Source organism: Dipodomys spectabilis, unplaced genomic scaffold (genome assembly GCF_019054845.1).
Source record: "Dipodomys spectabilis isolate Male_0828 unplaced genomic scaffold, ASM1905484v1 ptg000532l, whole genome shotgun sequence".
Lineage (NCBI taxonomy): Eukaryota > Metazoa > Chordata > Mammalia > Rodentia > Heteromyidae > Dipodomys > Dipodomys spectabilis.
Genome location: NW_024871209.1, coordinates 2,474,786 through 2,546,874, shown reverse-complemented (window position 1 = coordinate 2,546,874; position 72,089 = coordinate 2,474,786). Strand labels below are relative to the sequence as shown.

At 44.1% G+C, this 72,089-nt stretch overlaps 1 protein-coding gene across 4 annotated transcripts; it reads left to right on the top strand.

Annotated features, from left to right (window-relative positions):
* The first annotated feature begins 38,573 nt into the window (after positions 1-38,573).
* On the top strand, positions 38,574-67,995 carry Hs3st1 (heparan sulfate-glucosamine 3-sulfotransferase 1). 4 transcript variants are annotated; one of them, XM_042670280.1, is made up of 3 exons: positions 60,434-60,554; positions 63,361-63,545; positions 66,648-67,995. In XM_042670280.1, the coding sequence occupies exon 3, from the start codon at positions 66,732-66,734 to the stop codon at positions 67,635-67,637; it is 906 nt and encodes a 301-aa protein (XP_042526214.1). In that variant the 5' UTR covers positions 60,434-60,554; positions 63,361-63,545; positions 66,648-66,731; the 3' UTR covers positions 67,638-67,995. The 4 variants fall into 4 exon arrangements, with proteins under 4 accessions (XP_042526213.1, XP_042526216.1, XP_042526214.1 ...); XM_042670279.1 differs by lacking the exons at positions 60,434-60,554; positions 63,361-63,545 and adding an exon at positions 38,574-38,679; XM_042670282.1 differs by lacking the exons at positions 60,434-60,554; positions 63,361-63,545 and adding an exon at positions 42,522-42,557.
* Positions 67,996-72,089: the final 4,094 nt, after the last annotated feature.

Genomic DNA, 72,089 nt, shown 5'->3' with positions numbered 1-72,089 from the left:
TTTCTTTGTTTGGCTAATTATGGTAGCTGGCACCAAAGAAGCTCAGACTCTAATTCTCAGAATCTATTGGAAAGAGGATTTTGTAACTGTGATTGCATTGTAGATTTTGAGATGATAAGATTGTGATGGATTAGCTGGGGAGGACCTCTGTACTTATAAGTGCCCTTATGAAAGAAAAGTAGAAGTGTCCGAGGTCAGAATGCAGAAGGCTTGGTGACAACTGGAACAGAGATTAGAACGATGCAGCCACAAAACAAGGAATTCTAACAGCTTGTAAAAGCTAGAAATCAAAAGGAATCTCTTATTCCAAAAGGAGCTAGTTCCTGCCTGCTGACACCCTGAGTTTAGTTCTAGAAGGAGCATTTGGGACTGGAAAGCTTGTCCACTAAAACTCCAAGTCAATCAAATTTGCAGTAATTTGACCAAGTGGCACCAAGGCAATTAATGCACCAGTCTTAAGTCATGCCATTCATCTACGGGATTCTCCAACTCCATGGATGGGAGGGGTGGAGTTATAATTCTCCAAGTAATCACAGGACTCGATTACTGGATGGGAATCCACACTGAGGGGAGGGAAGCCCACAGCATCCAGCATGCTAGTGTAGACTTGGCTGCTGATAGCATTTGCCATTCTTTCTGTAAATTCCACATAAACAACAAATGTATGCTTAAGTTGCTTTGCTGTATTCTATTTGCTTACTCTGTATTTGTGTGCTGAATTCTTGAAAGCAAGGATCTTTCTTTGTTTATCCTAGATCTGCATGATATTGGGATAACAATAAAAGAAGGAGAAATCTGTATGGCTAGAGTGACAGAGGACCTTTTTTAAAAAAAATTAATATTGCTCTCATCATGAAGAAGGTCTCAAGGCATATGGTCACAAAACAGACCCAACTGTGCAACAGACATCAGGCTTTCTTCTACTTGAGCACCTTGAAGACCACATTTTCTTCTTTGGGTCATGATTTTAGAGTCTGTTGTGAAGCAACAGGAGTTGGAGGGTTCTAGACACAGGAAAGTGAGGACAATATTAAGAAATGATCAAGAGATCAGAAGCACTACATATATCCCAGGAATGGTCACCTTGACCACTACCTTGCTTTCTTTTCTGTGTCATGCAGCAAATATCCTTGAATCCTTGAACAGCATAGTAGAGGAGGTTTGGGTGAGACCATGAACTGTGGAAAGGGCTTATATTTCAAAGGGTGGTAGTAATCGCTGGGTATTGAAATCATCCAGGAGATCTTTTAAGTGTTCACAGAATTTCCGCAGAGCTCCCACCGTTCACATTCACTGTACATTCTCCTGAAGAGGGGCTTTGATAGTCTGATAAAAGCCTCACAGGTGATTTTGATTCATCCCTATTCCACGCCATGGGAACCCTATCTGTACACGTTGAAAACCAATAACTGGGTTATATTTCTCCTCCTTCACAGTTCGCTATCTTGGTTCTGAATGCCACACTATGTACCATTTTTCTATGATGGATGCTGGAGCGAAATGAGAAACAGCCCCCCTCCCCCCACATCAAGCCATCTGGGCCAGAGTGCAGGCCACATGTGGAGCTATGCGCATATCCAAATTTCATAGCCCATTCCAGCCAGAGAAGACCTCAGCGTGGTGAACCACAGAGGCCCCATTAGTTCCCCAGAAACACATACAAAATGTTAAAAAATAACACTCTGCAGCCACAACCTGCCATCTCTCCTAGTGAGATCCTGACAGCCACAAAACATGGCAGGTTCAGAAACTCAGTTTTCTCTGACAATTTAGCATTAGACCCTGACAGGACAAGTGTGGCAAAGAGGGAGAATGTCAGAGAGTCAATGGTAGGAGATGCTTCATCTAGGGAAATACTTATCATCTAGTGTCATGTCAGACCATTATCAAGTCATTTCCAGGACTGCTCTACAGACACCTTGCTAGACATATGAAGCACTCTGGAGACGGAGGTAGGAGGATCGTGGGACAGATAGTAGCCTGGAGAATGCAGCAAGACCCTGTTTGTAAAAGAAATAAAGGTCATCTTTTTAATACGATGCTATTGCTACTGTTTACTTCCCAAACTAAACATCTGCATTGTGGGAGCTTGAGCAAATTAACAAATGCAAGGAGACTAAGAAGCTAAGAAATAGGACAACTGGGGAAAGAACATATCTTTTTTTAATCAAGGAAATTAAGTGTTAGAATAAAGAGTCATTTAGGATTTAGAAGTCTACATCATGGTTTTAAAAGACAGGCAAGGCTCAGAAGGGTTATATTTAAGTGATGACTTCAGAGGCACTAAACTATGTACTTTGCATTCACGACTTAATCTTCACAGCAAAACTTAGACTGTGCTGGGTTTATAATCTAAAAAAAAAAAAAGAAGAAGGAAAAACCTAGAACGCAGTGAACAAATTGCTTTCCAAATTCTTCTAGGTTATAAGTGAGAAAGTGTTCTTTCCTGGTGGAGGCAGGGCACAGCTCTTGGTTTAAACAACAGACTGCAAGCGGGCAGAGCACAGCTCATAGCAGTGTCCAGGACAAAACTCTCCTCACAGCTAGAAGCCACTGTCCACTTGGCTAATAATATTGCCAATACATAATCGCAGTCAAATGGGAATTGAGTGTGTACATTGTGGGTGCATGGCAACTGACTAACATAATGAGGGAGCTGTAGGTTTGGGGTGTTTTTTTTTTATCAAAACTGGAGCTAGGGGCTCAAAAAAGCTCCCAGAACACACATCCTGCCTCTGTCCCCCCTAGGTCCCATGTTCTCCGCCCAGCCTTGTTCCATATAGAAGGAAACGTGTCTTCTGATTCCTGGCGCAGGGCTGGTTCACATGAACCTGTGCATAGCGGTCTCTCTCATGTTGAGTGCCCACTGACTGACCATTGCCTGAGATCAGAGGACCAGCTCCGTGGGATTGTGATGCACCCTTTCTGACAACACTGAGAGGAGAGAATGTTCCAGAACAGAGGAGTTGTTTGGCCTACAAGACCAGCGGACACTATGAAAGAGCACAGCACAAGCAAAGAAGAATGTCTGGGACCACCAACACGAACATTGCAGCACCCCAGGAACTCCATTACTCTTTCACACTTGAAGCAGGGGATTGCCTACATCTCAGGGCTGAGTCTGGGGAGACTACCATTTGGCAGCATTTGGGGGCAAAATGTTAAAGAGAATCCATCTCAACGAACAAGCCTGGATAGTGAGATGTGCCTGTAATTCCGATAAATAGGTAGCTAGGAGGACCACAGATGGAGACTGATCCTAAGCAAAAAAAAATTAAAAAATAAAAATGACAAGAGCTGGGGACAGGGCATACATTGTAACGCATCTGACTAGCAATCACAGAAACCTAGTATAATCCAAAAGAAAAAAAGTCCTCAGTGCATGCGTGTACTTATTTCTTTATTCCTGAGACAGTCAGTGGTGTGCAAATAGAAAGGTATAAAAGAAGCATGATTCCCTACCTTCACAGTTTACTGCTTATCAGAGAAAAAAGGAAGTATACTCAAGATATCAGAATTGTGAGCAGAGGATATTGAGGAAGGTCCTAGATGACAGTGTTTTGGGGTTTTTTCCATGTTGTGAGACCCGTTAGAAGGTCCATTGACTGTGTGGCAGGCAATACTTAGAAAAAGAAATGAGTAGGATGCTTCCCCGTGCTTTGCCCAGCCGTGAAAGTGTGCGGGCTAAGTGAAACACTTGTGTTTCCATTCCGTGGGTGTGCTGTGCATGTGGGTGTGTGCAGCAATTCATGCTGTAAAGTATATTTCTCTCCTTGAAGCATCCTAGAAAAACATCTTTGAAAGACACCAACACAGTGTGAGTGGGAAAGAGAGGAGCAGTATCCAGGTGTCATTTGAGGAAGCAGAAGAGGAAACGATTTCCAAAAATGGATCCTCAAGCTAAATCGAAGGGGAAATAACTCTAAGAGAAAGAGAAGGAATGGGAAATCAAGGCAGACCCCTGACTTCACGGGCAGGAGCCTGGTCACCCAGGAGGGCTGGAGTCCCGGAAGCTATCATCTCATTACAGTTTTTTGGGGTTTTTTTTTTTTTGAACTTTCAGATATTTTTTTTTATTGTAAAGATACTATACAGAGGGTTACAGTTACATGAGTGAGGTAATGAGTACACTTCCTCTTGAACATTGTTACCCCCTCCATTGTTTTCCCCCTACCATCTCCTCCCTCCCTCCCTTCCCTGAGGTTCTTTTTTTTTTTTTTTGATTGTGATTAAGTGATTACATAATTTCCGGAAATTCACAGTATTGTGGAATAATGATGCTCATTTAAAGTCACAAGTTCATTCTAACTTTCCTGGAGCAAATTGTCTATCACAGTCTGTAACATATAACGGTGTTCACATGTTATATACCATATATGTGATCAGCAGCATGGGGATATTTAGTAGTGGTTCAACCAGATGAGTGGGAGTTCTTTGTTTCTTAAGTCCTGTTAGTTTTGTCGTATCACCTAACATTTTGGATTTAGCATCCACTTATCAGGGAGACCATGTACCGTTTGTCTCTTCGTTCTTGGCTTACCTCGCTCAACATGATTCCTTCTAGCTCCATCCATTTCCCTGCAAATGCCATTATTTTGTCATTTCTAATGGCTGCATAATATTCCATTGTGTATAGATACCACAATTTTTGGATCCATTCATCTGTGGTGGGGCATCTGGGTTGTTTCCATATCCTAACTATTGCGAACATCATTACAGTTTGGTTCATGTGTTCACCGCGTTGGTGGCTGGCTGATGTTTAGAGCAGTGCTAGATCATGAGGTCTCTGGCTTCTTCCATGGATGAATGTAGTTCACCATTTGCTTATATTATATTATTGGGGAGATGATGGAGACTTAGAAACCTGTTGGGCAATTAAATTAATAATTTGGTTAATTAATTAATCTTTCCTTGGAGCAGGAAAGTTCGCTTCTAAGCATTTAAGAAGACATGTAAAGGTGTCGTAGTAAGGATTTTGTCCTTATAATAGCTGGGTAAATCAACACAGAGGAAGAGAATGGCAGGGTAGAGACAGAGGCAAAAGAAGCAGGAAGGGAAGAAGCGAAGGATTATAGAATTCTGCAGTTGGCAATGCCGGGCTCTAAAGAAACTCCCTTCCACCCCTGAGTTCAGCTTATATGTCTAATCTCACTCATTTATCCAAATGGGGACATGGCGATTTCAACACTTAGAATTTCACAAACTTTGGGAACACAATTTTAAATCAAATCAAGGAAACAAAAGCTATTTAAAGAAGAAAGGGGTAAATCATTATCTTCAGCCAATTTTTTATAATTCTAGCTATTTAAGTTGGAGGCTCAAGAAATTACATGTTTAAGTGCATAAGTAGTTTTCAGTTGACTTTTAATTAACCTCTTTTGCCATTTCTCTTTGAGGGAAATTGAAAAAACTGTATTTTTACAGTACAACAAAAATACTTTGTAAAAGAATCACACCAATTTGAAAGTCACTTACAGTCATCTTTGAAAGCATGTAATGTTTGTAGCTGAATACAGGCAAGTTTTATTTAGTCCTTATCAGTCTTAGTTATCTGGGCATTGCTGTCTTATTAATAAGATTCAGACAAACATTCACCTTCTGTTACAAAGTGAAAACCCACAGTGATTTAAAAAATGATTTTCAGGCTACATCTCATTAGTTATAATTCCTTTCTTTTAGATTCTTTCATTGCTGATCTATTTTGTGTGTGGTTGGGGGAGGATTTTATGTTAACAATGTCCTTCTGAGTGGCACCTACTTCTTACAATTTATTCCTCCCCTGTCTGTCTGAACTGACCTCAGCCTAATGGCACAGGAAAGTGGGAAGTGGAAGGTAACACATGGAATATTTGGTGAGCACTAACTACCTGGCTCAACTGCATCCTTGAATACATTGCATTCTTTTTTTGGGGGAAGGGGTCCGGTTGTGGGGCCTGAACTCTGGGCCTGGGCGCTGTCCCTCAGCTCTTCAGCTCAAGGCGAGCGCTCTACCACTTGAGCCACAGCCACTTCCAGCTTTTTTTCTTTTTGCTTATGTGGTGCTGAGGAATGGAACTCAGGGCCTCAGGCATGCAAGGCAAGCGCTCTACCACTGAGCCACCTTCCCAGCCCGAACACATTGCATTCTGTGTAAAGCAAGTTCAGAAGTGCATGGCACACTTGGTATTTGGGAATTATTGAAATCACTGTTAAGAACTCACCTTAGTATAAAGTCTACCTGCTTTGGAGACAGAAGACTGAACTTCCCGGCTTTCCAGCCCTGAGAACTTTGGCAGGTCACGCGGACACTCTGAGCCTCAGATCCTCATCTAAGAAGCAGTGAGGAGACCATCGCAGCAAGGCAGTAAGGGTGAGTAGTAGGAAGTACAACAGAAGTCTACCAATGGCAGACTGCTTCTAGAATGTACAAGGACCTGTGCTCAAACCTTAGAACTACAAAAAAGAAAAACAATGTGTAAAACTTAAGTCAAGTGTAGTGACTCGTGCAGAGGCTTGAATCCAGCCCTGGGTACAGTGTGAGTTCAAGGCCAGCCTGCCACTTGAGCTAAAACACGGGAAGAAAGTATTTCAGAGGAGCTAACCAAGTGCCCAGCAAGCACTAAGTACCTAATTTTGAAGGTAGCAATTATTATTTTTATATCTCAGTGATAATAATACAGTGAGCTATCATTATCATCATAGAAAATAATTAATTAGTTTTGTTATATTTAGTTCATCCAAAATAATGAAAACAATTTGGAAATAGAAGCATCTTTGAGACCTCCCAGTTGAGTTCAGAAGCAGCTTCGACCCTGCATTTAATTGACTTTTAATAGAAAATGTAGTATATTATTACCTTTACAATTTCTCATTTCAGATGAAAAAAATGGAGCTTTTAGAGTAATTGCAAAATTTTAAAGAGGCCTCTGTGAAAGCAGAGAGGTGTGTTTCCATGGCGACGTCTCAACAACATAAAAGGAAGGGAGCATTTAATAAATACTTACACTGTGCTAAGCAGTGTGCTGGGCACTTCCTATCCAACATCAGCCTAAAACACAGGAAAAGGCTGCAAATCCAGGATGCTAACCATTTTATGGATGGGCCAACAGACTCAAAGGACTTCCATGATTAGCCATTTACAGTGAGCCCCAAGTGGGGCCTGACTGGTCTTGGGGCGCAAGCTTCCTCCTCCTTCCATCATCCTCTCATAATGAGGACTCTTTGCTTCCCTGGTCATGGTCATGGATTTGTTCCTGGTTTTGCTTTGGAGGGGGGGTGGGAGGGGGGGGACAGTTCTAGTGTGAGCACAAATGTCTCTGTGTAATGGAGTTTAAGAGAAAGTTCCTGTGGATTACATGCAAAAGTATTAATAAGTGAAAGAGTAGTGTTGAGTATATGGCTTGTAAATGTTTCAGAAGAGCAATTAAAAGTTGTAGAGGGCTGGGGTGGAGCTCAGTGTTGAAGCACTTGCTTAGCATACAACGAAAGAGAGCACTCCTTGAACGCGTATCTGTATGTGTCTCTGTCTCTGTGTGCACCATCTCTATCTCTGTCACCTCTATCATCATCTCTATCATCCTTCTCTATACCTTCCATCTCTACCTCTATCATCTCTATCCCCATCATCCATCTCTACTCTATCATATCTCTATCTTCTCTATGCCTATTTCTACCATCTCTATCCCCTCCATCTCTAACATCTCTACCTCTATCTCTATCATCTCTATCTCGATCACCATCTCTATCTATCACTCTATCTCTATCTCTATATAGGATGGACTCTCTGGAATATGCTCTCCCCTTCTCTCCCTTCACCTATTGCTAAATCCCTTTTACTGAGGGAGTCATAGGCCACCTGGCATCTGCTTAGAGCCGCACATCTGGCTCCGTGAAGATGGTAAGGCTGCTATTTTACCTGCCTGAGCCTCACCTTCCTCCTCCAGGGATTCAGGTGGGATCCGCAGCTCACCGCCATCTCTTCAGCTTCCTGCATTCTTATAACAAAATAAGGAGCAGCATTCACCTTGTCTGGAACGACTACAAGTTTACACATGAGGCCTCACTGAAGCCATGAATAGGAACACCTACCTTCAAGGAAAATGGAAAAAGCCCAGGTTGCATGCCAGGGAGCATGGAGACTCTCGAAGTCGGCCTCAGAGAGATGAAACAAGCTGCAAAGGACAGGCTTCCTCTGGGGAAATGGAGCCAATGGGACATACACCTACGTAAAGAGAGAGAAAGGGGAAAAAAGAGAGAGGCAGAGAGACTCCTAGAGACTTCTAGAACATATTGCTTCATAGGATTGTGAAGGCTAAGTCCCAGGGTCTGCCAACACAAGCTGGAGACCCAGGAAAGCAGAGTGGGGACTCAGGCTGAGTCCTGAGCGGCCCTAAAGATCAAGGCTGGAGACCTGGGGACCACATGGAGCAGTCCACAAAACCGAAGAGGTAGCAGTTTCCTTTGGGGAAGCAAATTCCATTTCCTCTCAATCATGTCCTGCAGACCTCCTGTAGGCCACCAGATGGGCCATCCGCATGCCACCTGAGGGCGCTGGGCTTGTGCAGGCCAGGCAGGGACTACAGCTGAACGGGTAACCCCAGGACGTCTGCCGTGAGCCACCTCTGAACTGCTTGTAAGCAGAAGCAAAACAACCATAGCATTTTTTAATTCACTTTTTCATATTGGGGAAAAGGGTGGTGTCTTCTAGCTTTTTCACTTCCCATGATGCTATTGAATAGTTAGAGAGAGAGAGAGAGAGAGAGAATCTTTTCCTTTCCTTCCTCTTTCTGTCCTCTCAGTTCTCAATCTCTCTCCCTCCCTCCCTGCCTCCATCTCTCTCTCTCTTTCCCTCCCTCCAACAATAGTATTTTTCCTGTTCAGTCCCTCCAGAGAACACTGTGGACATCTATTCTGGAAAAAAATGACAGCAGTAAAATTACTGTAAACCATAAAAAGTGGTTAAAACACGAAAAGCTTGAAATACTGATGTGCCAATAAAATTATACTAATTCGATAGATGCTAGACTTGAGCATTGCCTTCCTCTGTCACGAAAATAAAATGTTTACCTTTTCTCTTCTTTTAAAAAAGTGGGTGGTTTATCAGCATTTATGAGGTGTGTAGCCTGTTCACTTTCTTTTGAAGATAGAGTGTTTATTTTCATAGTCATAAAAGAAATTAAGGAAGATCTACTCAATTTTTACAGCTCAGGACATATACTCATATTCCCAGTTGTTGTTTGTTTTCTTTTTTTTCTCTCTCTCTTTTCTGAGCAGCTGAGGAAAAGAGATAAAAAGAGTGGTCCCACCCCAGTGGATCTGAGAGGATTTGGTTCCAGGAACTCTTGGGGTTAGCAAAATCTATGAATGATCCACTAATATAAAAATAAAAAGGATGTCATATTTGCGTATAACCTGTTCATCTCTACCCACACACTTGGCATTATTTCTGGATTACTTATACTACCTAACGCTATGTAAATGCTACACACAGGAAATAATGATAGCATAAACCGTCTGTACGTTCCCAGTGTGGGTACCTTTTTCTTCTGAACATGTTCATTCTGCAATGGGTTGAATCCTGAAATGAATGGATTTCCTCTCTATTAGCCTGGATTTCCTCTCCCCACCTACTGAATCTTTGCTCATCTATGAGGAAGGATGGGTGGGGAGCCCTGCGGAAGGTAATGGCATAAGCAAAAGCAAACCCTGGAGGAAAGCTGGAGCAGGAGTGGAACTGGTAAATATTATGACTGAGTGTGCCGAAGGTCCACTGATGTAGGCCACTCTGGCAGCAACTTGTTACCCACCACCTTGCCTTCATAAGAAACAGTCGCTACTGACACAACATTTTGCAGTGAGAATAATCACTTTCTTGTTCCCATGGTACTGGAGTTTGAATCCAGGGTCTCTTGTTTGCCACGCTGGCATGAGGCTACTAAACCACCCTTCCAGCCTTGTTTTTCACTTACTGTTTTTCTAAGTCTTATTTTTCCACTGAGGCACGGGACTGTGCTGCTTAGCCTGTATGTTAATACACTTTCCTAAGATGTTCCTAGTTACAATGACCTCCTGAATACCAAAGAAAAGGATTACTGCAAATCAGCTCAGATGGTTGAGACCTTGCTGAAACACTGATTGTGAATCAGATCACCTGGCCTGGTTTACTAGTAAGGGTATCTTACCTGGATTCCTCTTTGGATCAAGACTGATTCATTGGGTAACTGAGACTATCCACAGATAGATGCCTGTTCCTCCCTCCAGGCTGAGACTACAGAATGGAACCACCACTTTCAGCTATTTAGATAAGAAGGGATCTTGCTTAACACTTCCGCCCAGACTTGATTCTAACCAACAACCTTCCAGTCTCCACCTCCTGAGTCGCTGAGAGAGTATGTACCACTGACCCCTGCCTCTTACAAATTGGCACTTCTGCTTCATCTCTTCCTTACATGTATGCCAAGGAGGTGGCAAGATTTATATTTATGTAAGTTTTATTTATACAATATTTATATGTGTAACCCTTCAATCCTTCTGAGCTTGTGCTCGGATTTGGAGATGAATGCTGTTACATTCTGAGACAGTGGGAGTTAAGAGCTCGCCACCAAGGGCTGAGAGTTTAGCTGAGAGCTAGAGTGTTTGTCTCACACGTGCAAGGCACCAGCACCACCACCAAATCGAGCCTTCAACACATAACTGTGGCGAGAGGTCATTAAATGAAGAGGTAAAATCATCAGTGCATGCTCAGATCCAGTATGACTGTCATTCTTACAAGAAGAGTACATTGGGACAAGGACACACAGAGGGACGATGAGGTAAGGACACTAGAGACGACGTCAGCTATGAGCTCTGGGAGAGGCCTGGGCCACGTTGTCGCATGCCTCAGCCAAAGCTCTGGGATGGATTATGTAAGCTTGTCTATGCGGCAGCCCCAGCAAACGACCACAAGTTGGCTTCACTCAACTACAATTCAGCTCAGTTTGTAACTTCTATATCACAGTACAATTGTTTGAGTCTTCTCCATCTTTGGTTCTCTAGACGATAAAAGAGATTGACTCAGGTTTTCCTTCTGAATGTTAGCTACCACCACATGTCACCACCTAATTTCCGCCTGCCATCCCAGCAACTCTGAGCCCCTCCTGCTGCCAGAGCCGCACGATCTCCTTGCGGATCTCTTTGCTGTCCATCTCTGGAAGGCACAGGAAACATACGAACACGCCCTCAAAAAGCAGAACGTCATTTGTGTCCATAGTCTCCTACTCCTTTTACTCAATTTAAAAATTGCATTCACTCTTGTTTTCTAATTATCATCTGATACTTTAACGCTTTTCCCCCTTCCATAAGTGGCCTTCTTAGAGGCTCAAGTCGTTTCGTCTAGCCATCGTGCATATTCTGTTTTGATGCTGGAATTTTCCCACTCCACTAGCGGCATGCTCTACAGCTCTCTCCTCTGTCCTTTCAACATAAATCAAATGTAGTTGAGGCTTCCCTGCTTGGCTTCTGGGGCCACTGAAGCTTTACGTTTCTCCATTCTCCAGCCATGGAATCAGTGGCTGTCTAGGGAACCTTGATGCTCTGTAGCCCACGTACAATCTCCTGTTGGGGAATGAGATGTAACTGCAAGATGTACTCACGTACAATCTCCTGTTGGGGAATGAGATGTAACTGCAAGATGTCCAGGAGCTCCAGGGAGAAGGGCACCGTGCTGGGCCCTGTGGGAACAGAGCTGAAGACTGTTTCTACCCAAGTCACAAAGTTCACCTCTACACCCCTACTTTACAAGCAATGTCAATGAGTGTAGGCTTTTCTAACTCCTCCTTCCAAATGTAATTGTAACTCCTTTTACTTTTTCTTTCTTTGATGTCTCATTGAGGAATATGACTTTGCAATCACTTAATTGACCCTAAAGAACTCAAAGCACATCATAAACAGCTTGTACTTACTCTCGTTTAACTGTCATCACGACTACAAAGCAAATCCGTGTCATGTAGGTGATGCTTAACTGTAACACCATCAAGTTCTATAAATTTGTAGAGGCAGCTAGAAGCCTAATGTATCAAGCAAAGTGACTTTTACCTGCTGTCTTCTCATTCCTGAACTTCACTTTAGTCACCTCTGATGTATTCTTTTAAAATGGGTAAAAAAACGGAAAGGATAGGGTTTAAGTTCCACAATTGAAAAATGAAAAGGGGCCTGGGCTGGTGGCTCATGCCTGCAACTACTTAGGAGGAAGAGATGGGAATTTTCACAGTTGGAGATCATTTTGGGCAAAACAATGATGATAACCTAGTTAACAAGCAAGTGTGTTAACCTGTGTCCATCATCACAGCTCTTCAGGAGGCCCTAGGTCAGAGGATTACCGTCTGAGCCAAAATACAAGACCCTATCTGCAAAGCAATGAAAATGAAGAAGGTCTGTGGGAATGGCTCAAATGTTACAACACCTACCTACTACCAAAGAGAGAAAGAGACAGAGAGAGAAAGAGCAAGAGGGAGAAAGGTGAAAGAGAGAGAAAGAGAGAAATAAAAAAGGCTAGGGGTGTGGAATGAACCAAAATCCTGGGTTCTACACGGAGCACTGTAAAATAACATGGTCCAGAATCAAGTCTGCTTGGTTGATTCAAAGGTCATTCACAGGAAAAATGTGGAAGAAAGGTCCATAAATCGGGGAGCTCTTCTAGTACTGTCCAAAATAAAATAAAATAAAAAGCCAACCTCAGCCATTCTTTTCCCATTGAAACCTGAAAACTACAAGGTTTAAGTTGGGCAAAAGCACTTCAGCAACCTTGATTATAAGTACGCATTGCCTGAGATTGTGCTGCGCATGATCTGCTAGCATAATGGACAAGCCAATTTGAGTATTAAGTGGCGATGTGGTCCCTACGGCTTAGCATCAAAGTCTTCAGTCAGTGCTCTAGCCACTGAGCTATGCAGCATTTCAGATAGGAAAATGGATTCCATGGTGAAGAAGTGACCGTGCAACTGGGAGCCGGGCTCTCATCTCTCTCTGCACAGCTGCCTAGAGAAGCTCCAACTAGAAAGACCTCACTTCCCTGAGATACAAACCATCCAGGAAGGCCTGGGCTGAGGACACCTGGCCCTTCCTCTGTGCAGCCCGGGCCTGCATGAAAGCTGCGAGTGACACAGGCCTTCCCGGGCTACTTTATTCACTCCACTTCCCAGCAATAACACTGCAGACTGTGCAGCAGAGGCACACCTTTGTTTCCCTTCTGACATCACCAGAGGAAGCCTGCTCATGATGCAGCGGTCTAATTACAGTATGCAAATTTTTATGCTCCCATTCTCTCCTGTATTTTACAGGTCGTGCTTTATTTACAGAAGAGGGAACTCAGCTCAGAGAAGAGTGCCCCATCCAAGGGGGAGAATGAAGACAGACAAAGCAAGCCATCTGTGGTTGCCCAGGGTAATGAGGTTGGAAGGGGATTGAGGGATGAAGGGCCATGAGCTCATTGTCACAATGGTCCTTATGCAACATCATCTGTTGCATTTAGCTTTGCTGAAGCCAGTGAGTTCTCTCTGATATGGCCAAATAGTGGAGAGGATACATTACCAACAGTAAATGATTTCAACAGATTTAGTTTCGATTTGCATATATTAAAATATACATTCTTAAAGCACAGTTGTTGGGTTTTTGGCAAACACTTAGAGTATAACCCAACACACATAACACTTGCTCTCATTTGTACCCAAGTACTTGCCTCTACCTTGAACCTGAACTCCAGCCATAATTGCCAGCTCTTCATTCCTATAGCTTTGCCTTTGGCAGAAAGGCAAAGAAATGCAAGTAGAGTTTCACCAACAATGAGTGAATAGAGAGAGATTCATTTATGCCATTTTGTGTTATCAATAATTTTTTTCCTTTGTTAATGAGTCTGTTGGATTCTATACTGTGTAAATAAACCAGGGTTTGTTGATCCATTTGTGAATTAGAGGATATTTGAACATTCTCTAGTTTGTGATAATTAGCAATGAAACTGCTCTAAATGTTTAGATGCATGCTTTTGAGTGGTATATGTTTTCATAGGTAAATGCCTTGGAATAAGATTGTTGACTATGACAATGTTGACAGTTTAACTTTGTAAGAAACTGCCAGTGTTTTTCCAAAGTGACTGCCATTTTGCATTCCTACCTACAAGGTATGAGAGGACCAGTTGGTCTACAACCTCACCAGTACTTCAAAACACCTGCTTGGCTAGCCTTTATTATCTTTATTCTAATAGATTGTCCTGACATCCCATTGTGGCTTTGGCTTGCATTGTCCTAATGACAAACGATGTTCGGCCTCTTGTCATTTGCTTAGAAGTCATCATAATTATCTTGTGTAATATCTGTTCAAACATTTTCTCCCAAGTTTTAAATGGGTTGCATTCTTCACGTTGAATTCATTAAATGATTTCTAAGCTTGTTTGTTTTGTTGACTAGGTAAAAGCTGCATAGCCAGAATTATTATAAATGGACTTTGAATTAAGAATAAGGGGAAACAAAGGAGGAGGCAACAATGCCTGGTAAGAAATGTACTCATCACCTTGCTCATGTAATTGTAACCCCTCTGTAAGGTATTTCACAATAATAAAAACGTATTAATAAAAACAATCACAACAGAAAGCTGTATTTAAAGACATCACAAGTTTCATTGTTTTATACAGTTTTTCTCAAAGTTTAGTGTTCAAGTAAATGACATGATGATCTTGTTAAAACTACGGATTCCTACAGAGAAATCTGGGATGGAGGCTGGGAGCCTGGTAGTGCTGGTCTTGTGATCTACGCATCACATTTTACAAGTAAGTGACCAAAGCTACTCTCATTTAAACTCCATTAAAAAAAAAACTCAAAATCAATCAATACTCTTTATGTAAACTCCCTTTTCCTTTACTTCTGGAAGAAAAATAAATATGACATTAATAAACAAATCAACATATTTATATCTGTCCCTCAAGATGTAATATACTTAATCAACTATATCAAAAAGTCTTTGTCATACAGCTTCTCAAAATTCTACTGCCTTGTTTAATTTTGCTAGTAAAGAACACATGGGAGCGTTTCCATGGAACGTGTGCCAGGGACCCTCAGAATGATTATATTTTTGCCTCCAAAGTATTTTGTTCTCTAAACTCATTCTGTCTTCCTTCCTTTAGTCAATGGTGTGGAGGTCAGGCAGACCTTGCTTTAAACCCTCATAAACTAGTCTTGAGTGATCATTCCCACATCATAGTGGATAGGGGATACCTAGACCCAAGATTAGTACTCAACTCTCTCTCCCTCTCTCTCTCTCCCACTTTCTCTCCCTCTTTCTCTCTCTCGCTCTCTCTCTCTCTATATATATATATATGTATGTATATATACATATACATATATACACATATATAATTTTTATTTTACATATTTCTAAATGAAACTATAGTAAAGTTTCATTTATAAATTTAACCAAGGAAGAGATCAATGATAGTTAATAAGAAAATAATTATAATTCACTGCAATGGAGTTTAGACTTACATAACTGTGCTTTCTCAGATTCTTGCCATAATTTGTTCACTATCCTTTCTCTGCCTCTCCTTAGATCATCCATGCCTCTGTAACAAAATGAATGAGGCAGATCTGTACTTAAGGGTTACTTGATCACAAGCATTATAATGCTGCATGGGTAGTGTACATAGGTTGAATACACTGGACAAAAAAATATCCCACAATGGTCCCAGGTAGGAAGTAATAGAACTCTACAAACCCCCACCACATTACTCACTATGGCTCACAACTCAAAATCTATGAATAATTCACCTGCGGGATTTCACACTCATATGTAATACAGGTGCCTGAGATCCGGGAAGCTGAAACTTTGAATAAGGCGGAACTACTGTATTATGTAAAGGTTACTTAAGATCAGTTGGGAAATAAAATAGCATTAGAAAAATCCAAGAGACAAAAGTTACACGTTTTCTCTCATATGTGGAAGCTAGGATTCGTTTACAAATATGTAAGTAAATAGTCTGGCTGGTGTGCAAGTGTACACAAATGTAACAATTGAGATATGATAGATTTGGGAAAGAATATAAACCGTAATGCCATAGAAAGGCAAAGTCAAAATTGAACAAAATGAACACCATGGAAAAGGTACTTGGAAGGGAGAGCAGGGGAGGGTCAAGGGGAAGGAAGCAGTTTCAATGGTATTCTGATGCAAAGAAATGATGCCCACCCCATGTGAACAATACTGGAAATGCAAAATCTTCCAAAATATTTTTAAATCAATCAAGAAGCCTGTCATCAAAAGCCATCCCCAGCTGGGCACTGGTGGCTCATGCCTGTCATCCTAGCTATTCAGGAGGCTGAGATCTGAGGATCATAGTTCAAAGCCAGCCTGGGCAGGAAAGTCTGTGAGTCTCTTATCTCCAATGAATCACTAGAAAACCGGAAGTGGCATTGTAGTTCAAGTGGTAGAGCATTCACCTTGAGCTGAAGAGCTGAAGGATAGTGCTCAAGCCCAGAGGTCAAGCACCATGACCGACAAAAAAAGAAAAAAAAAGCCATCCCCATAATCACGTTGTTTGTGTTGCTTTTGTGCTTTCTACCTCTGCAGATATTTGCACTTTTGTTCTATACAACTGTATTTTATGCAATGCCGTATGCACTGATTTTATATTACAATTTTAACAGATATTTCCCAAAATTAAAATGACTTGAAAGCATTTGTGCCAAGAAGTTGGTCTACTACAGAGATAGCCATCCTGTTTAAAGGCTTTCCAATTTGAAAGCCATTACACATAAAGCTGAAATGAATAGTGTCTGCGTAAAACTTCTTTGGAAATTTTTGGATAATTTCATTAAAGGGAAATTTCTGAGTTGAATGTTAGAAGTACTCTCAAACTCCAGGGGCCTTTGAAAAGTAGAAACCTGTGTGCTGTAGGGCGGAGAGAAACCCCCCAAAAAACCCTCATAGTAGCTTTAAGCCATCAACTCCCAGGAACAGAGCTCACTTTTATTCCCTTAGTGCTCTGAAAATAGGAATTAGAGATGTGTGGAGTGTTCTATGGGGAGGGAGAGGAGGAGAGGAGAGGGGAGAGGCCACTTGAAATTTCAAAAAAGCCTTTCAACAAAGAAAGTGTTGTGGAAATGGATGGCAAATCAAAGAAAGACGATGATAAAGAGACTTTTACCTAGACCTCACATTAATTTTAAGCAACAATTATACTGAATCGTAGATAGAACTGACACTTTTCACCAAATGCTTGAGTGTTAAAGGCTAGGTCCTGGCTCTCCAACAACCCATCTTTTCTTTTTATTATCCCAATCTCACTTCGGAGAAACTCCTAAACTACCATTTGGTAAGGGGCCCCTGCTGTTCCTTAAAAAATAAATTAAATTAAATTAAATAAGACAGCCCGTAGTTTTTCATGCCCTGCCTTCAGTCAACAGGAAGCTGGCACACAGATAAGGCTCATTAGGTTGACAGTCCGGTCTGGGTGTGCATCTTGTGTGATACATTGCTGGAAGAACAGAGGTGGCTGCCTTCACCAGCACACCGCTGCGCACCTCGGATGTAACCTTTGCCACAGTCCTGGGCACACTGTTCTTCCTGGTGATGCCCCACTGCCTCTGGGGCCCAGAGAACCCTTCCCAGAATCTCCCTGTTCACCTGAGCTTGTGTGAGTCTGTTCACGGTTACTGGCAGCAAATTCTCTTCCCAAGCCAGACTATCAGGCTTAATTTGAATGAAGGGTCTGGAGACTGCTCCATGGATTACAAGCTCTGCCAGCAAGGACTACTTGTCTGGGTGGTGGGAGACATAGGGCATGAGAATGGTAACTCAAACCCCTGTGTGTGAGATTGTGGGAGAGAGGGGAGCAGAAATAACGCTGTTTGGAGTGCTGATACCTAGGTTCAAAGACATTCTCACTTTAAAATCATATGGAAACTCAGGAAAACAAGGGAAGTGAAGCCAGAGATTGCACCTGTACCTGTCTGCAAGCACTCACAAAAGGGAAATCAAGGCACCAGGAGGGACATTTCCTGCAGCTCTTATTCTTATTCATGTGGCCCATTTCCTCAGGACAGAAAGAATGAACAGTTTGGTAAAAATTTCTCCTCCTAATGTTTTCTGACTACCTAATATTCACCTGTAATATCATACAAGGAACCCCAAGTGCCACAACAAAGCTCCATCTCTGCTACCTGGTAAGATTCACTCCAGACTGGCTGAAAATCTGTGTTGTCAGGCACTGTCCCTGGAGATTCTGACTCAGAAGTTCAGGGTTGGCACTTTGGAAAGCAGTCTGGAGGGAGACCTTCCTTATGACCCAGTCATACCACTTCTAGGCATCTATCCTGAACCAGAACTAGTATACAAGGACACATGCACCTCCATGTTTATTGCAGCACTGTTCACAATAGCCAGGATATGGAAACAACCCAGATGTCCCACCACAGATGAATGGATCCAAAAGTCATGGTATCTATACACAATGGAATATTATGCAGCCATTAGAAAGGACAAAATAAAGGCATTTGCAGGGAAATGGATGGAGCTAGAAGAAATCATGTTGAGCGAGGTAAGCCAAGAGCAAAGAGACAAACGGCACATGGTCTCCCTGATAAGTAGATGTTAAATCCAAAATGTAAGGTGATACGACAAAATTATCAAGACTTAAGAAACAAAGGACTTCCACTCATCTGGTCGAATCACTACTAAATAACCCCATGCTGCTGATCACATGTATGGTATATATGTGCACACAGGAAGGAAACCAGGAGGACGACACAGAACTAGAGGGAATCAGGGAAAAACATACAACAGCAGGAACCATCAGCTGCACTGGACATTGATCAAAATGGACTAAGCAACTCAATGGCAGCGATGGGAGGGAGGGAACGAGTGGGAAAGAGGGAACAGCTGATGCTATGCAAAACAAAAGAAATGTACATATCACCCACTGTGGAAGAAATGACTATTGCAAAGCTCATAGAACTCATAAATGTTATAGACCACGATAGACAATTTGCCCCATGAAAGTTAGAATGTGTTTATGACTTTAACTAAGCATCACTATCCCACAATACTGTGAAATTTGGGAAATTATGTAACCACTTAATCACAATTAAAAATTGAAAAAATATAAATAACAAAACCAAAAAAAATCTTAGGCAAATTTCATTTGTGATTTTATTCAAGCAAGCAATAAAAGCAAAATGTTATTGATAAAAAACAAGTTCAGGGTTGGAACTAAGAATCTTCCCAGTGAGCAACGTCTACATGTTCTGCAGAGGGCAGATGTGAGGGAGGTTTTACTCAACATCATGACAGACACATCTAAGCCATGCATGGAGAAAGACCACAGGTTCTGTGCCTAGGAACTACCTTTCCAGAAAGGCTCCAAAAACGCCAATTATGGATTGCAAGAAGTGCTTTCCATTAACTTCCTTTCTTTCTCTTTTTGCCAATCCTGGGGCTTGAACTCAGAGCCTGGCACTGTCCCCGAGCTTCTTTCGCTCAAGGGTAGTTCTGCCACTTGAGCCACAGCACCACTTCTGGCTTTACTTGTTGATGTGGTTCTGAGGAATCAAACCCAGGCCTTCATGCTTGCTAGGCAAGAAATCTACCACTAGACCACAACCCAAGAGCCATTAACTTCCTTAAAACACACACTAACCTTATGAGTAGACGTTCCTAATATTTCTTACACATTTGAAAGTGTTGTCACAGAAAAGTTAAGTGGCTTGGCCAAAGTCACAAGGCACATTTCAAATCTGGTCAGATTTTGAAGGTCACAACCTAACAGACCTGTTACTGCTTCTTGCTTAACATGATGCTTTTTTACATTTTTTCTTTTCTTTTCTTTCTCTCTTTTTCTTCTTTCTTCTTCCTTCCTTTCTTTCTATATTTCTTTCTTTCTTTTTACTTTCTTCTTTCTTTTTTCTCTTTCTTTCTTCCTACCTTGCTTTCTTTCTTTTTTTCTTTCTTTCTTCCTTTCTCCTTCTTTCGTTCTGCTTATACCAGGGTTTGAGTTCAGAGAGCCATATGCTTGCTTGGTATTCTTGCTCAGCGGATTCAATATCATTTGATCCATACCTCCAGCCTACCTTTTTGTCAGTTATTTGGAGATGGAGTCTCACATTCCTTTAATTTACTTGCTCACAGATAGCTCTCTACTTCTTGAACCATCCCTCCCTGCTGGCCTTTTCTTTGGGGTTAATTGTAAACAGAATGATTATGAGATTCTGTCTCACAGGCTTTCTGTCCAAATTGGCAGATGCTCCAAATCTCAGCATCCTGAGTAGCTAGGATTACAGGCAAGACGCATTGGAGCCTGGCATCAGAATGCATACTTCTTATGCAGCTAATACTGTTAAATCAATACTTTAAAAAACTGAAGTTGGGGATAAAGGAGGTGAATTGTATAAAATGAAACTGATCATTTTCATGCCCTCAGATAGATTATAATCTATTAGGGTGAATATTTATTCACAGGTAACTCCAAGATAGGAAAGACATGCATGTCCAGGTAAAGGATACAGGACACAGAAGAGGGCATCAGGGGAAAATGATGGTTATGGCTTGGATATGTAGTATCTCTCTCATGTCTTGAAGGACTGGTTATCTAGGCAAGCAAAGGTGGGGCTTTGTGGAAGTGATTGGCTCATGATGACTGTGGTGTCGCAGTGGAGTAATCCACTGACAGGTTCATAATTTTATGTCATTATTGGGAGGTGATAAATGGTAGATGCTAGGAGGCAGGGCTGAATTCGAAGGAAGTGGATTACTGGGGTATCGTTTTGAAGATTGCTCCCCCTCAGGTATTATGAGATAAGGTGAGCTTTCTGGGATGCATACCTTCACTACCATGGCAGTCTGCATCTTCTCAGGATGGGAAACAATGAATCCAGCCAACCATGGACTAAATCCTCTAAGAACAATTTTTAAGCACAGAACTGGTCATCAGGGGACAGAAGGGGGTGGAAGATGAACAGTGAGAATGACTGCAGCCGGGTAAAAGAAGAACAATTAGATTAGGGGGACACACAGGAGGAAGTTGTCAGGGAGATTAGACCAGAAAGAAGGCTGCTGACAACAAGACCCAAAACAAGTATATTTTTTTTCCTGTTAATTCATCCCCATCAGGTATTTATCTTCCGATGAGACATAATACCATCCTAAACCACAGGGCTTGATGACAAAAGGGACCTTGTGCTTAAGCCCTTAAGCAAATTGTTACAAAAGTTATGACCAATCTATCCAGAATCGGTGCCAGAAAGAAGGTTGTCTGGGAGAAAGAAATGCTAGATTCTGAAGCTCTGACCTCAGATTTTCCTTCACTCTGCATCTCCCTCTGACTCCAAGCCTCATCATGCTGCTGGCCTCAGAGGGTATAATCATCTTCCTCCAACACTCCAGCCAGCCAGAAAAGACCTTTCTATTACCTCCCCAGTGCAGAGCTGAGGCGAGGCTGGAATTAAAAATAATGAAAATCAATAGACCTTTTGCTAAATGCTGAAGAGCAGAAACGAAGAAATAAACAGTTCTATAATATCCATGCGTCATCCAGGAGTCCAGCTCTATTCACGTGGGAGCTTCAGGGAAATGGGGTCAAGTCTAACTCCTGGTCCTCCTAGGTCCTGTTCTCCCTTAACTTAGCAAATGCTATTTTCATCCTTGCCTGGTAGCTGGACGCCTCCAAGTCTAGACAAGAAGATAGAGAATGGTTCTTCCTGGATCAGGAGCCTGCCTTCTCAGCTCCAGCCTTGTGTTATAACTTATTTCTTCTCCTAACAAAGTGACTGATGTTACAATTTCTCCATAGCCTTACAAAAAAAAGCCACCACCACCATCACCACCACACACAAAAAACATAGCTACCTTGTCTGAGATCAAGCCTAGATGCTGCCATTAATTATCTGCGTGAATTTGTTCCATCCATTAAGCCTTTCTGAGTTCCACCTTCCTGTCATCAAAAGTAAGGACCTGTATGACCATCAACTCAGTTCTATCAGATGACTCCAAAGTCCTCAAGCCAGCCATTGGCATGACATGATGTGTTTGGGTTCATTAACTGAAAGGTCAAGTGTAGAAGGGGGCCCATATCACTAAGATTTCTTTTTTTTTTAATCATAAAGATGTTTGGGGCCTAATTTCTCAGTTAATCTACATGTACAGTCTTCAAGTCCATTAGGACAAAAAGAATCTAGCAATTGCCTTTCTCTAATAAGCTCAGCTATGTATACACATAGATGGTTCCGATATAAAGAATGAGTCTTCAGCTCCTTCCTCAGGCCTCAGGGTCCATCAGAGATGACAAGCAGAATTTAAACTAGGTTTATGAAATTAAACATTTTCCCAGAACCTACCAATCATGGCCTGGGGTCATTCACCAAAGAAACATCAATACATATATGAAATTAACTCTAGACCAACCTCCAATATGAGTTCCATTTTTATATGGGCACTAAATTTTCCTAGGACAATAACGATCATGTTCAGTTAGAAAGAGAAAAAGAAAACCACACATGGTGTTATATACCTGTCATCCCAGCCTCTTGGGAGACAAATGTGGGAAGGATCATAACCCAAACTCAGACAAAATTTAGTAAGACCCCATCTCCACAAACAAGGCAGAGATAATAGTTTACATCTGTAATCTCAGCAGATAGAAGATATAGGTAAGGGGATCAAAATCCAAAGTGTGAGACAGTATCTAAAAGATAAAATGAAGTGAAAATTGTCTAAGCTGAGGCATAACTCAAGCAGCAGAGAGTCTACCCAGAAAGTCAAGTGGAAAATACAATCAGGTTTCAGGTGACCAAGGTCTACTATTGTTTGGGCACTCATGCTATTTGTGGTACCTCGAGAGCTAGCTGCTTCTCCTCTAGGAGAAGGTCTGGGAGAGCCAGACCTAGAAAATATACACATCACAGAAGCAAGATGGAAATGCATCCTGGGAAACACAACTCCAATGGAAAATAAAAATTAAAAGGCCAGTATAGGACAAAAAGGAAATGTTCAAAGTTGAGTACAGAACCAAGGGGTTCAAAAGTCAGGAAAAGATGAGATCTAGGACCTCTGAATGAGACAGCTTAGCAGGAAGTTATTCTAGGGGAATACTAGACTTAGTCTAAAACACATTAACTATAACTATTCTATAATTACATCATATAGGTGTTTCCTACCATTTGATTACATGGCATCGTAGCTACAGATTGATGGACAACAATTTACAGCCACTTAGCAGCTTAAAGAAAAAAAAGCATCCACTTGTTTTGTGATTTCTTAGGGGCAGGAGCCAATACTAGACTTTGCTAGATCCTGTTTCGAACTCTCATAGAAAGCGTCGATCAAAGTGTCAGGTAGGAGTGCAGTATCGCTTCAAGGAGTAATTGTAAAATCCTCCTCTTCCAGGCCTTGCCAGTACTGCCAGCATGCTGCTTCTTGCAAGGTGTCAGAGTGAGGGCCTCAGCTTCTTGCTATCTGTGTGCTGGAAGCCTCCTCAGTCAAGGAGTCACCTAATAAAATAATGCTAAGATTTCCTGCAATCTAATCACAGGTTATGCAATGGCATTGGTTAGAAGCAAACTATGGGGACACGTTCACACTCAAGCAGAGGTGATTATGACGGGTGACCATTCTTTGGAATCAGATCAAGGATCAGAGTCTGTCTGTCTTGGTAGAACTTACTCTTGAATGAAATCAGCAGATCAAAGCTACTCTCCTGTTCCTCTTAAGCAAAGAGTCTACAGCACTGGCAAAGAGTGCTCTTAAAGTATTAACAACAGGCTACTGTATGAGACACTGGGATGCATCAAGTGAATGGGACAAGGTTATTTCTCTTATATGTTTTCTCCTAGCTGAATTATTTTCCCCCAGAAATAATAGCTTTTCTTGCCCCAAATAGACAGAAACCACAACCTTGACGAAAGTGAGGTGAATAATGTAACAGAGGAAAACAGAAGGCTCAACATTTCAGTCCCCTAAATTTACCACACAAGTTGAGACAGGGCTGGGTAATAAAGGCTTGTGAATAAGGCTTAAGGGATTTGGTTGACTCTGTGAGTCAGCAGCATGATGTGGCTGCCAAGAATAGCAAAGGCAATTGTGGGCTGTGTTAGATGCAGTAGAATCTGACTAGAGGAAGGAGGAGATGACCCTTCTTTTCTTTCTTCTACTCTGACAGCACATGCTAAGAGGGATATGGGTCAATTAGAGCATCTGCCAAGGAGAAGCTTCAGCAACTGAGAACATGGGAGATCACACAATGGAGAAGGACTGAGAATACTTAATCTGAAAAGACAAAATCCCAAAATGGACAGCCATGTTATTTTCCAATGCTAACGCTCTGTCACAGCAATAAATAATTAGATGGTTTTATATGAGCCCAAGAGATCAAAGTCAAAGCCAGAGTGGAAGTACTGAAGGACCAGGCATCTGCTCAGGATGAAACCATTTCCAGTAGGAGGTCTTCACTGAGTCATTCATTTATGCCACAGATATTTACTAGTTCTTTGTGTGTGCCAAGCACCAAACTAAGCAAATGTCCAACAAACGTTCATCCCCTAACTCCAATAAACATACCTTGAAGAAGACAGGTAAACAAATGAGTCTAATAAAAGTGTTAAGTGCTAAATTAGCCAGGCTTCCAATCTCATAATTATTTCTGGATCGTGTCACCTGTGACTTTGCATCCAGAGAACCTGAAGGAACTCAGGATAGAAGAGAGGTGAGAGACCTAGAGAGTACTTGTGAAGCCTTTGAATCTCTTCATCCACATAAGGTTAATCTGCTCACTCCCTTGCCTGAAGCAGGTCAATGGCTAAGCCTAGTATCAAGGGCTGAGAATCTCAGTCTCACCACAAGGAAGCCCTGGAAGTCACATTACAATGGACAATTATGTCCAGCCCTCCACAGGGAAGAGTGGGCAGAAATGGGCTATGATAATTGAAAGTTCAAACTATGCTTTTCCCTCAGAAGTTTTGGGAGATTTCGTGGAAGAGGTAGCAAGACTTTGGAAGGTAGAGACAGCCAAAGTTGACAGTCTCAGACCAATCACTTGCTTTCAAAAATTTCCATTCTCATATTTATTGATTATATATGATACTGCATTTCCATAGGAGCATTGATCTATCAGATATCTGTGATCAAAGTGAAACTGTTCCCTTTGCCTGGGAGAGAAGTGAGTAGAAAAAACTATCAACTTTCCACTAGGGGAAAGAAATCTACAGATTTCATATAATGTAATGAAATTTAACAGTTCAAAAGTCACAACTATGAAGAGTGAGGTTAATCCAAGAAGGAAAGAGTGTGAGTCAAGAGAAAAAATAGAAGTTAAATTTAATTAAGGGAGCTAGAAACAAGATATTAGTAGCTGTTCTCTACAAGAAATAATAAATGAATGATTTTCATATTAGGTTGCAAACGCATAAATTAAAGGAACACCTTATGTTTCTCTCCCCCTAAAAGAATTCATTTATCTGTGAAAATTCCACAGATGTAGGGAGAAAAATCAGACTAAGATTTGTTTATTTTGTTTGTTTATAAGACATTTTTATTCTCTGACCACCAGGAACAAGGCAAGTCCCAATAGGACAGAAGAAAATTTTATTATCCCCCTTAAAAAAATATGGCCAGGAAACCACAGAATGCTTGAAAAGGCAAGAATGAATACTTAACCTAAAATATTTCATTGCTCATATTGTGTATATTTTAATTTTTAATGTATTTTATTTCCAGGAGCATTTCTTTTTGCTTTATTTTGCTCTGTTTTCTTATTTCTCCAGGTAGAACCACTTATTTTAGACTCTTCTTGGAACAAGCACTAGACACCAACTTCACCACCCAATGCCTGTGAGAATGAAGCTTCCCCAGCTAGAAAACTGCCTTACTCTCCTGGGAGGATTTTAATAGGTTAAAAAAATAGTGCTGTATAAACAATAAAGTTACAACAGTGTTTGCTCCTAAACTTGGCATTCAGGCCCAGGGTGGACACAAGGATGGTAAGGCCAATGAGTCTGAATGGGCAAAGATTCTATGAGGCCAAGTTAGACCTGCTAGTGGAAGGCAGATGATGTTGGCTAATGATAATAGCATCGAACACTCTGTGTGTGTTACATATGGCTGCAGAAATTGCCTGCTTTTGTGTCATAAAATTCCCATAATGACATCATATCATATGGGCATTATCCCCCCTTCTCATTCCATAAATATGAATACTGAAGCACAATGACTTGCCCCACATATATAAAGACCATCTAGAAAGCAAAAATAGAAGACAAAAATAGTCAATAGAAAAAGGAACAAAACACACAAATAAGCTCCCCTAAAAAGAGGATATCCAAAGAAAAAAAGAAAGGTTCAATCTGATTTGCATCACAAATATTCAAGTTAAAATCAAAATGGTACCCAACTCCTCAGTCAAGAGTAGCTGTCACCAAATGGATGGATACTTCCAAGTGCTGACAAGGAATCAGAGCAGCTCCCCAGTGCTGGAGTGTGAACTGGGCCAAGATCATGGGGAAACAACTCTGCTTTAGCTACCAAGTTAGTCGGGGATGTACAAGTCCTAAGCTGCAACAACTTCACATGGAATGGTCACCAAATATGAATGGTAGCCATTCTGCAGCAACAATATACACACAGCAATGTCCACAGAAGATAAATTAGTGAACATCCTACCCCAGAAACAATATAAATGCTATCCACAGAAGGACAGCTAAAGATGTTTATCAGATTCACATAATAAATATTATTTAAAACTACAAATGAACTGGAACCACATCCAACAACATGGATAAACCTTATAAACAATATTGAATAAAAGGACTAAGACAGAAGGACACTGTATGATGACATTTAAAATAATGGGGAAGGAGGCAGAGGATGATTAAGAAAAAGTAATATAAATGGAGTGAATTTGACCAAAGTACATTATATGTAAGTTAATAATATCACAATAATACACTTTTTTACAATTAATTTGTGGTACTTAAAAAAGAAGAAAATAAAGTTCCAAAGTTTACAAAATTAAACTGTATTTTAAGACTCAGGATGGGCTGACTTTGGGGAAGGAAGAAGGCCCAAAGACCTCCCAGAGTGACATCGGTGTCCTCCAACTTGTCCGGATTGCACTCCTTGAACCAATTTCTTCATCTTGCTCCAAGAATTGGACCAACACAGTGGTTGACTGTGGTGGCACACACCTGTAATCCCAGCTACTCAGATGTAAAAGTGGGAGGATTGTGTGTGAAGGCTATCAGAACAAAAACATGAGACCCTGTGTGAAAAATGAACTAAATGCCAAAGAACTGGGGCTGTAGCTCAAGTGTTGAAGAACTTTTCTAGTGAGGGTGAGGCCTTGATTTTAATCCCTAATACTACCAAAACAACCTTTTTGTTAATTATGTGAAGGATGGATTGAATTATATTTTTGTCCTTCTTCCAGTCACCAAGTGAATACATGTGAATTTTTAATTTATTTTCTTCATAAAGCAAATATTAAAATATTACTAATTGATTTTTAATGTAAAACTCTGTCCCTAATTTCAACTCTTCCAAAGAAATTGGAAATCTAGATCTTCAGTAAACATTATATTTAATAAAGTTAAACATAACCTACTTTAAATGTTAAAGACTTGTACATACTCTATACAACAAACCAACATTTCAATTTCCTTTTTTTCATTTCATCTCATTATATGCTCAGTCTTAATCTAGGAATTGCCTGTGGGTAGTGGAATTATTTTTTTCTGGCTTTATTTCTAATTTTATATCATTTTTCCCATTAGCTATAATAAACAACGATTACTTTATAATGAGACAAGCATGCACTTTAAACATTCAGCTTAACCCTCAGATGCTGACCTATGTATATCTGAAAGCGACGTACGGTCCCCTCTATACTTCTGAGCTGGTAGATGCTGATACTGTTTCATTCTCTCAGGCCTTTTCATTCTCTCAGGCCTCATTACTGGTGGTACGCAGTAAGAATTTCGTCATTTGACCTTCCTGTGTTGAAACTGAGGCCATGCTTCTGGAGCTTGCTCTCCTTTGTGAAGCCTCACTCCCCTGGACCAGACATTGGAAAAGAGACTCCCAATATTTTCAAGTTGGTGTCTATCCCTAGTTTAATAATCACCATCTTTTAGTCATCAAATAATTTATTAATCAATAAATGCCTCAATCTTTGAGTCATGATTTCTATCTTTCTACTTTCTATTAGAATATTCTTTATCAAAATACAGGATGTGAAGGTAACATGAAAGTCATAAGAAAAAAATGTATAAGTACACCCAAAACATGACTTGAGCATGGTTTCAAAGATTTTTTTTTTTTTAGAAATAATGTATTTCATTGACCTTCAGTTTTATTTTTTTCAAGCACTTAATGTTCATGAAATTTGGCGTATGTATGACTAGGGGCGTCTGTTCTTTGTTTAATATGAAATGTCTCCACGGGCTCATGTTTTAAGCACTTGCTTTGTCCCCAGCTGGTGTCGCTGTGTCAGGAGGTTCTGGGAACTTAAGGAGGTGTGGCCTGTGAAAGAAATGTATCACTGACAGGCGGAACTCTGAAGGTAATTCCTGATCTTCTGTCCCTTCTCCACCCTGCTTCCTGTCCACCATGAGGTGAAGCTCTTCCTCCTCCTCCACAATATCGCATCACCACAATCGGCCTCAAAGCCCAGAACAACAGAACCAAGGACCAAGGACTGGAATTGCCAAAACTATGAACCAAAGATAGATCTCTTACTTTATGTTGTTTATGTCAGCGATGTTGCTTTCACCTTGAAGAAAGTGAAGAACAAATCATCTTACCACTATTGTTGTCCAAGCAGCCAATATGGTGCTCATGTTTCATATGCTTGTTCTTGGATTCCTCCTGTATCAGGAATCACAGCCCCCAGGAATCCATCCCCATTATATTTATACTCATAAAGAACTGCTTCCCCTGCACTGTGAATGGGACTTGGTACCGACTTCCAGACCACAGGAAATAGCAGATGTGACAAGCTGTTGCCTCTGATGCTAGGTGACCCAAATACAGGGGTGCCAACCTTGACGTCTTCTTTTGTTGTGTCACCTGATCATCACAATGGGTCAACTACCATGTTATGCACCCTCCATTAGGAGACTTTGCAGCATGGAGGTGAACTCTGAAATCTCTTGCAAGGTACTCTGGCCTTTAGTCCAACAACATGCAAAACAACAAATCCCAGTTGCCAGGTGACTGGACTTAGAAGCAGATCCTCCCCCACAGAGAAGCCAATCCCTTCTTGAGTACAACCAAGGACACCCAGCGGACTCCACTGAGCTATGCTCAGAGGCAAATTGGATAACACACATAAGTTACTTTAAGGCATGAACTTCGGGGACAGTTATACATCAATGTATAATGGATAGATTTGTACAACTATTACCTCAATTGAAATATTAGCACAGGTGTTGAGTATAATTGCTGTTTTGAATATCATTTTAAAATACACTGATTAGACACTATAAATATTAGCCCATATGCAAAAAGGACAGGATCAGCACACTGAGGTAAAAACATGCTTTGCCAAGTCTATGTCCTTGGTTGTGGTAAAGACCAGCAAGTCTATGATGTTCACTGTCACATGAGGTGAAAGGATTTGCTGAAGTACCACATATGAGATGGCTTAAATAACAAACTATCATCTCATGCTTTCAGAGGCCCCAAAGTCCAAGATGAAGTGCCCTGCAGATTCCCTCTGAGGAGCAGCAGAAGGATCTGTATCATGTCTCCTTTAGGTTTGAAGATGCCCAGGTTTCCTCTGTGTGTTGACCGTCTTCTCTCTCTGTATTTACCTTCATATCAACTTCTATCAGTTATATTTGATTGGGGCCATCACCTTATTGTCGTCACCTCTACCAAGGCCTCGTCTGTAAATACAGTCACACTTTATGGTTCATAAGAATTAGGAAAGTGTATAGCTTAATGTATAAGCCATGTGAGGTAACATATTCATAGATTAAGCAAGTAGCATGTGAACATCTTTCAAGAGCCACTGCTCTGTCTCCATCCAGAATGAAGGAGAAGGAGGAGCCATGGGGAATTGTCTGTCCCAGCAAAAGCAGCATGTGGTCACTGTGAGTGGAGTGCAGACAAGGTTAGAAAGGAATGGACCCTGTGCAAGAACATCACCTGGCCTTGAAGCAAACAGACCAGTTGTTCAGTTCCCTCTGGAAGAATTCTCCTTCCTGCTGTCCACGTTCAGGGTCATTTGCTTTGTAGGTAAAAGCAAATCAGTGCAGAGGATATCAGCAGATCTGGTGAATGGCAACTCTTAAAAATCAGTGCTTAAGGGCTGGGAAGTTGGCTCAGTGGTAGAGCGATTGCCTTGCATGCATGAAGCCCTGGGTTCGATTCCTCAGCACCACATAAGCAAAAAGAAAAAAGCCGGAAGTGGCGCTGTGGCTCAAGTGGTAGAGCGCTAGCCTTGAGCTGAAGAGCTGAGGGACAGCGCTCAGGCCCAGAGTTCAGGCCCCACGACCGGACCCAAAAAAAGAAGCTCATGGACCCAGAGTCCAAGCCCCAGAACTAGCACCAAAAAATCAGTGCTTAAAAGAATATTCCCTATATTGACTCATTCAAAATGAGTGTTGTGCACTGTGCATGGCTCTTGGTTGAACTATTTTTTCTCACCTCTCTAAATACTGAATGAGGCAAAGGAACCACGGTGTTTATTTTATTCAGAAAGAAATAAGGTTCAGAAAGGATTTGTGCAATTTGATCCCCAATTCTTGTTCCTTGAGAACTTCCCTTTTCTACGATGATTTTTCAAGCATGAATGACCTCTGGAAGAGATGCTGTCTATTTGGAGAAATGCATCACTTACAGGTTCTGAAATTCAGAGTTCTTTAGTACTGATGAAGAGACCAAAGAGGATTTTTATTTGTACTTTCTTGGGAAGATAAGGTCTAATAGTGCACATGTATTCAGTGTGTACACATTTGCCAATGTCCAATACCAGGAGAAAGACGTCCTGTTTTCCCTCCATTTTATGGAGTCTGGAACTGATATTTAGAAATGAAGGTTGCAGCTCAGCGGTTGCTTATAGTATGCTTAGCATTTGCAAGGCCCTGGGTCTGATTCTAGAAATGAAAAAAAATAAATAAATAAAAAGGGAAAAGAAGGAAGGACAGTAATAAAGTAAAGGATGATAAGGAAAAAAAGGAAGGAAGGAAGGAAGGAAGGGAGGAAGGAAGGAAGGAAGGAAGGAAGGAAGGAAGGAAGGAAGGAAGGAAGGAAGGAAGGAAGGAAGGAAGGAAGGAGGGAGGGAGGAAGGCAGGCAGGCAGGCAGGCAGGAAGGCAGGCAGGAAGGCAGGAAGGAAGGAAGGCAGGAAGGAAGGAAGGAAGATATTACAGAGTTGGGATCTGAATCCCAGGCATCCAATCTTGAAACCTGCCCTCTTAACATTAATGAAGTCTATTGACTATTTGTGGGAGGTTCACTTCCTATTGTCTGCCCAAGCAGAACCAGAGCTCAAACAGCAATGGGCTATGGAGACAGTAGATTTACAGCAGTCCCCAGGAAAGCCATGGCTGTGGTATCTATTAGAGAACAGGACAGTGCATAATGAGTGCTGATGGTGGACAAGAAAGAAATGAATGAGGAGGCATGACAGAGAGGAATCACACAAGCACATAAACTGTGGATCTAAATCAGTCTCAGTAAACGACCCTCCTCTTCCCTGCATAGGAAGATGAGAGATAAGTATACCCCTTGTTACTGAAGCATGTCACTATGGGACAGCCAAGAGAACAGCTATCTGAAAGTGAGAGCTAAGCACACTTACCCTAGACGAGGAGGAGCTTTCTCATCCGGGGAAGTGGCCCAGAGAGGAAGTGGCAAAGCTTTGCCAGCTGAACACTATCTCCCCAAGGGGTGAAGGACAGAGCTGATGGGAGCATCTACCGTCATCCTTCCCACATTTGTCAATAAATACACTCCTCTGTTTCTCTAAGCAGACAATGTTCTATGCAAGTGAAAAGTGGCTTTCCAAGAAAAGGTGAACCCATGAAGGCAGGCTGACTCCAGAGACGGAAGGAGAGAGGGTGAAGGACATTCTATCCTGCAGACAACGCACAAACACCAATCTGATGCCTAGCTCCATGCCCGCAGGGGTACTGGGAGTGGCTCAGTCTCCTGGGTTTAGCCCTACCCTCTCCCATGCAGGGCAGAGATTAAGAGCCAGAGTTAAGGAATGCTGGAGGGAATAAATGACCATTCACACAGAAGCTTGAGATCTGCAGCCCCACTTGTAACCAAGGGGTTCAATGTCCACTAGGGTTTGCCTGGAAAATACAAAGCCATAATAGCTTTCATAGTTAAAGGCTAATTATAGGTAGAGAGAGAAACACAATTACCTCGAGAACTGAGCTTTTAAGCTTAGCATTTTCTTTTGCCAATTAGTTTACTCAATACAATTATAACAAAATCATGAATATTGGATTTAAATACCGTATGGATAGTTATATTCCTCCAATGTAAGTACATTTGGAAGGCATGGAGAAGAATTCAATTCTCCTCTTCATTTGAAAGGGTAACGAAATACACTATGGTCTTCTTTCTAGTTTTATGATGTGTATACAGGCAGATACGAGAGAATGAAAGGATTTGACTTTGACCGGCTTCTCATCCAGTACTGCTACTGCACGCTGGAAAATACAGACCTGAACTTTAGCTTCTCTATGTTTCTATGCACAATGTGCTAAAAGGAGAATGCGTGTGTGGTACTCAATAAATGCCCGGATTTATACAATCTCTAAGCACTTGTCACTCACTGTACAAACTGTCTGATGGACTTTCCTAATGTAGTGCGAAAAAGCCATTTTCCACTCATTTACAAAAAAGTACGTTACAATAAATATAATGTCTATGTACTGAACTATATTAACTTGACTATTGTATTTCATATTGTTTCAATTCTATTTTCTTTTATTTATTTATTCAGCAATCCTGGAGATTGAATTCAGACCCTCCGGCTTGCAAGGCAGGGTCTCTATCGCTGGAGTCACACACCAGCTCACTTGATAATTTTTAATGTAATATATTATTGGTTTGGAGTTTTGGTTTGTTTTTTTAGGAGCCAATTGCCAGAGCTTCAAAGCATTCAGTGAACATTTATTACTACCACAAAGGAGGAAGGGACAGAGCTAGCTTTCCTAAGTGTCATTGTCCACTCTTTCATAAGAAAAGTATTTTTAAAGGTGTAGGAGAAGAGAACTCCAGTTCATGCGGCTTCTCTTCTGTTTTAAATCTGGAATCCAAGCAAAGTTGACAAGGCAGAAAGTAGCACTGTCGTCTGGAAGATCAATGGAGCCACATTTAGAGAACTTTACTGGGGGCCCAGTGAGGAGAGAGGCAGTAAAACACCACAGGCTGCTTGAAGCTGAGAGTTCAGAGTAAAGTGAGAGAGGACCAGAGAAATCATCCCAGCATTCCTTTGGCCTTCCTCATCTACAGAACCAGAACCTCACCAGCATCATTAGATGGAAGATGCAGATCTGTGAGTTCCTGCAGCAAAGGACTTCATTCTTCTCCATAGGACTCCATCTGTGTACCCATCACAGGCTGCTAGAAAGGAGGTAGCCTGTTAAAATTGGTTCTGCTGAACTCCCTGGGCTTCAGGGAGACAGAGAGAAGATAACTCTCTTCCCCCTCCTCCCCCTTTCCCTGGAGACAGTGATTCCTCCATTATCTTTCAATGGGGTCTCAAAGAGAAAATCATCAAGCACTACTCATCAGAGGATCAGGCAGCTTTGGTCCCCGGCAAACCTAAAATCAAAGAGAGTACCTCCATTTGCCATTGCCTGGGAAGGCATGCTGGCGCTCAGCAGGATTTAATCGCTTCAACCAGAGGACCGCTCCAAGTCTACAATATTGCAATTTTTTTTTTGTAGCACTAATGTATGTAATTTGGGACAAATTTTGACAGAGGTTCAGAAATAAAAGCAACACGTTGTCTTTACTTGTTATCCAATACAACAAATGGACTATAGGCTATTTGTGTGAAGTTGTTTTTAACAGACTGTACCTGAGCCAGTGAAGCACACATACTCAGTAATATCACCATGCCAATTTTAGCATTAGAAGCTAGAGGCTCAGTGCCTAGAGTCTGTGGATCTTTGGAAGGCTGTAAAATATTTTAAATTTCTTTGACAATCAGAAGAAAAATAAGGTAAAATTAGAGGTTAAAGAAAACATCTAAATTTAAAAAGGAATAATATTGTCCTTCTTACTCCAATGCAATCATCAAGGATAATTCCAACTGTGAGTGTCTGTGTGTGCCTTAGAGCTAACTTCTCTTCAACATAACAAAATAGCAGAGGTAGGTTAACTTATCCCTAAGAAGGTTTAGTTACCTCTTCATTGTAAATGGCACAATGCAGTTCCCTTAGGAGTTCCCCCTTGGCTCTACCAACCCATGATGCTTTGCAATCCTGGAAGCCAGCAAAAGGCTAAACATTAGGAACCAGAAAGTAGGTAGGGACAAGCTTCCCGCTTTTACAACTGCTTTCTCAGGAGAATTCCCAAGACCTATAGGTCACAAAAGAACCACCCAAATACGGCCAACAAACCAAGGCTTCAACTCTTTGAGTTTCTGTCTCCTCTCCTGACACTGGAGACAAATTCTTTAATAAGTAAATCCTTGTGAGGGGATGGTATGGAAACCATTTCCAGGTAAGTCACAGCAGTATGTGAATAAAAGGACTTATGTAGGCAAAAATCGCAATCATATAAACACACGTGTGCGCACACACACACACACACACACCCAAGAATCAATCTGGTAAGGGGCACACAGGAAACAAAAATCAGGTTTTCAGGAAGAAAACCATATCACCAAATAATTCACTTCTATATGTCTGGATTGTTTGCACACTCATTAGATCACTTGTGAGCTGGGAAGGGTGTGTGCGGGAGGGAGGGATGGGATGGGTCAGCTGGGTTGGAAGGACCCCCAAGCCTTCTCAGTTTGTGGATGTAACTCCCCCAGGCTCTCTCACAGGCTGGTAGCTCTGGCTAATTAGCAAATCAAAAGAAACAGAAGCAATTCTAGACCTCAGCACAATCAAATTAGTGGAGTTATTTGAGGATACCATTTTCACACAGTGTAATCATGCTTTCTTTGTTTTGGTCAAAAGCAGTGAAATTATCTTGCAAACCCAACATCTTCCCCTCTCCCCAACCAGCTCTTTGGACAGCATTGAGCCTATCAGCTCTCTTCAATCTTACAGACGATCTTTGTCTACGAAGACAGGAATGCACAATGCACAATTAAGCAATATCCATCAAGCTTCTCGTACAAAGAGGACCTTTTAAAAATACATTTGACTTTTAAGGTGATTCGTCAAGAACAGCCATTAGCACATCATCTAAATCAGGACTTGGAAAGTTTATTAAAATTGGATTTTTAACCTGATCCCAATTTCCTCTGCTTGTAAAGAATCCCATTGGACTTCTTAATATTCATCCTATTAACCTGAAACATTCAAACTGCCATTTTGAGAGGAGAGGCTATACAGGGCAGACCAGTAGACAGAAGTTACAAGTAAAACTCCCTGAAGTCCAACCCAGGTAGAGAGAGTCTTCAGAATTAAGCAAGCTTGCTCTTTTCTCTCTCTCCCTGCCTCCCCTCCTCTTGGTCTCCCTCTCCCCTCACATATTGAGAGGAAAGAATAACCAAAGCCAACAACAGCAAACATAGCGAACTATTTAATTACAAAGAGCACTAAACCAGGAGTCCCATTTTCACTAAAAGAGGAGCTGCTCTGGATAAATTGCTTCCTCCTCTGGCACTCCATTGAACTCTCTCAGTTATAAACTAGGAAAGTGTAAGCCTAATACTTTCTAAGACTGGGTAAGAAAGACCTCTTATTAGTATGTCACCTTGAAAAGTTACCCAACTGCAGTAAAACTAAGGCTCTTGTTGGTTAAACTGAGAAATACTCTTTCCCAAAATGGTAGCTATAAGCTTAGATGCAGCTTACAGAATTCATTTTGCACATTACCTATGACAGGCATCTTGGCTCTCCCTTTGCTGCTATTATTGCAGATTATTGAGCCAACTCATGGGTCGATTGCTTTTGTTTCTTTTCCATTGCTTGACTTTGCATCTTGTACAAACAATATCTAAACCTTAACCAGAATCAGTGAGCTCTGGGAAAGGTAGGCTGGATTATAGGTCTTGTTTCTGTCAAGACAATATTCTATGCTTCCTTCAGGTACTGGCCACAGTGTAATTTTTTTTTTTAGTTCTTCTTCAGAGTAGGTGCTCATTAAATATTCTAATAGCTTCAGTACTGGTGGCACAGATATGATGACACTGCTTTGAGAGACACAACTACAGTTACAGCTACTTTTCTGGCTGACTACCACATCTTCTAGGAACCTCTATGCAAACACCCACAATTCTGACATAGAAATGCATGTGACCTTAACAAACCAACACACCTTAAAGAAACCAAATCTTTATGTATATATATATAGACATGAATATATATACATATATTATAGGTTATATGCATATATGTGTATATATTATATACATGTACATTATATACATATAATAGATAATAGATACTTCCCTGAGAAGATTTTATTTTCATACAATGTTGATTTAGAGTAGAACTAAATTCTAGTACTAAGAGAGTTCCTAAGGAGCAAGCCCAATACATGCCCAGAAGGATTTAGGGACGATGTTTAGAAGATCTTAGAAAATCTGGCAAATGTCTAAGCAGAGACATAAAGCTAAATAAGGGGAAAAATAGTCTGTGGACATTTTTTATTCATCTAAAGTATAAGGATATTGATTACTGATGCAAAGGGGCCCGGAGGTCACTTCTGCAAATGACTTTAACTAGCAGAGATTCAGAGCTGGAGCCTAGGATTCTATTTTCTTGCAGATTCTTGTTGCTGCCTTTGGCTTCCATGGTACAAATAGAATCGTTGCTCACCTCCCTGTCACAAATGAGTTGTGCAGTTCCCCCTGTAGGCACCAAACCACTTTGAGCCCTTTAGAAAAAGTAATCACTTGCCAGTGCAGAGGTTCAACCCCATGATCTTCCATGCACTGGCCACTGGTAGAAGTTAAGGCTACCAAAACTGGCAGAGCTTTATCTTAGACCTCCCTTTGACCCCCAACAACCTCTCCGTGATTTTTCTCAGCGTCACAGAATGGGGGAGCACTTTTACATCTCATATAAGCTTAAATGCTTAGGCTGTCACAGTGCAGCTTTAAAGTGACGTTCAATTTCTTAAATGGACTTAGTCTTAAATGGACTTGTGAATATTACTCTGACTCAGAGAACTATCCAGGGCCATTAAGACTCCTAAAAGCGTATTTAAAAAAAGAAAAAAAGAAAGGCTGAGATCTAGACCAGCAAGATGTTCCTTGACTCTTCTAAGCCAGAAAACAGCAGTACCAGGCAGTACTTCATCTTCTACAAAGATGAAGGCTAATCTTTGCAGGAGTTAAGGGGTTAATTTGCGATAGAAACCTTCCCTGAGATGGGAGAATATTCGTTCTTTAAAAAAAAATGTAAATGGCCACTATTTCTCTTCCAATATTAAAGATAGTGGAAATGATCTACATCTCCTCTAAAGGAAGTTTCAGAACATTTGTTTCATCTTTCACGGGCGAATGACCTCTTGACTTTGAGAGCGACTTGCTTGGCCCAGGTCAGTTTCTCCAAGGAGATTCCAAGTGGACTCTCCCTCATCTTAAGGTGAGCTGCGCGGTCCCTGGGAGCCGGGACCGGGGCGGAGCAGCAGGAAGGCGTCCTTCCCTTCCAGGGTTGATGGTGTGCAATCCTCACGCGTGAGCGCCCGGGCGAGCTGAGCTCCCCTGGCCCTGGCTTCTCTGCGTCTCTCTCTCTCTCTCTCTGTCCCCGGCTAAGTTGGCACGGGCTCTCCCCAAGGACAGACCGGGGCTGGGCGCGGGAGCGCCGGGCTGCGGGCACCGTGGGGCGGCATCGGCGCGCTAAGGCGGGTCACCTGCGGGGAGGAGACGCGGGGCAGGGACGCGGGGCTTGGGGACCTTGCGGAGCTGGGCGGTGGGGAAACGGATGAGCTCCAAGCCGGGCGCCCTCCAGAGCCTGTGGGATATTCGTTCCCGGTCAGCAGCGCAGACCTAGAAGTTCGCCCACCCTTCCCACCCCCCACCCCACGGCCCCCGGCCCCGCTGGCTTCGCCTCCCGGGCTTGACACCCGAGGAAAGTGAGTCTCAGGCAGCCGGCCACCCAGGGGCACCGGGCACCCCGCGACGGCCCGGCTGGCCTGGGGCGGCGGCGGAGCGCCGCGGGCCGGGCAGCAGCGGGCGCTCGCGATCCGCCTCTGCCCCGCCGCGCGCACTCCCTGCGGCCCCGGCCCCCTTGGCCCCGCCTCCGGCCTCGGCTCCTCCTCCCGCCCCGCCCCTCCCCGGGACCCAGCACCAAAACGCCCGCCTGCGAGGTCCCCGGCGCGCCGCAGCCCGGAGCCGCCGCCGCCGCCGCCCGCCTGCTCTCCGTCCGCGCCGGGTCCCCGCGCGCCCCGTCCCCGCGCGCCCCTCGTCGCTTCGCGCCCCTCCACCCCCTCCGGGGGGGCGTCCCGGAATTCACCCCACCGCAGGCAGATGTTCGGCGGTGCCGCCCATGGCCCGGCCACCGCGGCGATCTAGGGCGCCCGACGGGCTGGACGGCTGCGCAGCCCAGGTGAGCGAGCGGGCGGGCGGGGCCGGGGCGGCGGGCTGGGCAGGGGCCGGGCGCGAGCGGCCGAGGTGCCCCGCACTTGGGGTCCGCCCATCGGGCAGGGGCAGAGCCCGAGGTGGGGAGCCCGGGAAGCAGGTGGAATGGGAAGACGGAGCCCTCCGGTGTACCACCTGCGCCCCCACCCCCGCGCGTCCCCCCGGCTCTGGGATCCTCCGGACCGCGGCGTGGCCGAGTTCCGAACTGTGGATGGATGGCCGGGGTCCCCGGCGGGGCCGCGCGCGCCAGGCTGCAGCCCCGCGTCCTCCACCCGGGGCGGGCATCTGGGGTCGTGCCCTGGCCCGCGGGGCACCCTGGGGTGGGCGAGCCTGGGGTCTGGCTAAACTTTGCCTGCGGTTGGGAGACAGAGCATCAACCCCCCAAGGGACGGGGTGGGGGAGTGCGGATCCGAAAGAGATCGGGTGACCGCGGGACGGCGGTGAGCTTCCTTCCCCGAAGCAGCAACACGCGGCTGGGGGGGGGGGGGGAGGGTGGATTTTATTTCATTTTTTATGGACTTGTAACTTTTCCCTCACTCCCTCGGTGTCTCTTTCGGGTCCTGTGGGTAGTGCATGGGAATGGGGTTGAGTGGTGGCTGGACGCGAACCCGCGGTGCTCAGGGCTGCTTTGGGTATCAGGGGCCCGCGCGGCTCCCGCGTGCGTCGGGTCCAGCCTGCCTGCTGGCTAAAGCTGGAGCTCAGGCCAAGGGCGGGCGGCAGAAGCTGGAGCGCCAGCCCCATGCTGGCTGCAGATGGATGGATGGCCGGGCTGGACTGAAGCAGGCGTTTGTCTGCTCTGTAGGGCTTAGACCTCGCACCCCGTACACTCGCCGGAAAGGCTACCTGAGCCTCGTAGCCCACCTCCACCCTCCTCCACACAGCACTTTGTAGAACCATCGTACCCTCCTCTTGCCTTGCAGGAGACTCGCTCCTCCCTTTCTCCTCGCGTTATCCCTGGCTATTTTCAGCCACAACTTAATGCCAACATGTTTGGGGGTGTGGGGGAGATCCTGAGAAGGCGGACTCTAAATCGACTCTTCAGAATCTGCTCCCAGAAGCCTGTTCTTCGAGCCACTAGGAGTAGCAGGCCAAGGGGCAAAGGACTTAGGGTGTGCACCCATGGCTCCTCTTTGCTCCGTGAGCATTAGCTGTGCCTCCTGCCACCGGTCCAGGGAGCTGGTCCCCAGGCCCAGTCACCACATGCTTGGGCCCTGGGTGCTTGTCCGGGTGATCTGACCACAGCTGGGCTGCAGACGGGATCCTTCGGACTGCCTGGCTCCTGGCATTGCAGTCAGATTTCTCCTGATTTTGTGGAAATGCAATTGCCAGCCTCCATCCAAGGGTTAATTGAAGGAATTCTATATTTAATTTTTTTTTTTTAAGCAGGGCGAGATAACCCAGCTTCTGCCTCAGCATTTCTAAAGCGCATCCTCTGGCTGTCTGAATTGTTCCTGCTCGCTGAGAAGCAGCAGTGACAGTGGGTGCAATTAGAAATTCCGGGAGACAAATGCTTCCGCCACAAACCTCTGCACTACTCTTTCCTTTGTATTTCCAGTGCTTGGATTCTCCCACCACAGAGTCAGAGAAATAATATATGGAAATGGACCTTTGTATTATGTAAGACTTCCCCCCCCCTCTCCCCCAGGGACTAGCCAGGGAAAGGTCTGCTTCTAAAAGAGCCTGGCTGGGTCTTCAATTACCCACCAAACTCTTGCAGTGGAGTTTGACAGGGAAAGACAACTTCATGATAAGCACTCTGAAGTCAGAGCAGCTAATTACACCCGCAGCACAGTGAGAAGATCCTTCCTGACGATGGCTGAGCCCTGATTCTGGGCTGCAGGTGTACTGTGAAGCTGCTGGGTGTTATCATGGACTCTAGCTTTAAGAGGGGAGAGTTTTAATGGGGAAACTGGTGAGAAAATGGTGCTTTAACCATGCACATGGGAGTTTGGACAAATCGAGGGCTCTGTGCTGCTGGAGTGTTGAAATATGCAATGTTATTTTCCACTTCTGGAAGTGCCCGGCACAGTGCATTTGTTTAGTATCACCTGTTAAAGGGAAAGGGATTTTGTTTTGCTTTGTTTTTTGTTTTTGTCTTTCTGGGCCTCAATAATGTAGCTGAGAATTGTGCTTTTGTGGTGGAAAGAAGTAATATTTCTACTGGGGGAAAAATGCCAGGTGCTCTCCGAAAGGAAATGCCATGTGAAAGCTTTTCTTGGTTTGAATTAAGTGTGGGTGGTAAACTCCAGAGGGGCTAGGAAGGTGGGTGATATGGCATCTTCTGTGTACTGCATGTCTGAGACCACAGCTTCTACTCCTGGTAGCACCTGCCGATCAGGAGGCCCAACAACAGTGCATGCTGGGAGTTTGGAAGGAAGGATAGTCAAATATGTAGGGGTTCTGGTTGCACTGAGCTTGTGTTTGCTAGTGGTATTTAGGCATCTGTGCCAGGGCCTGCACTAAAGCCTGGGTTATGGGTGAGACACTTGTGGAGAGTGACATTGTCTGGACTCTCCTTCATGAAAAATGGAGTTATTTCCAGTTACCACAGAAGTCAGTAACTTTCTAGGTGGGTTGGAGAAAGCCCAGGGCTGTTTCCCTATAGTTTTTCGGTTATCATCTTCCCTCAGCCCAGCTACATAACAGAGTTCTTTCCATCTCCGCTGCCTTTATTGGCAGAGAAGGCAAGAGGCTGCTCGCTGGGTATCAGCCAGATTCTTTTCCCTGGACTTTAGGCAAACTGTTTCCCCTCTCTGAGCCTCAGATTTCCTCGCTGCAAAATAGAGGTTGATGGATTGTTAGGAGAAAGTGAGCAAACTAGTACTCCATCAGTCAAACCAGGCCCCCAGCCCTTCTGATTGTATTTTGTCCTTGAGATAAGATTTTTATCCAGGCTGGCCTTGAACTTCCTTTCTTACTCTTCCTTTCTTCCTTCCTGCTTTCTTTTACATTTTGAGCTCTTAAATATAGGTTTACTGTAAGTACTGGAACAAGGTGATACATTCAACTTCTTGCTGGCCTTGAAGTTGCTATCCTCCTGCTCTACCTACAAGTAGAGTCTGGGATCAGGAACTTCCCCCAGGCCTGGCTCCCTTTCTTCTTGTGTTTATCCTATATGAATTATTAACCACTGGGCTACATTGCTTCTCAGAATTAGTAGTATTTTGTTTGCAAGATCGCAGTTAATTTTTAGAGTTTTTCTTTTTAACTTATGTCGTATCTGTTTTTAGAAAGTCTGTTTGCAGGGAGGGTCTTGGTATTGCATCATCTAAAAGGAAAAAAGTTACAGATAGTTGAGCCATGACCAGTTTTTTGGTGAGACAGCCTGGGTTTCTCTCCTATAAAACTGTCCTAGCCTAGAGCACTGACTCTCTTTTCACCTTGGGAGTTTTTCAGACTTTGTCTCAGAATGCAGCTCAGTACCCAGCATTGAATAGATGTCTGACAAATGAGTCTGGGAAAATGAATGAATGATGGAACTGAAAGCAGATGGCATCATTTGTATTTCAAAGACTGGGAATCTGCAAATTGGAAAGCTTCGTTACTTTTTTCTAAAGGTACAAAGGGTTCCAGATTGGATTTCAAATCTGTCTGTCCCCTGTTAGTATTTGTCATGCCTTTCCTTCTAAGGCCACTTCACATCCTTCTCAGTAGGTAGGTAGGAGGTACCCCACAACCAAGCATCGCATTGAGAGGGAATTATACTCTTGTTAGGGACAGAAGAGCTCCATGGGAGATGGGTTCTTTCTCCTTATCCAGATCTTCCATCTCTAAACTCAGGCTGAATTAAATGATCTCACCTGGGGCCCAGCATCCGGAGGGATTAGCCAAAGGACATAGAGATAGGTAAGTGTTTATTTATCACCTTGGGTCAGGGTTGAAGGGACTAGCGTCATCAGTAGAATGGATGTCCCCAGACACATTCCCAGTGGAACCATTCCTTTGGTACCATCATGCCATGATCTCCAGAGCCAGGTTCCTTTTATTGCTTCTAATGTTCCAACCCTGTCTTTTCAGTATCTCACTCAGGGTTGGGGACTAAGAGGTAACCCACAGACTTCAAGACAATTCCTGTTCGGTCAGAGGTAGGCAGCACTCTAACAGCTGCTGCACAGGATCCCTGCAATCCATCTTCAGGACTGCCTCCAGCCCGAAGCCTTCTCGGCTCCGGCAACCCACAGGGAATTCCGTTCATAGCTTCTCCAGGCCGTTAGAATAATATTTACTGGGCGATAGCTTGTCAATAGTTATGTGCTACCATGAGAAGTCTTGAAAAATGAATACATTATTCTTCCAAGGCATAGCGTGAACATCACGGAAATGGATCCCAGTGGACATATTTTCTTTAATATTTTTTCTACATATTGCATGCTTTCTGGTAACTTTCCAGCAGGGGTCGCAAACTCTAATGACTTCATCCACTGCTCCGAGCAGCAGCCTGTAAGGAAAGTGAACAAGGAAGTTCAGAACTAGCAGAAAAAGGGTTGTAGGTGTGACTCAAGGCCCGGCCTGACCTAGCCAGGTTTTTACTTACATAGTGTCCAACATCGAATTCAAGTTCAGTTTTATATAGAATCTACTGACTTCTAAAGTGCTAACAGCTAAGATAGTTCTTGCTAAATGGCACTCTGCGGATGCCCCGCTAGAATATATCTTTGGCCCCAGTCCTATTCCACAGGCCCACAGTTTTTGACTCCCAGTGTCTGAGGATGGAGAGGATGTTGGTTTGCAGTGTGAGATTCAGGAGACTCGGCCACCTGTACGATCCTGCCAGGCCAGTAGCGGTGACCTGTGGACAGGGTTTGAGTCAATGCCTCTGTGTTGACACTATGTCTGCCTTAGCCCAACTGGGAGACCTCATGTTCCTGTCTCAGCAAGCAGTTACGGAGATCACATTTACTCCTTTAACACATGTTTATTGAGTTCTAGCCTTGTACCAAGGATTGTTCTGCTCGCTGGTGACACAGTAGGGAATAAAACAGATGGAATTCCTTGCCCTTGTGCTTATTGCCTAGCAGACAGGAGGAACAACAAGGCAAAACAAAACAGAAGACAAATAAAATCTCTTTTAGTTAGACAACAATGTTCTAAGATTGAAAGAATAAATCAGAGGAAGGGGATAGGAAATGTCATCATAGGAGGTGGGAAGCTTAGGCAGTGAGCCAGGGGGTATGCACCCAGTCTAGTCTCAGGTGATGTGACTGAAGTGAGAGGTTCACTGTCGTGTGTGTGTGTGTGTGTGTGTGTGTGTGTGTGTGTGTGTGTGTGTGTGTGCGTGCGCACGCGCGCACGCGTGCATGCGTGCATACAGGCATGTGTACGCATCACACTGGGTTTCAAACTCAAGGTTTCACACTCTTGCTAGTGCTCTACCTCCCTGCACCACAGCTCCACTTCCTGCTTTCTTGTTGGTTGATTAGCGATAAGAGTCTCCTGGACTTTTCTGCCTTGGCTGTCTTGAAACTGTGATCCTCAGATCTCAGCTCCTCGAGTAGCTAGGAACCATGAGCCTGACAAACGTCCCTGTCTTTCATAAACCATGTTTGTTGATGTGGGAGTGTGGAGGCCTGATTCCAGCCTGGGAGCTACAGTTGTGAGTCTGTCCCCGATACTGGCCTGCCTCACCCTTTCCCCCCAATTTTTATGAAAGCGACTGTTGAACACATTTGTTAGACAGCCAGCTTGCCTCAGGCATCCCCCTTCAGTATGAGAACACAATGATGGATCAAAGTAATCAAGTGCAGGTCCTCAAGGAAACTCCAGACCAGCACGGAAGACATTAACACATGCACACAGGCCATCGGATGACTAAGTTGTGTTCAAAATGGGATGCAGTGGGGTTCCCTTAGAGAACTTTCAGGCTAATTTGGTACCTATTGCATGTGGGAGGGGGGATAGTTTTCTTTTCTCCACTTGTTTTGTTTCTGCATTTCATCACCAGTGCACATTTCCTTGAAGCTGTTATTTCTCTACCTAGTAATTATATGTGCTGCTAATACAGAGTTCCATTTTGTCCTGGAAAAACAAAAAAGTATTTCACAAATGTGTGCTAAGTGTTAGGAAGTGTCCTTGTGCCCTTGGAGACAGAGGTACTGGGCATCAAGTCTGCCCAGCTTTGGACAGCTATTGACTTTTGTTGGCAGGGGCACCTGCCCGAGGGAATTAAACACTAGCTCTTCCTTGTTCTTGGTGAATTTATAGATTAGGTGTGATCAGATAAATTAGCAAGCTTTTAACAAGGTGAAGAAAGCATAGTGTTCACCAGTTGGCTCTCCCAGGAATGGACCCCTTTCTCCATCCTATTTCACAGTAGAACCGCTGGACATTGTTGTAAAGAGTGAATGTCTATCTGCAGTTACATCGCTGCTTGATTTACCCAGTTGCTTACTCCAAGATGCTCCCTCACCCAGGGAGATGCTCTTCATGACACAAAGAGCTGGGCATGTATGTTTGGTTTGGTGCCTAGCATAGCACATCTGTTTTCATGTTGTTTAGAAAAGAAACAGGCAGAATTATGGAGGGCTTTGTGGGGGAAGAAATGTTAAGAGAGAGGTTCATCAGAAAATTCAAACAAGAATGGTTAGCCGTAGTCAAGACTTGTATGGTGCCCCACCCTAGAAAACTGATGAAGCTATTTTGAAGACTTCCAGTGTGACCCTCTTGGCTGAGTGATGACCTTTAATCCTAAGGCCTCTGCTGGATAGATCTTGGCCATACAAAAGCACCCTAGCATGAGAAAAATGGAGGAATGATAATTCTTTACTTTCATATAGACTGTGTCCTCTTTCTCACATACCCAGTCCTACATAAATGGATGGGGAGCTCTTTAGCATTTTGATTTTATATTTAAGGAAACTGAAGTCTGAAGGTAGAGCATTGTTTCTTAGATTTCCAGGATGAAGGTGGCAGGCACTGGATGTACAGCCAGGATTCTCTCCTTGCATTGAACAGATAGCCGGAGATGGAGATTATTACAGCCCGAGAGAAATGACTGAGTGGCCCACATTGCCTATAAGCGGAAGAAATACACTTACATTTAAAACATTCACGTCTCCTTTTATCCATCCAGAACTTCCATTTCAGCATTTTACTTCTTGTCGAATTTCCCTGAGAATTCCTGCAGATTCAGTACATCGACGCCCTGCAGTAGGTTGTTTTATGTAAATGTCTTCATTCTTTAGTTTAGGAGAGTAAATCAAAGTCCTATATCAGCAGTTAAAATAGAGTGAGAGAAAGGTGATTGCAGATGGAGCTGAAATGAAAAGGCATGCTTGCCTGACTGCTCAGAAAAAATAAATACTTCAGGAGCGTCAGCAGGAGGAGGATGGGAGGCTCCTAGGGGAAATTGCCATTGCTCCTTAGAACAGTGCTCTCCCTGCCTAGAGAGACGTGAAAGACAAGGTATCTGTTACTGATTCCAGGGATTCACTTTTGGAATTATTCTTTTCCAAGAAAAAAAAACACATTGTATTTCAGATCATACCTATTTGCATTTCTGGCCTGGGTCCTTCCTACTGATTGTATCTTCTTGAGATACAACCTCCCTCACAGGTTGTAATTTCTCAGCTTTTTACTGAAAATCAAAAAGCTTTACCAATCAAAAGTGCCTTTCCCAATGTCCAGTGTTCCCTTTTCCTTGTAGAAAGTTGCTGGACTTAGCCACTAAAAAGATAGGACAGCCAATTCAAGTTCCATTTGAAACATGCAGCAGGTAATAGTTTAGGCATACTCTAGAAAATACATAGCAAGAAATGATTCATTTAGGGCTGGGGTAAGTTTAGCCTAGCATCGGTAGGTAGAGAATGTGCTGAGCGTGCATAAGGTTTTGTGTTCCAACCCAGCTCCTCTACCTCCCCCACCAAGCCAAACCCTAGACACCTCCTTCCCCACAAACAAAATATAGGTGGTGATCATCTGCCATTTAATTGTAATTGTTTATCCTGTATTTTTTTTTATCAACTACCCCTATTTTTCTCACAACCATTCTGAGAGATGGCTTTTCTGAAAATCCTAGAACCCCAGGAAGTTAAGAAAAAGGATTACACTGTAATCTCCAAGGTGAAATGATTTAGCCTGAGGGAATGGTCCAAGAAGAAAGAGATGTGTTATTTTCCCTGGTGAGCTAAACAAAACAGTCAGAGCGAGGAGAGCTTATTTATTTGCTAAAAAAGAAGAAAGCAGATCTTGCTCTGTATTTCATAAGTGAGCCAGTCTCTCTCCCGGGCTATGAAATCATGAGGCAGATGATTCTCTACATCCTGGGAAGAAGGTATGTTCACCTGCAAGGCCACCAGAGAGGTGCTGGAGCTCAGGGGTGCTATCTTCAATGCATAACTATCACTTGGAGCTCATCACTGTAGATCCGGAATTAGAAAGAGGAGGCCCCGCACAAAGGCATCACCGAGGATGTGGAAGGAGGGGTTTGTGATCTCAAAGCCCATACCTATAACTGTTCTACATCCAAGCACTGGAGTGTCTTCTTGACCTTGGGTTATAACCCAAGTCGGAGATCTCCCTCAGATGGCTGCATATTCTGAAGATGCCTGTCAAAGTCCTGGATTTCATCTGCAGGCAGTAGCATGTAGAGAATTAAACAAACACCAATTCTGTCCAGTGTGTGGGTTCCAAAGCCAAGTCATATGGATTCTTCCATAGTAAGGTGGTACTAAGGCCACACGCACCAGTGTCTGCGGCGTGTAATACTTACAACTGGTCGTTTAACCTGTGTGTTCATGGAATAGGGACCAGGGTAAAGGCAGGAAGACATCTCCTTGGTACAAAGGCTCATCGAGCCAGAGGAATCGGCTCCTCAGCTCCTTGGAGAGTGATTTTTACATTCTTTGTTTTTCTCTGCTCCTGGGCGCTGTCCCTCAGCTCTTCAGCTCAAGGCGAGTGCTCTACCACTTGAGCTACAGGCCACTTCCAGTTTTCTGATGGTTCATTGGAAAAAAGGGTCTCATGGACTTTCCTTGCCTGGGCTGGCTTTGAACCACAATCCTCAGGTCTCAGCCTCCAGAGTAACTAGGATTACAGGCATGAGCCGCCAGCGCCCGGCTGTGTTTCTTTATTCTGCATTTATATTTCAAGTGACCTTTGAGATACAGCTGCACAGAAATGCAGAATGAAGTGATTCAGGGGTCACACAGTACAGGGAGGGAAATGGAAGGAGGAGAGGATGAGGGGTAAGAGGGAGAAAAATGAAGATGAAAGTAGACAAAATGACTGTGCAGGCCTGGCGCCCAGTGACCTTTTCTCACTCAGCAGCCGCAGCAGCCCCTAGCCAAGTCCCCATGCGGTCATTTAGATGAACGCCACTCCCTCTCCCGTCCCACAGCTTCCTGTGTGTGACCTGAAGAAAAGACCTAAAAGCTGTCATCGTCAAACTGGGAAAGAGAGGGAATGAGACACAGGCCAAGGAAGCTTGCTTGTGTCTTCCTCCCTGGGCTGTGACAGCACAAAATCTCAGCTAAAATCACGAGACAAGGGGACAGACTGCCATCTTGTGGAGGGACCGACCACCGTGCCCCGAGCCGTCCTCCGATTAGATGAAGGGCTGGTCTTTGATTTTAATTTTCTATTTGTTAAACTTTGACTCTCACCTTAGGGAGTTTCACGGTGACAACTCCGCTGTCTTATTCCTCTCTGTGAGTTGGTTTCCTTGCTCGCTCCTGTCTCTCTTATCTCCATCCTCATGCTGTCTTTGAACTGTTTGCTTCTGGGCCAGGGCCTCATTTTTATTAGCCATTCTGTGGGGACAGAGGTATATTCCCCCAAGGAGTTGAGAGTTCACAGTGCCACAGGCTATAGGAGGATGTTCACAGTCAGAAAAGACGTACAGCCAGGCACTGGTGGCTCACACCCGTGATCTTAGCTACTCAGGAGGCTGAGATCTGAGAATCACCATTTCATATTATCAGCCTAGGAAGATCAATCTGTGGGACTCTTATCTCCAATGAAGTACCACCAAAGAGCTGGAAGTGGAGGTGTGGCTTAAGCCGTAGAGTACTGGCCTTGAGCAGACAACACCAGGGAGAGTGCTGGCCTTGAGTTCAGCAGTTACCAAAAAAAAGTGCATTATTTAATTTATGGGACATCGGAGAAACGATGACACTTAATAGCATTATCTGTGGAAGGCAAGAATAGTCGCTCAGGGACTACTGGCATGAGAATGCTATTTTGTAATGCATGCAAAGCACCCATTTGAGAGCCTGGTACATAGTCTACACCTCTACCGTGGCAGTTTATAGTAAGTTTTGGTTTCTCTGGCTGGGAAGTCTTATTTCAATGGAAAAGCAGAGAAAGAATATCATCTTGGTTCTAACTGTGAACCATCTTTTGTCCACCTGATTCTTCTGGCTGAGCCTTAACACCTTCCCCCATAAACACACCATTGGTAATAAACACCACTACCTCCCCAGATAGATGGACTCTTCACTCTGCTCTACTGTAGCAAGAAACTAAGTTAGGGATCCCGTGCCTTTTAACCTCTAGAAAGCTTTCCCATTACTTCCCCACCCCCCAAAAAATTAGGTCACATGTTCAAAAGTAAACTATAAAGAGACTAGGGAACTGAGTCAGGAACACTTTGAAAATGAAAGCGGAGAGTGAATAGGATATGTTAACTCTGAGTCAATCCCTTTGCCTTGGAGCAGCTATGAGGCATGTATGTGTACATTGCTGTAGAGATAGATCCTGTTGCGCTTCCTAATTCTCTCTTTTTTTGGTGTCTGCAGCTAACATACCAATCTTTTTTCTCCCTGCTCGCCCTTGTTTTCTCTTCTCCTGCTCTGTAACTCTTGCAGCTGTTTGCAATCGGCAGTGTTTCTCTATGTTCATCTCTGTGGATGGCCTGAGAAATCTTTGGAAAATCTGGAGCTAATAAGATCCCTGTTTCATCGTCTTGTAGCATTGAGGCTTAAGTGCAGGACTCTCAAACACAGAAGAGATCTTGTCCCGGCCACATGCTTCGAGCTGGTGTCACCTTGAGCAAGTTCAGAAGCTCTGTGAACCTCAAGTATTCTTCCACAGTTTTAATCATCTCTTATATATATAGGCATATAATTCATATTTAATTCATTCCAGGTGATTGTCTTATAGGAATTTGGAGAATTGGCCTATATCACTTGAATTTGAATTCAATCTAAATCAATACCTGGTTGACTGTTGACACTTTAGCAATTACTGCTGAATGAAAACATCAAGAAACTTAATACCTTTCATCTTATCGAGTCTTTTACTAGTATTAAATGCAGCAGTGTGCTTAGTGGTGACTTTCAGACATTTAAACACACAGTGGGTGCACAAAAGCGAATTCTTCTCTCGCTGTTTTGTGCTCTGAGTGAAGGTAGCAATAAGCTCTAAGTTCAGTGGTGTCTCTCCCATTCTAACCATCCCAGCCTCAGACCTCACGCTACATTCTGTACTACATACCTACATTGACCCCTCATTGTCCCTCCAGAGAGACCCAGACTGGACAAGTGACAAGGAGGAAGTACGGAGATGCAGGACTCAGCTCAGACTAGCTTAGTCCTAGCTGTCCTGACTCTGCCCCCACCCCATGCGGCTAGAACATCACATCACACAGGTGATGTGGCTGTCATTTCTGTTGCCTTGGTTACATCTTCCAGGAGAAATGTTCTCCAAGAGCTTGAGAAGAGACTCCTGACCCCTGTGCCTGTTTCAGGGTATAGGAGCACAATTGTGGATGAAGTGTGGGTTGACGTACCTGGCAAGATGGAAGCCAGGGCCTGGTGGTGGTCCTTGGGAAGCCAAAGTCCTATTAGTGTGAATAGAAACGTCAGGTTTGGAGAGAAAGGCTGATGCTTTAAGCTTAAAATTTCCCAGAATTCAAGAGGGCAGCTATCCGTTGTCACCTTATAAGGGAGATAATATGAGAAAATGTCCTCTTGGTAAGAGCAAGGGTCACTTGGACTCTGTTCTTTCCTGGGCATGCTCAGCAGGGCCAATCTGTGCATCAGCCCTTGGCCAGCCTTGGAAATACCTGCTCAGGGCCATTGTCCTCAGCCAGCCTTGCCCACAGAACCTGGTCACATACTCAGGCAAAGGACCGGACCCTGCTGTTTTAAGGAAACCTATGTGTTCAAGATTGTCAGCCCTGGCTGCCCCTCTTTACCTGAATAGTTCTTTAAGGTTCTCTGATAAAGGCTGATCACCTCCTAATAGCTGTCCTTTAAGTAAAAACACAAAATTAAGAGCCACTTTATGCTTTTTATTCATCTTTTCCTTTGTCATCTGTCTCTCTGCAGAGCTATCAGTATGGTCACTGTTTTGCACCTTTGCTGAAGACCATCTTTTTCAAACATGGCACATTTTGGAAAGTTGCCTTTCCTTTCTGGATTCATAGCAATTATTTCAGCAGCCCAGACTAGTTGTTATAAAACCTGAAGTATTACTCATTTCTTTCTCTCCTTTAAGCTCATGTCTATCATCACACTACAAATTTCTGCATGGATGTCACCGAGACCCTGTTACTGGGTCAGGTGGGCCTGTGAGACTTTGTTTAATTCTTACAACCACCCTAGAAAGGGTTCTCTTTCTTGATGGGCAGGCTAAAGTCCAGAGAGAGAAGAACAGTATTTCCAAGGGCACCAAACTAAGGCAGGATTTAAGCCCAGGGATTTAACCCTAAGCTCTTACCATGCTATTTATTTATTTCTGCCTTGTATGTACAACAGCCTGGATTTCATGTCAGAGTGATGAACTTCGTTCTTGTCCTCTGCAGACCTCTGAACGTGCCTTGGGCATCTTCTTCATGGAGCAAATGACGCACGTTTCCTTCTTCTCCACTGAGTTGTCCAGTTTGTGTCTGTCCACTGTCTCTTTCAACTTCTTGTGGAGGTGACTGTTTCTCTAGCCACCTCTCCCCTTTCACGGGGGTGGGGGGTGGGGGTGGGGACTCCTCAAGGAGGACAAGGCCTGAAGACCATGCACAGAGAAGGCCTGGCCACCGTACCAGTCAGTGGCAGGCACCTCTGCGTACTGCTGAGTTTGCTTGTGTTTCGGTGAGGGGAAGGAGGATGTAGGGTAATTGGAAGAAGTCTCTTTAGAGCTCAAGTTAGTGATGCAGAGTATTAAAAGTTTCTCTCTGCAGATCTAAACGTTTGAGGGGAGACTAAGCAAAGCCAGTCTAGAAATGTCAGCACCAGTCATCAGAGCCTCGTTTGACTAAAACCGTGGTTCTTTGGCCAAATCGACTGTGGGAGTTGGCTTTCTTGGACAGCAACAAAATGCCGGAGATGAGGCAACTTAAAGAGAAGAAAGGTTTATTTGGGCTCACTGTCCTGGAGATTTCACTTCATGGTCAAGTGTCCTGTCATCTTTGTGCCTGTGGAGGGAGATAGTCCATCGTGATAAGATCTCAAAGCAGAGGAAGCTGATTGCTTCATGACAGTTGAAAAGCAAATGGAAGAAGATAAGACAGGGCTTCCACACTCCCCTCCAAAGGCATACCCTGCTTTAACCAACAGCCTCCTACTAGGTCCTGCCCTCTCCAAAAGGCTCCCCGCTTCCCAGTAGTGCACAGTCTTTAACACACATGCCCTGGACACTTATCCAAACCATAAGCCCTACTCATTTACACCCTGAACACTTATAAATCTGCTGATTTGGGCCAATTTGGAATAAGAAACCAGGCCTAAGGCTTCACGCTAGTTTGTTGGAGACATAAATGTGATGGGCACAGCACCAACGCAATTTGATTGGTCAAAGTAATGGAGATGAGATACCTCCGAAAACTCTTTCTTCAGGAGTCATGGTATAGACTGAGAAGATTGTAGGCTTTGACATGTGTGTTGACTTTATTAATGTCTCAATGGTCTTGGAAAAGTGAGAGAAGAGCAAGAAATCTGAGGTCCTCATCCTGAGAGTCTACACAGCAGTATGCTCCATGCTGGGCCTGGAACTGGTGCTTCACAAGTTAGAGTTCCTCAGGTCTCACAGCCGGAGAATGCACCAAAAGACAGAACAATCTAGAACATTCCAGGGTAGGCAGGCTGCTTCCTGTCCTTCCCTCATTCCCAGCACCTTGCCTTTCCTAGTCCATTGTGAGTCGAGGAAGATAGTACCACTTTAAAAGATAACTCATATCTTCACCTCATCTTTTCCTTGAAAATTTTATGTCTTACCAACTGGCAGCCTGGCCCCTCCCACTGCCCTGATTGTGCTGTGAAATAAAGGACTTTTTATGTATATGATTTTTGCCTCCCCTCTCTCTCCACACATTTTACCCTTATACAGGCCTGAATTGCTTGAAGGAAGGGACAGGATGGATGTTGACTTTGTTTTCAATTCCCTGGAACTTGCTGTGTCTGTGTAGGTCTCCACTGAACCATTGATTCCTGGAGCTGATAAGGTGGTTTTTCTCAAATCCTGATCTTTTGCTGTGGTTATGTTTCCATTTACTTAGAGAGAGATAGTGTGTTGTATGTGGCAAGAAGTCGGACCCTGAGGAAGTGCTCAGTCCCATTCCCCAGTATGTGTGGGTGTGTGTGTTTTCCTGGAATTGAACTGAAGACCTTACGCATACCAAGCAAGTACATTACCACGAAATAAAAGCGCAGCCCTAACTCCTGAACTTACATATTCATGAGAGCAAGCGAAAGTCTGGCAGTAAATCACCTCTGTCCAGCCTAGAACTTCCACTTTGGAGCTGGACAAAGGGAATATTATTTTTCTCCACCACAAGTACTGACCCTTTGTGCCTGCTTCATGCTGAAGGCTTGCTTCTAACGGTTTATTTTACTGTCACTGAGTAACTTCAGATATGAGGCTTGTTCAATTCAATTCAGACTACCACAACAAAGAAATAATGCAGACGGGATTGTTTGTAGGCAGGAGAATTTATTTCCTAGGGTAGTGTGGGCCAGGAGGACCAAGGTCGGGGACACCACAGTGATGGCAGACTTCCAAATTTGCTCAGCATCCTCACGTGATAGGAAGAGAGTAAATGCACTCCCGGCCCCTTTCTCTGAGGGTGATTATCACCTTCCTGAAGCCCCATTCATCAACTCATCCATCCCCTCCCCGAGGCCAGACCCCAGAGACCACCACTTGTAGGCATTTAGAATTCAGCATGAATTTTGGAGGGATACACATGTTTCCTTCCATCGTTGCCTATTTTCTGCTATTGTAACTGAATAGGTGGGACTAGAATATTTGCATAAGAAATGTGACTCCTTCTATCTGTATCTAAAACATGATATGGTCATCTGGTGGGTGGTCATGCTGCATAATCCCACAGGAAAAGGGGGAAGGGCCAAAGAAAGGGAGAGTGAGCAGTCCCCACGTCTCATAAAGACATGAATTCATTCAGCTGCGGGGAAATGTCATGAGTTAAACACCTCTCATTAGGCCTTGACTCTTCCGTGTCTGTTGTATAGGTAACGGAGTTCCCAAACATGCTTCATGGAGAACATTCAAACCATTGCCTGTCCATGATAGTGCAATACTCTATTCTTCATCTTATTTTGTTCCTGTAATGATTAAGCATAGATTATACATTGTTCCCTCGTCTAACTTATCCGCCTGTGAATCAGGCCCCTGATTCAATTAATACTCATAGAATAAGTGCTAGTTATGACTATGAGCAGAATGAGAGTAGAATATGAGAGACTCGATCTGAAGCAGCAGTTCTTTTTTATCTGTACCTTTCATTTTCAAGAAACTCGCAGCTCAGAAATTTAACAGAAGTGACTATTTTGAACCTATAAAATGTTGGGCTGATGTGGCGAGACTGTGGTTAACTTTTAAGGGTCATCATTTTCTTTGGAATTTTGGATAGATGCCAACAAAGACAACTCTACTTCTTTAGTGTCTACAACTTGCATTCTGAAGATACTGAAGAACTCCTAGAGGGTCTCTGTGTCCTGCCTACTAAAACTCTGGGGCAGAATTCAGGATTGGTGTCCAGCTCTTGATTCCCAGCCCTCATTCCTAAGCAAAGATGACCGTGGAGCTACATTTTGTGTGCCTGAGATTATGGACAATAGTGATTTTTATCTACCTGAATAAAGCACTTGTCAGCCTTAACAGTAAAAAGCAAAACCAAAAGATGATAGATAACTGACATCCTGTGAGCTTTCTACATACCAGGCCTACTCTGATGTGTGCCTTGTAGTAATATCTCCTTTGTTCTTATGATAGCCTTATAAAGTTGATATTGTGATCAAACCCCATACTTTAGAAGAAAAAATGAGACCTACAAGTCACATGATTTGCTCTTGGAATCAGGAGTATAGGGTAGATCTAGAGCTAGGACTCAAACCTAGACTGTAGCCAGGTGCGGGTGGCTCATGCCTCTAATTCTAGCTACTCAGGTGGTTGAGGTCAGAGGATTATGGTTCAAAGCCAGTTTGGACAAAAACATCCCTGTGAGACTCTTATCTCCAATTAACTACTCAGAAACCAGAAGTAGAACTATGGCTCAAAGAGGTAGAGTGCTAACCTTAAGCCCAGGACCTGAGTTCAAGCCCATGACAATAACAATAACAACAAAACACACAAAATAACTAGCATTCCTATGGAGTGGGCTCCAGAATTCATCCAATGAATCTAGATTACATCTTGAGTCTTGCCTGCTTGTTTCAACTTCTTTATTTAAATGATAGCAAATGTTTTAACATAAAACATAAATCACTCATTTTCATTAGCATTCAGAACAAATGAATAACACAGTCTATGATGCTTTGCCTTGATATAGATCATTGTATCTGATCTGAAGATATGTCAATTGGGATGAGAGATAGTAAGAGATTGCAAGTGTTGTGTCCAGGGTAATTCATGTGTAGTGCTGTAAATCTGAATACATCACAGGACATTTAAATATTTCAAGATGACAAGGTAATAAAATGGCATTATCTTGATAAGGTAAATTGATACAGAAATTTTAAAGCTTGAATTCAAGATAAATAAGATACTAATTAATTTTGCTGATTCCCCCAAACATCAGCACAAAGGAATATTGAACTTGCATTGCATTTTTAAGTGTTCATCAAGGCAGGTGCAAATAAGTGGGGGAGGGGGCAGAGGCAAGAAGTGTGTACTCTTGCTGATTCACAGCTATCATATTAATGGCAGCAGATTTAGTCCAAGAAGGAAAAAAAAAAGAACCTGGGATGGTGCTGATTTCTACTCTAGTTTTTCCCCTGAGCTCCTTGCAGACTTGGTTTCTCTCTTCCTGGCAATACAAACAAACAATCCTGATTTAGGATGGTTTGCCTTAAAGTTTTTCAACTTAACTGTGGTGAGAAAATGCTAAGCATTCAGTAGATCCCGTCTGTTGAGCTTAGAATATGGAGCTGTGCCTGAGCTGGTCATACTTGCTCCCGTGCTCTCAAGATGCTGACAGACAACAGTGCATCACAGGGGGGACTTCCCTGCACCAAGGAAGCAGTTGACGCTTCCAGTGCTGTGTGCTGTGTCACTCAGCTACGATGTTCAATAGGTTATGGATCTACAATTCATTTTCACCTATGACATTTTCAGCAGCCAGAAGCATGTAGCAGGATATAACCATATGTGAAGTGAAGGAACAGGGTCATGTTACTGAACGGTCACTTAAATATTTGTTTTGAAATGATCATGTTAAACCATACGGATGGAAGGAGCTCTGGGCCACAGTCGAACAGAAATTTTAAAGATGTTTCTTCCATTCACTTTCCTCCTGCCTGCTGGTAAAGATGTGTTAGGACCCTGTTTTTAATTCCTGAATCCTTCAGCAGGCACTGAAGGGGTTTGCAGTTCTCACAGCCTCACACCACCTAACCTCCGCCCACCATCACCTGTGGGCCCCATAGCAAAGTCCAGCTTGGGCCTTCTGTACAGAGCACAGCCCAGCTTCCTGCTGCGAAATAACTACAGCCCGTGGCCCTGGGGGACTTTCTGCAGATCAGACTCATCTCTTCCAAGGTTATGCCCGCACAGAACCTCCCCTGTGGCCTCCATCCACGCACTTCCTGCTCCAGCTCCCTCCTGGGTCTGTGGCTACCATGGCTCACTCCATGCCACCACCTTGTGAGTAAGACACAGAGGAGAAGTCAAGTGTAAAGCAGCGAGTTTCCTGAAAGTGAAACTAGAATACTGACTTTCCCACTGCGGCCTTGTCAGGGAGCAGCTGCCATAGTTTTCGTTGGTTGAGTGCAAACTCAGGGCATTATGGGAAGAAGAACTACCATGTGCTCCACCACATATTCTACCCACCTGTATCTGTGGAGCAGTTCCTCTTTCCTCCTCTCCAGCAGCTCCTCCCAGGTATGTCCTCCAAGATCCCATATACTCACAGATAGACACCCATTTGTGTACAGTAACTGGATTGTTTCCACATCCCCAGAATTGCAGTGCCATTTGAGAAACCTTGTAGACACTTGGTAAAATGTTAGTTATGAGCTGTGGACACAATATAGCCCTTAGGTTTCAGCCTTTTGTGAGTTTGTTCTACAATTCTCCCCGCCCGCGCCCCCCCCCCCCCGCCTCTTTCTTCTTATTGGCCAAGTTGTATCCATTTAATGAAGTAATATACATCAGGACTGAGCACATAGATAGGCAAATGGAATCCTGAAAAACCCAGAGATCAGTCGCTTTGGTCCCCTGGTTTCCAACCAACAACAGCTGCCATGGTTGGCAGCAGCTGCCTGTTTAAGCCAGAATAAGTGCAGAGTTGCCTGCCCGGAGCCTACAACCAGCCAGCTTCCCGAGTGACGTCACCGGCAGTCCTGTGCTTACACAGCAGGAGAGCTCAGGAAAAGCCCTTTCCTCAGCTGCAGACCACATCCCAGTCAGCTGGACTGCTCTAAACTGGTCCACAGGACAGGTCCACCCAGGGAAGGCATCTCTCACAGTTACTGAGGCTGGAAGCCCAGCTTCAAGGTGTCAGCGTATTCAGTCCCTGGCTGCCTCCTCCCTGTGTGTTCACAAGGTGGACAGAGAAGGCACTCTGGTCCTTTCCTTTTCTTCTAAAGACACCAAACTTGTTGGGTTAAGGGGTCCCAACCGCACGTCCTCACCTAACCCTACTCACTTCCCAAAGACCCCAGCTTCCCGTACCATTGCATTGGGGATTTGCAGTCCAAAACATGAACATGACAAAGACGCATTCTGTCCCTAACAGAGTGGCTGGAGAAACGAAGCCCATCCTCCCTTTCTCTTTGCCCATCTAGGGGGATGAATTTACTTTGGTTTATAAAATCCCTGTTTCCAGCTGCAATCTCCTAATCCTCCATGCTCCAACACAACACATTCTCGTGTTTTGGGGTCCCCTGGCAAGGGAATCAGGACACAGGAGTTTCCTAGATTTTTCAGAACCTGTGTGCCTGACTTTGGGATTCTCATTCCTTACCTACCTCAACTTCCCTTTCTGTGAAATGGCAGAAGGGAACAAGAAACCCCATGGTTCTCTTTGCTTCCCATGCCCCGTGTCTCTCCACTTCTATTTCTGGGGAAACACATGGGATTTATGGGTGCCCTTCACCTGTGGGCTGAGGGATGGTGTCTCTCCCTCATGTAGGGGGAGCTTCTGTGGCTGAGAGGGCACCTGTCAGGTGTTGAGTCATAAGCCGGGGCAGGGCCAAAGCCAGCCACAGCAGAGTGGGCTGCCACAGCCCAGCGCCTGCCTCCCGTCTGCTCGCACAGCCCTGTGTCTCCTCAGCTGCTCTGAGAAATAAGAGAGGCCCTGTCCACCCTCCTGTCACAGCGCTCCGCCGTGCGCCGCCTGTGCCAGTGTTTTCTGCATCTAATGAAGGATTTATTTAGGTCACGGCTGCCTTCTGCGCCCAGCCACGCAGATGAAGTGCACAGAGAAGGAGCCTTGCTTCTCCTCCTTCTCTGGGCTGCTGCTACCCACACCTGGCTGCTTGGTACCTGTTCACAGGGCACTTTGCAAGGCCTTGCTTTGTGCTGTCCCCAAATAGAGAGCTGGATTGCTTCTGTGTATCTGTGTGTCACTGTCCTTTTGTTTCTTTTTGTCTTTTTTTTTTCCTTGAGCCCCTGGCTGGTTGAGTCACTGCAGCAGTTTGGATCGTGAACAAATGTGTTTGACTAATTATCATCCCTGGGACCCATTTATACCGTGCAGCATTTTTTTTTCTTTTCAGAGGCAAAAATAGTGGCTGGCGTTTGCAGGCTTGGCACCGGCCAGGCAATAAGGCAATATCCTGGCCACTCCATGTGTGCCATCTTATTTAACCTTCACTGCAAATACAGAGGGCCAGTGCCTCCCATCTCAGCCTCCGAAATTCAGAGGTTGTCTTGTACATTCTAAATGATAGAGCTGGGGTTTGAGTCAAGTTTCTGGCTCTAAATTCTCTGTTCATTCCAAGATCTGCCCTCGGTCCGTTCCAGTCTTGTTACCGGTTTGATCTTGTGAAACGGCCTCATTCCCATCCTGATTCCTTCTCTTTGCCATCTCCCATGATTATTTTTAATCCTGGACCTGAAAGCCAACTACCTCCACACAAGTAAGAAAACAAAGGGAGCACGCAGAACACTCCTCCCACAGGCCAGGTGGGCAGAATCTGGGCAGACATGCACATTCTAAGGCCCTTCATTCCTGGGACTGGAAGTGAGTAAGCCAACTCCGCCTGGTCCTGAGAACCAGTGCCTTAGGAATGCAGTACTCCAGGCTATCCCTCAAACACCCTGGACTAAAATCTGCCTCTCAAGGTTGCAAAGCACAGAACTCCTCCTTGCTCGCTTATCTGCCTCTAATCTTGTTCTTTAGGAGGACAAGCATTGCATGGGTAGGCTTCAAACTACCCTGCGGGGTGAGGTTGCATCTCTTATTTGTGCATTTAGTGTTTTGATTCTATCAGGGGACATTCACAGACTCCAAGATGGCGCTGAGATTTACAGCTCCATGTTCCTGCTCCTGTCGTGACCCATTGCTTCCATCCCTAGCTTGACAAGGTATCTCTTTCCTTCAGTTCTAGAGAGTGATATTTGTTACTGAGGTACTTTCAATATTTATTTTTGTAAATTTGGAAACTCTCAGCCTTTCAGAGGACGTAAGGCTGCCGAGAATGCTTGTTGGACGAGTTGCATTCCAAGAGTCTTAAGCTTTCCTCATGAGGAAAATAGGGCCAATTTCTTTTTCACCAGACAGCTGATATGGTCCAGGGAAACTTATTAACATTATGTGAACTGACCTCTGGTTCTTGGGACTCTATAAACTCTTTTTAATCCCATCCTACCTGACAGCTATGGCTACTATAAGTCCAGACAAAAGCTCATGTCAACCTTTCTTGAGAAGTGTCGTGTATAGGGAGCCAAAGTAGAGAAAATAAATATTTATGCTGGTCTGGAAATATCAGGGCCCTTCCACGGAGTGACAGTCAAAGCTCAATTTGTTTCCTATTTCTTACTTTCTGAGCTGCCAAAGATGGAAATTTAACACTTCAGCAACAGGTTATTAAGTCATTTTGTAGAGATGAAAGTGCAGACCTGCTTGGCTCTTAAAAAAGAAGAAATAACCTCATGCTTTTGATTGCCCAGAGGTTCAGTTGCATTAAAAAAGAAGAAGAAGAAGAAAGTTATGTTGTCCAACTATCTTATTTAGGTTTCAGTAAATTCTAGAAAATTCGATTATTTGATACCATGGAATGCTTGAACTGAGCAGTTCTTGCACAGTAACATATGAGATCTGGTACTTTCTGCTCTCTTATGTTGTTTTTGTACAAGCTCGGCCCGCTGTTTGGAATTCACTTCCCCCTGCCCACCGGGAACACAGACATGCAAAGGGAGAGATGAATGCCCAGAGCTTTGCAGATGGCCTTGGAATTTGAGCTATGACATTTCCTGATTCAGAGATCTTGAGCAGATCATTTACCCTAAATTGTAAGTTTCTAGTAAATGTCTGTATCTAGTGTGGGGAGAGGGGGAGGCAGGGCACTGATGTTTGTCATGTGTAGGGCCCTGTGCTGTGTACTTGGTACGAATAGCATTCAATCCAGATGGCTCCCCTGTGAAGTAGGTTTAAACCTGAGCTGAACATTGAACCCTCAAAGGTACCTGAAGACAGTTAGGTACAGGAATCCCACCTTGCATCTGTCTGATTGCAAACCCTTCTTTGCTTTCCAACTCTTCTTAGCCATGATTTCATTGCTTAGAAATATAAATAAATGAGAGAACACCTCCCTCTCCATCATGTGGTAAGTGTTAAAAGAGATGATCTATGTGCCAGTACTTACTGCCTGGCACATGATGGCACATGTCCAGCAGGCAGCCCCTTCCTCTGTATCTCTTTTCCTGAATCTTATCAAGTACTTGTGGGCCATGATTAGATCATCCCTATTGCCCTGGAGGAGATTCTGACCACACCAGCTATATTCTTCTTCCTGTTAATGGCCAGTTGTTCTGCAGACAAGGTGCTGCTAGCACACCTCTGTTGCTGATGCAAGCTTCTATTCATGAAATATTATTCTTACTTCATTTGGGTCCATGAATGTGTTCCAGTGTTAGGACTAAGAGCCTCTGTTACAGTCAAGGTCATAATGTGAATTACGTGACAAGAAGACTTCAGAAGAAAAATTTAAAAATATTTTGAAGGGTTATGTTACAGCTTCCTCCCCTCTGACATTTAAAATGTTTTCTAGATTCACAGATGTTTATGTCCTGTCACCATTAGACATACAGAAGCCCCTTGCAACATCTGGCTGATGCTTGACTCTCTAGAGATCGCTGGCAAAGCTACTACTATATGATACAGACTTTTAAAATTCCTCTGTTTGCTAAATGGAAATCCTTTCTCAGTAACCTTTAGACATTGGCCTAACCGTTGATTGTCCTTAACAAGTTGATGTAACAAATAGACAGCAGTCTCTATAATGTACCGGAAATCCTACCAGGCTCTGAGCCCAACAGCCAGAGAAGACCTGACAACAACCAAGAGGCTCAATAAGGTGCATTGTAGGGAGGGGCAAACAGTAGACAACCAAGGGATCTCCGAAAGTATTTGAGGACCATCAAATGGGTTGATGTGAATGAGAGGGTGTCTGTGTACTAGGGGAGATGTTTGGAAAAAAAACAAACCTGACCTGATCATCAAACAGCAGCCTCAGAAAACCTGGAGCACCCTAGCAACCTAGAAATGAGGAGTCATAAATTCCAAGGCCAAAGATGGGTGGGTTTGGGTGGGTTCTGGAGGACAGATAGGTGAGTGAGGCTTAAGCCCGGATGAAGGTGCAATGTGAAGCTGGAGGGGCCACTTTAGGGGACACCCCACGGCCCCCGATAGGAATGAATTTGGATTAAATTCTAAAGCAAGTCCCCTTGTGGATGTTTCTGGAGTCCCCTGCATGGTTCACCTGTGGTTTTATGTTCACATTGGGGCCTGCGGAAGCCTGGAGTCGCTGGTGCGAGGAGTTCATGTCCTTTGACTTCCTGAGCCCCGGGGTTTGGTTTGTCACTGCAGCGCCTAGAAAACAGCACAGAAATGGCTGTGTCTGCCCCTGGGAACTATTAATTGGCCTACAAGGAAGGAAGGTGCGTGTTTTGCTCATCCAAGCAAAGCTGAGTCTTCATAGAAATGCTATTGCTTATCCAAGAATCAGCACTAAGCATGAATATTTAACAGGGCTGAAGAACCAGACCAAGAGGCCCAGTTAGTAAGACTCATGCACACCCAGTTCTTGGTTAAGAATCAGACTGGTTGGCCCAGTAACTGTTTGTACACTAACTGTAGATCTTGCCAAGAAGTGAAATGGGAAACAAAGACCCGGGCTTTGCCTGCTCAGTGTTGGAATCCTTGCCCTGTCCCCCAGCTCTCTAGACAAAACCACTGCATTCATCCTGTAGTAGAGACCACTCTGGTGGAGTTGGCAGGAAGGATATCCCATGAATCAAAAAGTCATCCTTAGCCCAGAGCCTACACAGGGCCCATGACACAGACTAGAGAGGAGGTCGAAGGGATGGCCTCAGCTCCAGATGCTGTGGAGCATTCTAGATCCCTGCCCTTGACAGCTCCAAACTTCCAGACCATTCCATGTGTTCAGGATGACCTGGTTCATTCCTTGTGGGAGAAGAGTGAATTTATCTTCAGAGAGAATAATGGTTGTCTGTGCCTTCGGCAAGTTCAGACTCACCCTCCTGGTCCTCTTCCCGCTCAGGAAGGCCTCCTCTGTGGCTTAGTGCTCCACATGTGTTTTCCACCATAGCCTGGACAGGTGCTATAAAGATCCACACAGTGGATTTTTTTAGGCATGATACAAAAGGATGCATAGGATTGTGCATAGTGATTGCACGTTGCAACAGTGATATTTTGGATATATGTTGATCACACGAAATATGTTTGAAATGGCTCCTAGAAAATTTAAAAGGGCAGATCCAGCCTACAGTATATTTCTGTTGGACAACCCTGGCATATCATCTTATTTCCGTTTCAGTATAGTCATTGGGGCTGGTGGAAATGTGCCCATTTTACACCCTGAGAGGCAAAGACACACTGACCAAGGTCAAAGCTAGAAGCATGATGCCTTCACCCCATCTACTAAGCAGAACAGATGACTGGGTGTGACATCATCCTGGGTGTACCCCATGCATCAGCTGATTCTGAAGTTGGTGGCCAAGGAATTGTCCTTGCTGGCTCTATTCTGTTGTGTCTCTCTTCTTTGGGGACCTCTTCAGCACAATCCTTGTTTTATAGAAAGCAGTCATAGCAACCAAGGCTACAGGACTAGAATTCAGGATCCAAAATTTCCAAGTCCAGATTTGGAACTGTGGCTGTGGGAAGTCATCTCAAGCATCTTCACTGATAACATGAAAAGACAACATGACTCTCTTGGGCCGGAATTCCAAGCGTCATTCTGATGCTGAGATTCCCTTGTCAAGGTCAGTGTGGTGCTGATGGAGCTTCCAGCTCCATCTGAACTTGGGCATCTTTTCTGGCTATGCCTCTGGTGGGTCCAAATGATTGAGCCAGCAAAAGAAGTTGTCTCCTACTCGCTATTTTGTGTGCATACATATTCCATTGCATATTAGTGAATAGTAACATGGCCTATTTACTTAGATATGCATATGTGTATAAAATACATATACGCAGTCTATATACATGTGTAGCATATATGCAAATATACTTATATGCACATATATAACATGTGTAGCTAGAAATATATGTATATTTACTCTGGCATAAACACACACATATATATGTATACACACAGATAGATAGGATTTCAGCTAATTTTCCCCTGTAAAACTGAAATATATTTGGAATGCAAAAGGTCTAGACATAAGTGCATTCATTTTTAGAAAGTATTAAAGTAGAAACAAGGGGCTTTTAACTACTAACTGCCTTTTTTTTCATTTTCTTCTCTTTTTTTTTTTTTTTGTAAAAGCCAAACTATATTTTGGCTGTCTGCTGGTAATTTCCCCTTTAGAAGCCGTCTCAGAGGTATCCTGTACTACCCAGAAAACAGCATCAACTAGCCAGACTATCTAAACAGCAGATCTAGCTGGGTTATTGTTTTGTGGGTCTTCATGCAGAACTGTAAGAAGAAGTGATACTTAGTTTTAGGTGTTAGTACTTTACCTTTCCCCTGGACCATGAAATCATACGTACATGTGATAGACAAAGACACACGTGCATACACACACACACACACCACCACCACCACCACCACCACCAGGCCTATGTTTTTCTCTCCACATGATCATTTGAAAAGGAAATGAAATTTGACTGAAGCATTCTGAAACATTCCTTTGACTGAAGCAAATGACCCATTACCCTCCCTGCACACCCCATCAGCACAACCGGCCTCAAACCACATCTTGCGTGGCCAACCCTCCTTAACACTTCTTCTCCTTAAAAAATTCTTGCTACCTAATCTCTCAAGTGTCTGCCCTGGTGCACTCTCATTCTCTGATAGCAAATCTGGTCCATTGCTTGCTACATAACTTACATTTGTTTTCTCAAGGCAGGGAAAACAGATCAAGAAATTTGATCTGAAGTCCTGGGTTGTGTTGGTTGTTCATATATATATATATATATATATATATATATATATTCTGGACAAGCTGGGATTAGAGGCAGGAGTTACCATGCCTGATCCAGTCATCAAATGTTACTTGTTTTTAACATGGTGAAGTACAATTTAAACACATTCTAAAGAAGGGGATGGATCTTCTCAATAGAAAACATTTCACTGGTTTTATAAACATGGCAGGGCCCATACTAGGCCTGTCTCTAACCCATCCCTTCAGTGTTGAAGCAGAGTTACTGAAGTGAGCATTCAAAGTCTCCTCTGGTCTGGAGGCTGCCAAACACAGGTGCTCGTGCATCTGCTCCTCCACAGCCTCTCCCACAACATACCCGCTCTGGGAGGCCCCAACACCAAGGCTAAGTAGTCATTAGCCTGTGTGTGTCCTTCTGGGGTTTTACTGGCCGAATGCTGTCAGAAAGGTGAAGAAGAGGAATTGGGTAGAAGGAGGCAGTTTGAAGAATGAGAGAAGGAAATTTAGCTTTGAATCCGGGCTCTGATTTTAGAAATGGACTACATTTGGGGCTCCTTCGACACGTCGGTCATCTACAGAGTAGATGCCTACACTAAGCCTAAGAGCGATAGCAGTGAGCCATAGAGCCAATTGGGAGCTGCTTTATTCGCAGTAAGGCGTTATGTACACAAGCCATTTTGCTCTTCTGCTTACATCACTTTTTACCCCCTCTTGTCCCACTGTAAGCATTTCTCCTGTGAAGACTTCTCCATTGTCACAGGCCAAAAAAGGCATGTGCCTACCAACCTACTACCACATCTTTCTGCAAACAGTCAAGGGTAGGCCTGGTGGCTCACGCCTGTCACCCCAGTTACTCAGAAAGTAGAGAGCAGGAGGATCTCATTCAAGGTCAGCCCGGGGTGGGGGAGGTTCGTGAGACTCCCCCATATCAACACTCAAAGTGCTGGGTGGTGGCTTGTATCTGTAATCTCAGCTCTGCAGGAGCATCCGTAGGAGGGATGCAGTATGGGGACTCTGTCTTAAATGTTACTGAAGCAAAATAAAGAGCTGGGGTGTGGTTTGATGAGTAGAACCCCAAGGCCAGCTGCTGGCCAGGGCACTTTCTTCCCATGGTGGTGGCACCAGCGCTGGGGCCTGGCCTCGTGAGGCCAGCGTTGTCATGGCTCTCCATTCACCATGTGTCAAGCCCACAAGTTTCTCCTTGCTTGCACCCTTCTCCTTTCTCTCCTTTCTCCTTGCTTGCCCCAGTGAGACTGTTGCCAGGCTTGGGTACTGGGTGATGGTTCTCTTGCTCAGGTTTGCTTGCCCTGGGAGAGGAAGAGCCCCTAAAAGGGTGGGGGTGGGGGGGGGGTGAAGAAACAAGCCTTGTTCTAGATCACTGACAGGGCTACTGAGACGTAGGAAGCTATTTCCCTGGTGTTGGGTGGAGCCCAGTGACCGAGATTTCCACCCTTTTCTGTAGGGCAGGGTTGTGGAATGGTGGCCGAGAAGGGATTTCTGGCCTTGTTTTTGTACCACGTGTGAGATAGCCATACGGAGATGCGCAAACAAATGAAAAACAATAGAGGGAATGTACTATGAATAAAAATCAGTGCATGTAAATTTAAATAAACAAAGTTATTGGCACACAGCCTTGGCCAGTGCTTTGGTCCTTCTTCTCTGGGTGCTCAAGATGTCTAACATCACATTTGGAACAGGAATTACCATAGACTCCATAGCTCTATAAATATATATAAATAAATATATATATATATATATATATCCCCAAAGATATATATATATGTGTGTGTGTATATATACACACACACATATACACATATATAGTTTTTTTTCACTCTAACCTCTTACAAAGTGTTACAGAGAGACGAACAAGACTCCAAAGAAGGTAAAACGCAGCGCCCAGATTACAGGCGTCCACGGTGTGGCTTCTCTCCTCCATTTGGGGTTAACACGTGTACTTGTTCTTATCTTTCTCCCCAGTAACCTTCGACACCCATGTGCCACTGATCGGAGGTCGGTCCCAGCCGCGTGGGGCGCCCTGAGGCCCCCCCCCAGGTGTCCGGCATGGCCTGGGCGGCGCTGCTCCTGGGCGCGCTGCTGCTGGTGGCCCAGCCCCGGCTGGTGCCTTCGCGCCCGGCCTCTCCCGGGTTCGAGCCCAGCGATGGCGGCGGGGGGGTCGCCCCCACCAACGGCTCGGCCCGGCAGCTGCCTCACACCATCATCATCGGGGTGCGCAAGGGCGGCACGCGCGCGCTGCTGGAGATGCTCAGCCTGCACCCCGACGTGGCGGCCGCGGAGAACGAGGTGCACTTCTTCGACTGGGAGGAGCACTACAGCCAGGGCCTGGGCTGGTACCTCAGCCAGATGCCCTTGTCCCTGCCACACCAGCTCACGGTGGAGAAGACCCCGGCCTACTTCACCTCCCCCAAAGTGCCCGCGCGAGTGCACCGCATGAACCCCGCCATCCGCCTGCTGCTCATCCTGCGGGACCCCTCGGAGCGCGTGCTGTCCGACTACACGCAGGTGTTCTACAACCACCTGCAGAAGCGCAAGCCCTACCCTGCCATCGAGGAGTTCCTGGTGCGCCACGGCCGCCTCAACGTGGACTACAAGGCGCTCAACCGCAGCCTGTACCACGTGCACATGCAGAACTGGCTGCGCTTCTTCCCGCTCGGCCGCTTCCACATCGTGGACGGGGACCGCCTCATCCGGGACCCCTTCCCCGAGATCCAGAAGGTGGAGAGGTTCCTGCGCCTGGCGCCCCAGATCAACGCCTCCAACTTCTACTTCAACAAGACCAAAGGGTTCTACTGCCTGCGGGACGGGGGCCGGGACCGCTGCTTGCACGAGTCCAAGGGCCGCGCGCACCCCCAGGTGGACCCCAAACTCCTCCACAAACTGCACGAGTACTTCCACGAGCCCAATAAGAAGTTCTTCGAGCTGGTGGGCAGAACATTTGACTGGCACTGATGGGCGATCATGGTCCCAGGCAGAAACCCAGACCTGTACATCCAGAGGGGGAGGGAGAGAATTTAAAACAGAAAGAAAAAGCATTTAAGCTATAATTTATTTGTAAAAACAAATTCCATAAATTACTTCTGTACAGTATTAGATTCACAATTGCCATATATATATATAAATATAAATATACTAGTTATATTTTTCTACTTGTTAAACGGAGGGCATTTTGTATTGTTTTTTCATGGTTGTTAACGTTGTGTAATATGTTATATGAAAGAACTAAACTATTTCACTGAGAAAAAAAAAAAAGATTTTTCTGGAGATACTTTCTTTTTTTTTTTAATATAATTAACTGGCCCCCAACTCATGGTCTCTATTGTATTCATGGCGGAAAAAAAGAAAGATGATTCCTAGCGGTTACATCTTCGCTCCTTCTCCTCACCTGTCTACAATGTCCTTTTAATTTTGAGTGTCTCCCTATCATCATCAGATGTATCTCTCTTTTTTTTTACTTGCATCGTGAGAATTGTCTTCTCTTAGATTCTCTTTTGGCTGTGGGAGAGCTGTTAGTCATCCGTCTCCGTGGGGAGTTTAACCCTTGGTAAACTTGTAGTAGACATGACAGTTCACTGGTTGGAGAAGCAGGTAATAGCTTGTAGAAGGTTATTTGTGACTTGATTCTAACTTAAAAAAAAATAGGACTAGGACATATCCTTCTAGTCTCACCAAGGGGTAGAGGTTTCTACATACAAGAAATAGATTAAGCATTTGTCTTTCAGAATAGTAATGGGTCTATGGACTTTGCCCCAGGATCTCTGGAAACGCTTTTAGACTATAAAACAATGATTGCAAACTCTATGTGTGTCTCCATTCCACAGATTATGTGGAAAGCGAAACACGAGTACAATAACCTCTTGCTTACTCTGAGAGTGTTCCTTTTATCCTGAAAGATCGATCTGTGCATTTATGTGTATGTCTATACATGCCTATATGTATGTTTTATGTATATACACATGTATGGATACACACATGTATGTATAGATGTGCAACATGTACCTTCTCATATGCATTGAGACAGAAATGCAGGTTTATTTTTAAGTCACCTCCAAGTGTGGAATCCTGATTTTGAAGGACATGTTAAACTCCCAGAGATGGAAGCCGTGAAAAGGGCCAAGTTTGGGGCAAAGCTTAGAACCTTTGTACCTGCACACAAGCAGAGATTCGTGCTGACCTGGAACAGCCATGCCTCAGGGCTGCTCACATCAGCCAGTTCCCCAGCTCTCCTGCATTGCTCTACCATTCAGCCTTGAAACATTAAATAGGTGGGGTCTGGGAAGGTGGCTCAGGGGTAGAGTGCTTGCCTTGCATGCCTGAGGCCCTGGGTTCAATTCCTCATCACTACATAAGCAGAAAAACCAGGAAGTGGTGCTGTGGCTCAAGTGGTACAGTGCTAGCCTTGAGCTGAAGAGCTGAGGGACAGCGCCCAGGCCCAGAATTCAAGCCCCATGACCAACAAAATAAATAAATAGGTATTTTCTTACGAAAACAAAACATGGTCATTAAAGTAATAGAAAATACAAACAAACAAATTAATATTGTTTACTGACACAAGCTGTGCTTATGGTAGACTTGAGACACTATAGTTTGCATTCTGTACCTAGGAATTTTCCTAAGCAATTTGAGGACAAAAGACTTACTAGTTCAAAGAGTGGGAAAGAGGCCCTAGGACCTGAGGAGCCTGTGCCAGATCACACTGACTAGAGTTCAGAGTTCACATTCCATCACAGTAAAGATTACTCATTGGCCTGAGAGTTTGTTTCTTCCCAGGTGTTTCTGAGCATCCTAGGCAGAGCTCAGACTCAGACACTGTTCTTCCTGATTGACATTTTTCCCCTGGAGTCAAGAAGTCTTCTCCCTGAGCAGTGTACCTTAGAGACAGGAAGGGTAAGAAAGGGGCTGCATTTTTCTCAGCATCCTTATCAGAGATGTGTGGCTTAGCAGTTACAGCCTGACCTGACCTCCTATGTTCCACACCCTACTCCTCCAGGCTGTGCAAGATGACACCCAGAATGCCTTCCTCCTCAGAACCCACTAAGGTCATTCAACCAGAAGAGGGGTAGAAATGTTTATGGTAGACTTCCAGTGGATATGGTATTGTGCAATACGGAGCAATTCCCTCTGCAGCAGTTCAATGGATCTTGGTTTTACCCTATTCATTTAAGAGCTAAAGAATGGAAGGGCACAGAGAAGTTTAAGCGAGTTCCCAGGGCTGCCCAAGAATGTAGTGACAGAGATAAACTTACAATGACAATCTCGGAGGCCCAAGATAACAATCTGAAAGTCACCAGTGAAAGCCTGTCTTCAAGGGAGATGGTTTAGTGGGAACACAGCTTGTCACAGCTGGGTATAACTGAAGAAAGTTGGTCCAGCATTAAGGCTACAATCCAGCTGCCAGAGCTTCCAGATCAGTGTCAAATGATCACGGGATAAGTTCAATTAATTGCTAGAAGTTTAGAGTCTGGACTCAGGATAGCCATCAATGGAAACCATGGGTGACAGGCCCAGAATTTCAAGTGATGATTCTGATTCAGTCATATTTGGTGCATCCCAGCGAGTCTTTGACCAAAATATTTAGATATTTAGATATTTAGATCTCCTTTAAACACCGTCACATTAAGAGGATACTTCTGTAAACCCATGCTTATCGGGGAGGACCAAAATGTAGTGACCTAGCCAAATAGTGTTGGATCCCTCCTACACACAGCTCAGAGCAATCCTGTGAACACAGAGACAGTACCAAGCAAAGGGAGTGAGGTCCCGACCCAGCCCAGGTTCACGGGCAGCATGAGAGTCTCTGGGTGAGATTCTTCCAGAGAGACAGCTGAGAGGATCTGGGCTAAACCTCAGCCATGGGAGGAGCACATACACTTCACTTGCTGTTCCTGATTCAGGAACACAAATCAGACTGTCCCAGATGCCCATCAAACCAGCGTGGCTCTCTGCTTACGGCCCAGAGTAGGCTAGTTTGGGAGAAAGGGTGATGGGCTTTCGAGTACAAGCTGCCACCTTCTGTCCTGGGAGATCGCTGCTCTGCTGAGCAGAGATGCCGGGCAGAAGGGGACAGTGCCCAGCGTGCCTCCGGCGAGCAAAGGGCAGGGATGAGAGGCGAGCAGGATTCATTAAGATGGTATTTGTTATAGATCCCCTACTATACACCACACATCACATTAGTTTATTAAGAATATCAGAAATGCAACAGGAAGTCAAAGAAGGCAAAGGAAAAGATCTTGAGTTCAGTGCAGACTGGGCAGGGTAGTGTATTCCATAGTTGGACATTCATTCAGGCACATCCTTGGAAGGGTCACCTAGGGCTTACTTCAGCTAGCCATTAGAGTCAACTAGCTGATTCTAGAATCAACTAGAATGGTCACAGAGAAGAACATGCCCTGCCCCCAGTACACATTTTAGAAAGGAAGCAAAGCTGCTCACTCTAGGGGATAGTTGTCCAGTGAGGGGGGACATGGACATGAAATGTCACCAAGGAGAGGCGTGCCAGACATCCCACAATTTGATTTCTTAGACATAATCAAAGATGAAGAATCTTCCCAAAAGACACACAGCAGAGTTTTGACCCAAGCCACTGAAACGGTGGGCCACAGAAGGCCCATACTTTTACAAGGTTTTCAGAGGCTTAGTGAGAATTTAGACCATGGAACACAGTGATATCACCAGGGGAGGACCTTCTAGATAAAGACAACCTTAGGAGGGGCTGGGAAGGTGGCTCAGTGGTAGAGCGCTTGCCTTGCATGCCTAAGGCCCTGGGTTCGATTCCTCAGCACCACATACGCAAGAAGAAAAAAGCTGGAAGTGGTGCTGTGGCTCAAGTGGTAGAGTGTTAGCCTTGAGCTCAAGAGCTGAGGGACAGCGCCCAGGCCCAGAGTTCAGGCCCCACGACCGGACCCCCCCCCCCAAAAAAAGACAACCTTAGGAGTTATATAGAGGTGATGGAGAGAGTTGAGGAGGAAGGCAAGGAAGAGAAGAGGCCTGTCTAGTGGATGTGGGAATGGTTTAAACACATTGAAGAGCCACTACCCCAGCTCTCATCAGGAACTCGTGGCCTTGAGAGTTGCTCTAAGACAGAGGTGTTAGAAGCTCACTTAATAGGCACCTGTGCAGGTGTGTCTATTGCATAAAAATAACTATCATTTATTGCACACCCGTTATGTACTTGGTATTTTAAATCTGTTGCTTCTAACCCACATAACAATTCTGAAAAGTGGGAAATGACATACTGATTTTACAGAGGAGGAAACTCAAAACTCAGTGATTAAAGGGTTTACCTGTGCTCACAGAGTCTTTGATTTGTTCACTGGAAAATGTTCTCTATGACCCTTGCTCTGGTAATTTTTAGACATTATTTTGAGACAACCTGAGTTCAGGCTGCTGGCCTCAAACTCAGGA

What these genes read in the sequence shown, in the direction of transcription:
- Hs3st1 (XM_042670279.1), top strand. Translation starts at nt 66,732, where the DNA reads ATGGCCTGGGCGGCGCTGCTCCTGGGCGCGCTGCTGCTGGTGGCCCAG.